Source organism: Homarus americanus, unplaced genomic scaffold (genome assembly GCF_018991925.1).
Source record: "Homarus americanus isolate GMGI-L3 unplaced genomic scaffold, GMGI_Hamer_2.0 scaffold23578, whole genome shotgun sequence".
NCBI lineage: Eukaryota > Metazoa > Arthropoda > Malacostraca > Decapoda > Nephropidae > Homarus > Homarus americanus.
Genome location: NW_024733231.1, coordinates 8,089,998 through 8,150,816, shown reverse-complemented (window position 1 = coordinate 8,150,816; position 60,819 = coordinate 8,089,998). Strand labels below are relative to the sequence as shown.

The following is a 60,819-nucleotide window of genomic DNA, read 5'->3' as shown; positions in this document are numbered from 1 at the left end:
AGATGAGTGGAAAGAGACCATCAAGTTCAAGTGAAAGCAGTGGTGATAAAAAATCCCTCATAGGAATTATGTTGGACACTAAACTTAATGTTTTAAGGAGGTAACTCCCAGTAACTATGATTACACCAATTCACCTCACCACCTCCTGCAGCACTCAACATCATTTGTGGTGAGTTTAAATCACGTGTTGAGGGCATTTATTATCCCATAACACCAACAATAAATGTGTTTAAAAAAAAAATCATTCACACGTTCTTGAATTACGCATTTTTGCCTAAAAAATTTCTTTGGGAATGCATCTCCAATTATATAATGGGAGTCAATGGAAATCCACGTGACAAACATTTTTCAAGGATGCATCCCTCCCATAACCCGGGGGATGCCTGTATACAGACCAAAATGAACGTTACTCCAGCATATTTGTGTGATTCATTAGGAGGTGGAGATGACCAATACCATGAGACAAAACGATGACTTTAACCCTTCGTGTACGATGACTTCATTCTTTCAATACGATGAATTAACCCCTTGAATATGGTGACATAACCCCTTATATGCTGTAACTTAAATCCTTGAATACAATGACTTAACCCTTTAGTATGATGACTTAATCACTTGAATAAGATAACGGACCCCTAGCGACATTCCTAACCCTTTAGTATGATGACTTAATCACTTGAATAAGATAACTTGACCTCTTGAGTACAATAACTTAACCCCTTCAGTGCTCAAGGGGTTAATGTCAATTGTATTCAAGGGGTAAAATGTTTTATTGAGCGGCAAAAGGAAAGGCTTGGCCACGTGGATCTGACGCCACACACCAAAAACAGGTTAAGATAAGATTATGGTACAGACTATAGCACAAGGTGTCCATAAATTACCTAACTGTGAGGGCAAACTTTTTCGGAGTGAGAGTTGTGAACTCTTGGAACAATCTACCAGAAAGTGTTGTGACGGCACCGAGTGTGAGCTCTTTCAAGACCAGACTTGACCAACATTGGAGCAGGTTCAGGTACAGTCAGGAGCCGGTGCATGCCCAGTACTTGCCAACAGTGTGTAACAGAGACGTGACCGATCGCCCAAGTGACTAACGAGCCGATCAGTGGTGAAGAGGATAAAAGTAAAAGCATCAATATAACACACAGCTGGTGGCCAAGAAGCATCAACATTAATACAATCGGCCCCTAACCATTATACGCGAGAGAATAACACCACTCATATAACAGAAAAGATGGGGACTATCCTGCCAGTTCACACAAGGAGGTGGCGGGTCCCCCCAATCACTAAAGATGAGGAACATCTCTTCAGTTACACAAGGACCTGAAGGGACCCTCCAAGAAACACTAAAACAGCACATTCCCTTGGACCGCACTTTAAACTAGCTGAGCTTAGCTTATCTAACCTCCCTTGCCCCTGGAGGACTGAGGGACGTCTGTCACTGGTTAAGCCACAAACCAGCCTCCGCAAGGTGGAAAGCCCACCTGCTATCATTCTTCTTCTGTACTTCCCACTTCTTACCTATAACTTGCCCTAAATCTCCTTGTTCACCTCAGAGCCACGGCTCTCATATCTCGGTGTTCTGATTGCCTGAGGGCCAGACAACACCAAGCTCTTAAGTACAGACCTCCTCTAAAGAAGCTCCTCCACAACAACTTCCCAGCACCTTGCTGTTCTGTACATATAATATATAAATAAAGAAAGCGCCATTGTGAGTTTCCTTTCTCACCTCCATCCTCAGATCTCCTTCGTGTACGTATGTATGTGAGCCTAACAAAGAGAAAGTAGACAACAAAGAGAAGTTAGACAACTGGCCACATACACTACGCTACAAGTTTATACCAAGTACATGACCAAGAGAACTTGTGCAATATGTCAAGAACACAACAGTGGTTACCTTGTGCTGGTGATCGCGGAAGCCCTTGTGCTTTAAAGGGTCACCTGTAGCACCGTCTTGACACTTTTATGACACCTCATGGCACTTGACCACACCTTGCAACGCTTTACGACACTTAGCAAGACTTTAAAGCTTCAATGGCACTTTACGGTTCTTTGCGAGACCTCACAGTACCGTACGACACTTTTCCACAGCGTATGACACTATTGTATGATGCTTGGACACTTTATAACTATTCGACACTTTATGACACAATGAAACTATTTGGCGTTTTGCAGCACTTTAGAACATTGACACTCTAGGATACTTCAAGACACTTTAGGACACTTCACATCACTTTCGGACACTTTATAACACTTTAGGACACTTTATAACACTTTAGGACACTTCACATCACTTTAGGACACTTCACATCACTTTCGGACACTTTATAACACTTCACATCACTTTATAACACTTTAGGACACTTCACATCACTTTAGGACACTTCACATCACTTTAGGACACTTTATAACACTTTAGGACACTTCACTTTAGGACACTTCACATCACTTTCGGACACTTTATAACACTTCACATCACTTTATAACACTTTAGGACACTTCACATCACTTTAGGACACTTCACATCACTTTAGGACACTTTATAACACTTTAGGACACTTCATTGAGCACATCTTACGACATTATACCACACTTATTCGACTTAATGGCACTTTATCAGGCCAATTGGCAATTAAAAGCACTTTATGGCACTCTCAGCGCCGTATGCCACTTAACGACTCTTATATCACTCTTATGACACGTATGGGTGTTTTGGGCGTCCACAATTACTCTGTGTCATTTATAAGTCTTAATGACACAAACACTTGGCGATGCTTTGCAGTCCTGTCAATTTCAGTCTCTTCAGCGGCTATTTATTTGTCTATAAACCTTCCTTACCGGTGTCGTGCGCAAAACCTTCCGGGGTAAATGCTTAGTTTTGGGTATTAAATTTAATTATAAAGTTATAGTAAAATTCATACAACTTTGGTGGTTTTCCAGTTCACTTAAGTGTTTATTGTTTTATTCTTCACGGGGTACACACATGATCAGCCTCCACCATCGGTTAAGTAGGGTAAGATTTTGTAATGTTAGGTTAGGGCAGGTTAGGTTAGGTTAGGTTAGGGCAGGTTAGGTTAGGTTAGGGCAGGTTAGGTCAGGATTCCTTGGGTTTGATTAGTTCATTTTTTGTGTTCTTACCCCACAATTTCCATCGACTTCAAAGCACTGCCCACTTTGTGTTTTCATTGTCTTTGGTAGTGAGTATGTTTCGTATCATCCTTATACTGTAGTCAGTTTGCCCAAGATGGGAAAGTCATTCAAAACCTTCCGTTACTGTATTTATTAATATTTTCAGCTCTCACAGATCAACCACAAATCAACCATACACCTTAGATGTCGATAATGAACATCAGTAATTGCTGAGCCCAGAAGGTTTATCGCACTGGAAGATTTACTTTTACTTTTCTTTTATCCTCTTCACTTGTTAGCCGCTCGGTCACGTCTCTGTCACCCACTGTTGGCATGTACTGGGCATGGATAATGCAGGTCTATCGTCCCTTGGGTCCCACAGGCATCGATGAGATCTGATATTGTCTATTATGTGTTTTTGGAACAGGCTCGTCCACACAGGAGTTGATAAAGAGGCCGTGAAGACCTTGAACACGTGGCTCACTATAAACAACGTCAATTATATTTCCGACTATCATCATCAATAACAAATACGCTTTAGCAATTTATTAAAAAGCGTTACTAAATATTTATTTTTGTAATTAGATGTAGTTATTTTACATGGTTCGGTATTTATTTTATATAAACATCCTCAATGTTGAGTATAACTATAGATCTTGATCACAGAAATTGGCGCAAACCAGTCAGGTGAAAACTATAAGCTTCGTCTGAGAGAAACGGGGTAAAAAAAATACAAATCGTTGAAAAAACGACGAAAACCGGGAAAGTTGACGAAAAACGTGCTAGTGTTATGCATTTACTTTTTACTTTTTTACTTTTATCCTCGTCACCACTGATCGGCTCCTTAGCCGCTTGGGCGATCGGTCACGTCCCTGTTAAGCACTATTGGCAAGTACTGGGCATGCACTGACTCCTGAATGTACCTGAACCTGCTCCAATGCTTGTCAAGTCTGGTCTTGAAAGAGCTCACACTCGGTGCCGTCACAACACTCTCTGGCAGAGTGTTCCAGAAGTTCACAACCCTCACTCCGAAAAAAATACCCTTCACAGTTTTCTGGACTTGCGGCTTCAATCTTGAGATGTTTATACACCTCAATTAGGTCCCCCCTTGCCCGTCTGTAGTATAAGCTAGGCAATTGCAGGCAGGGTCGGATCAAGCTTAATAGGGGCCTGAGGCACAGATCAACTTGGGGCCCCCTACCCTCAAGGTATATATAAATAACAAGAACAAAATACTATACCCAAATTTATCAATTATTTCATCAATATTAAGCTTCTGCAAAATAACACATTTAATGTTCAACAGAAAATCGAGACGTTGCTAGGACATCGTTGAACGAAGTTCATGTTTTATATGCTTCAACTTCGAGAATGTTTGGATTTGGGGGCCCCTTAGAGTCGGGGGGCCTGAGGCCAGTGCCTCAAGTGCCTCATGGTTAATCCGGCACTGATTGCAGGGGCTCTAATCTCTCAGGGTAGCCGAGGTGCCGTAGAGCAGGCACCAGCTAGCCTCCTCTATCATTCCGTCTGAGGCTGGCCCCAGCCGCCCAGACATCGCAGCCGGAGACACTGCCCCCCCCGGGCAGCCCCCCAGCCCTGCTGCTGGAGATGTTGGAGGTTCTGTCTTCCTGGTTCTGGGGAGAGCAGCTGCAGCAGCAGCAGGCCCAGGCCCCTTCCACCCAACAGCCTATGGCAGGGAGATCTCGCCCTCGCTTCCCCTCTCTGAACCCCTCGGTGTTCTCGGAGTCCGGTTCTGAGTCAAACTTCAAAGAGGGCCTGGTCCTCACAGGGGCTTCCTTAATACTCCGACTCGGACCAGGAGTCGGTCTCGGCGACCTCTCAAGCCCTTACAAGGCCCAGGCCTTCGTCAGGAGAGGTGGCCTCCCCCACACCGACGGGCTCTCCCCTCTCTTTTAAAACACCTGATGACATCATCAGCCAGGGGGCGTACAAGTGGGCTTGGGTCCCACGGGATTGGTGTGTGCACTGGCACCAGGGGAAACTGGCCATTTTTTCGAGAAAAAAGTGGGGGGGAGGACCTAGTTCTCTCTCCCCGGTCCGACCTATAGATCAGACGACGGGCAGACGACTAAGTCTCGGAGTACTTCGAGTTTCGACAGTTTCTCCTGTAGAGAAGGGAGAGGCCCCAGCCCTGTCAGGAACGTGCCCGGTCGCAACCCTGGACGCCTTTGACTCTCTGGCCTCCTGTTCCGTGCTGCCCACTGCAGGTCCTTCCAGAGTGGCAACACTACAGGACGGTAGGTGGTGTGCCCGGGCGTCCGGCCAGGCCCTCTTTCCGCGGGAGAAGGTGGGCCTGGACCTCCAGTTGGTCTGGACGACAGCGGCTGGAAGGAACAGCTCTCCCATCACCTCCCCCTCACCGGCCCCTGTTGTCTTATCCCCCACAGGATGACCGGGTGCCAGACGAGTTGAAGGAGTTCCTGTGGGCTCCGAGTTAACCCAGTCCTCCCTCCCATGGCAGGCCTCTCAGGCCACCCTGACCAAGGACGCCATGGAGAGGCAGAAGGCCCAACTCGGCGCCTGGTTGAAGGCACTGGCCGACAACCCTAACTCTCTCCACTCAGACTTGTCGTCCAGCGTCTACGATGCCCAATCCACCCTCGCTTCCGGACTCGCCTCCGCCTCGGCCATCAACCTCGCCCTCAGCTGGTTAAGGCTTTAGGGGCCCGGCTGAACCTCCGGCGGGAAGCCTTCAGACACCGAGATGCGGAGGTGCGGCAAGGTCTGTTATAGCTGGCACTCTTTGCCCCGTCTGTGATCCCAGAGGAGGCCCTGCAGCCAACCTTCATCACGGTCGCTTCCCCCGCCAGTCGCCAGCCCAGACCAGGCAGCCTAAGCAGCAGCGACAGCAACACCAGAGATAGCGCCCCAGGCACTCCAACAACCAGGGACGCTCTCAGGCCTCTCACCGCAACCCCCGCCAGAACAACCGTGAACAGCCCGTTCAAGCCCGACAGGGGCAGGGTCCCCAGGAGCCTCGGCAACCTCGCCGTGAGGGCGGTCACTCTAGGGGTAGTTACTCCCCCGGGGCAGTGAGAGGTCAGCAACAGCGGATCGCCTGCAGTTGACCACCCGGAGAGGAGCCACCTTTCTGGTTGGGGCGACTCCTGGCCCTCCAGCGGCTGAGCGTTGAGGATCGTCAGGCAAAGCCTCACCTGGCCATGGACCCGCCCGCCTACACTCCGAACACCCAGCAAGTGGACCAAAGTGAACAGCCACGTAAAGGCGCATGCCCAGTCCATGCTGCTAAAAGGGGTAGTGGAGAAGACAGAAGGACGTGTCTTTCTGTCCCGATTATTCAGTGTCCCCAAGAGGGACTCGGACAGGTAGAGATTGGTGGTGGACCTCAGCCGCCTGAACCACTTTATCAAGCCACACCATTTTTGAATGGTGTCGGTAGCCCAGGTCCGCCTCCATCTCAAACTGGGGGCCTGGCTATCTTCCATCGACCTGGAAGACGCCTACTGGCACGTCTCGGTCCACAGGAGATTCTTGGGTGCAAATACCTGTGAGTCTCATGTGGGAAAGTTTCCCATGTCGGTATCAAACCCATATACACAATATGCTGTATTCTGCTGTTATTAAATAAATATTGTATTGGCGAACACTAAAACAAATAATAAATGAGTGATGAATATAATAAAAGGAAATGCCAAAAAGGAATTTAAATCAACTGTATATTTTATGTATGGGTCTAGAAATAAAATGACAAATGTTCAGAATGTATCAGGATTCAGCTAAACCCACTCGTTTTACCCTATCATTGCTAGGGTAAGGGGTCATAATTATTGTACTTATTTATTAACCTACGTGTGTGTGTGTGTGAAGATGTAATAAGGAGTTTACTTGTCTAGCTACTTTCAATCCGTGAACTGTACACATATGGTACAACAATCATATTTTAGTGTATTAGAAAGACATATATATCTCTAACACATCTGATTTACTTAATTAAACTTTACACATGAATAATAACAGTCATAACTAATACAGATAACACCAAGAATGGGAGTAATTAGATGAAATACAACTCCAAGAGGTGGAAGGGCCAAGAGGTGGAAGGGTTTATCGTGAGGTGAAGTGATCTGGCAACAGTGGTCGACAGTCTCTTGTTTGTTGTGTTGACGGCAAGACGAAAATGGAGGAGGACCCTCAAAACCAAGGTACAGCTTTAATCCTCTTTTACTCATGTTATTAAGGCGAGGATGACGGAAAATTGTACACTTGTGACATGAGGTGTGAAGGATGACGCTGGAGGATGACCTTTATATACAAGTGTTATCTTTGGTGATTTTACGATGTGTTAAGAGATGAGGACAACCTTGAACACCATCAATTATAACTAGTTTTATACCTATAGTATATTATATACTAATACCTAGCTAAGTTAAAAGATGAAGTTGTAGTTAGAGGCTGTTTTTATAGTCAATTGAGGTACTTGTTTGTGAGGGTGAAGGTTGTAGTTGTGTTAGTTATTGCCCAACATATTTCGTGTTCTTTTTTCCTGCTATCTCTCTCGTGTGTCGTGCCTCAAGCTCTTAACATATATATACCTCATACTTTACCTTATTTAACCACTGTAACTTATATATTATACTTAATGATTTTTTTTTTTTGGTCATAGAAGGGAAGTTGTTATTATTTAGTTAGGACAGATCCAAAAATGTCACAAGTGAAGATGATAGTTTTGGAACTGTCTTTGAGTGATACTTGAATTTTGTTTTATTATCATTAGAAAGGTGTTATTTATACGACTTGTCTTGTGCTTTAAAATAGTGACTCTTACTGTTAGGTCTAAAGATGGTAAATTAAGGATAGTAGCCACAGGTTTTGGTTATTAGGTTAGCTCGGTTACTGCCAGAAACGAAGATCAGATCCGTTTGAATCACAAGAACCATAGGAAAAGTATATTTTTTATGGAAAATCAAAACCTGGCGACTCATAAATTGGGTAAAATATCACTTATAGCCACTATACGAAATTGAAGCTGAAACTATGTTTTTCTGATGTTTTTGATGCGTTATGAACGAACTTGACCTTAATTTCTGGCGCAAATCAATAGTTTCTGAGATTATCCTTCTCCCATTTCAGAATCTAGAGATTTGCTATAAAAATCAAGGTAAACAGTATTCAAAACACATCGAAAACCATCGGAAAAACAGAACCCTAACCTAACTGGGGAGCTCCACATTTGTTCCATGTTTTGTGTGTGTACCGCTATGTCGTTCGATGTTCTGGGTGTGTACCACCACATACGAACATAATAAAAATTTTAATATATTGCTTAAGCTTAATTTGTGCTAGAAATGACAATGAAGAAAGGTGTCTCAGAATTGTCAAAATTACCGATTGCAGCTATAAAATCCCGAGATGGTGTAGTGGCAACAAGTGAAATAATACCATAAATTGACCCCAAAGACAATGCAGCAGGCTGTGCAGATGAGCAGTGCCCGGCGGCCCGGCTGTGCCCTGACTGGGGGCCATGCAACTGATTTTTCACATTCACATGCCTGGCACTTGCCCGGTGGACAAGCTAATACAGTACAGTATTTTGAGAGGAAAATAAAGTACAATACAATATAATACCAAGATGAGAATTTGTCAGGTGCTGTGTGACCCCACCTCACTGTACATGTTTAACCTGGACTGCTTGTTACCGGTGTACCAGGATTAGTGGCCTTTGTCAGGTGTCGGTAATTTTTCTGTACAGTATATAAAGCCATCAACTAGGCAGTTAGTTTCAAGTTATCAATGTTTCAAAAATAGTCACCAAGCTGAGAGGCTATAAATGTGAGTTACAGGAGGTACTACCTCACCTGAGAGGCTGTGGATGTGAGTTACAGGAGGTACTACCTCACCTGAGAGGCTGTGGATGTGAGTTACAGGAGGTACTACCTCACCTGAGAGGCTGTGGATGTGAGTTACAGGAGGTACTACCTCACCTGAGAGGCTGTGGATGTGAGTTACAGGAGGTATTACCTCACCTGAGAGGCTGTGGATGTGAGTTACAGGAGGTACTACCTCACCTGAGAGGCTGTGGATGTGAGTTACAGGAGTACTACCTCACCTGAGAGGCTATAAATGTGAGTTACAGGAGGTACTACCTCACCTGAGTGGCTGTGGATGTGAGTTACAGGAGGTACTACCTCACCTGGGTGGCTGTGGATGTGAGTTACAGGAGGTACTACCTCACCTGAGAGGCTGTGGATGTGAGTTACAGGAGGTACTACCTCACCTGAGAGGCTGTGGATGTGAGTTACAGGAGGTATTACCTCACCTGAGTGGCTGTGGATGTGAGTTACAGGAGGTATTACCTCACCTGAGAGGCTGTGGACGTGAGTTACAGGAGTATTACCTCATCTGACAAGAGTTACCAGCACAGACAGCAATGATCTCATGAGTTGATCAACAATAAATTTGAATGTTTTTAAATGTTTATTTAACTTTTCCCATAAGAAATTTGAGTAAGCAAATTTCCTCCAAAAATATCCGGACAAGTAAATTTCAAAAGTCACTTGCCGGGAACAAGTAAATGTTGCACATAAACTGTCCAGCCTGCTGCAGTATTAGTATTGTTTATAACGTTACTGTACTAGATTTTGACACTTTTGATACATTTAATATCACATTACAAAATTATTGGAATGACTCATTTTAACTATAAATTTTAAGTTCTGGTGATGGACCTTTTATCTTTTAGAAATGTACATAAACCTTCATTGACTTATGGTAGAATTTAGTTGGAATAGACTGTTTGGTTTGATAGTACAGTACTTAGTAGTGTTTTGTTGATTTACCTAAAGTGAGGAGGCCACAGCATAAGTATTTTCAGATTTGGTAAAGGTGAAGGAGACATCACCAGAAGGACAATATGGAGTTGTACCATATTTTCTGGAGATGTTGTTTGGATGATACTGAATAATAACATTGAAATGGCAACATTGTAATATATTTTGTCTTTCTTTTGAGCATATCTTTCAATCACAAATTACTTGTTAGTGGGCAGGGCATGAAAGAAGAGGGAAATAACTGGGTAAAAACACCGTGAACACTGATCATATGGCAGGAATTTCATGTCTCTACTTTCTTTGTAGGCGAAGAAATAAATATATACCGTAATTATGGCACCGTCGGATCTCCCGTGACGACCATATTTTGGTTCACGTCATCTGCTATATGGGAACGTTCACAGTCTTTGTCTACATGTTATGGGAGCGTTCACAGTCTTTGTCTACATGTTATGGGAGCGTTCACAGTCTTTGTCTACATGTTATGGGAGCGTTCACAGTCTTTGTCTACATGTTATGGGAGCGTTCACAGTCTTTGTTATGGGACATGTTACATGGGAGCGTTCACAGTCTTTGTCTACATGTTATGGGAGCGTTCACAGTCTTTGTCTACATGTTATGGGAGCGTTCACAGTCTTTGTCTACATGTTATGGGAGCGTTCACAGTCTTTGTCTACATGTTATGGGAGCGTTCACAGTCTTTGTCTACATGTTATGGGAGCGTTCACAGTCTTTGTCTACATGTTATGGGAGCGTTCACAGTCTTTGTCTACATGTTATGGGAACGTTCACAGTCTTTGTCTACATGTTATGGGAGCGTTCACAGTCTTTGTTACATGTTAGGAGACGGATGACAATCACATCGGGCGTGTTTATTACAATTTGTATTGGTTTGAAATCGGTAGGATGGCGCGGGAATAACTGGTATGATGGTGACGTCATTCAGGACGGTGGCCAGTGTTCAGCTGGCTGGGTCTCGTGAAATTCACAATATTTTACGCCAAATATAAGACTTGGTTACAATAGGTAGTGCTCGCGAAATTCAAAAACGCGAAATGAAATACTATATCGCAAAATATGAGATCTTACTGTATGTGTGTGTGTGTGTGTGTCTACACACACAAACACACACACACTTATTTACAATACAGTATAGTCTCGTTTTACGCGGTCAATTAAACCCATGGAGGTCCGCGTATAACGCGTAGACGAAATAACAGAACATATGGGATTAATTGAAATAGAGACTGGGCCGACCCCCAGACTACCCTTTTTCCGACACAATACGTACGTTGTAGTAAAAACAACATTTTAATTTTATGATGGTATGCACACACAATTAATATATAAGAGAAATATCAATAATATTAGGTTTTTTAACACTTACGTTAGTAGAAGAGATGGCTGGGAACACAGGGATGGGGGGTTGGTTCCGAGGCAGAGGGCAGATTATTGGCCCTCAGGTGTATCACCTGTATCACTATCCACCACAGATGTTAGCAGGGCCTCCATGTCAAACCCCTCAAAGTCCATATCCTCACTATCATTGACTTGGGTTGGCTGTGGTTGTGGTGGGTTGCGGGTGAAGAACTCGGTAATGTTACGTTGACGGCTGGCATTGATGTGGTCGTGATACATCTGGACATACGGCTCCATAGATTTAAACAGAAGGTTATTTGACACTTCATAGCGATGATTGACTGGGTCTTTGGCAAGGATGAGCTTGATTTTCTCAGCAAACTCGATGACCTCCTTCACATCACCATGTGTTAGTTTCTGTTCTTGTTCTTCCGTAACACCTGGCTGTTCACTGACGTCATCATCTTCCAACATCTCGTCCGCAGTCACCTCAGGTTGCCTGATTACCTCCAGGATGTCGTCGTTGGTGGTCTCGGAGAAGCCTGCAGCTCTAACGCTCTATGCAGCCTCTTGCAATGTCCAATGCCACAGCAACAGACTGAGCCTCACCAGCCACTGCTTGCCTCTGCCTCTCACCTGGGATACCCTCCAACACATGCCGCCACGCGTGACGAATCGCTGCCACAGACAGCTGCCCCCATGCCTCCACCAAGAAATCAACAGCTTTCTTGACGTTAAACAGTTTCCAGAACTGCTTGACTCGCACTTCATGGTCTGCCAAATCTTGTTCTGGATCCTTGTCCTCGCTATCGGTGCCACTCAGAAGGTTCTGCAATTCATCCTTGGTGTTGGTGAAGTCGTTCAGGAGCCGAAATTTCTTTGCGGAGAAAGCAGCCTTCACGTTGCATATCAACTCCTGATCCATGGGCTGGATTAACGACGTAGTGTTAGGGGGAAGGAAGACCACTTTTACATTGGGTTGATGATCCAGCAATAGGGGCGAGTGTCCTGGTGCGTTGTCAAGGAGCAACAAAATGTTGAATGGAACATTATGTTGCTCGCAGAATTTCTTCACGTCAGGAACGAAACAGTTGTCAAACCAGGAGAGGGACAGACCAGTGAACATTCACTCCTTCCCTGAGGTTAGCCAATGGACATTTAACTTGCTCATGTCCATATTTTTGTAGGCATGCGGCTTGCGGGCTTGTTGGATCACATACAACTTCAGCTTACAAGTGCCGGAGGCATTGGTGGTGAACAGGACGGTGATACTCTCCTTCTGCACCTTCCGACCCCGACACTTGCTCGCAGACTTGACTACGAAGGTCTTGGATGGCAATTTCTCCCAAAACAACCCGGATTCATCCATGTTGAAAACTTGGTCGTCAGTGTACTGTCCTTCCATAATTTCTTGTAAGAATGGAGGAAAATTCATGGCGGTAGCACGGTCAGCACTTACCCCTTCACCAACAATTTCATCGTTCGTGATTTTATTACGACGTTTGAAACCTTGCAGCCACCCAGCAGAAGCAGCGAAGGGTTTGGGCTCTGCTACTCCCATTTTTCTAGCCACTGATAGGTACAGTTCTCTCGCGTAGTCCTGCACTGTCCGAGTGTCGACCGCCATGTTCCTTCTTGACTGGCGAATCAATTAGCTGACCAATAAACTTTCAGTCTTGAGCAGCATCTTATTGTGGCAATATTTCACCATCGACGCACCTGCAAACTTTGTGATTCTCATGTGTTCTTTGATCTTGCCGGCATCCTTCTTAATGGTGCAGATCGTCGATTCATTAACTCCATATTGTCGGGCGAGATCCACCTGTCTTGTGCCTTTCTCTAACTCCTGGATGATTTTGTACTTCACTTTATAGCTTAAGGCGCATTGTACCTTTTTGGGCTTGGGGCAGCTTGGGCCAGGTAGTTCAAGGTTTCTCGGGGGTGGTGGGGGTCCAGCGGAAGCCATTATTGAGCAGATTCGAGGCACGAGGTAGCACTGTATACGCGGAGACGGAGGACAATGGGACTAACGCTTCTAAGGTCAGCGACTTATTCCCTCCGGTGGCAGGGCGCGCCAAGTTAAATTAGACCAATCACAGCTCGCGGCAGAGGGGATGCATGGGTGGTAAGAACTTGGGGGGGCCTGTAATTACAATGAATACCGTAATTACTGCCCAGTAAACCTTTGCTTTTAGTGGGTTTGCGATTTTGACTATTAGCGGTAAGGAGATGGTGGCTAGCTTATGAGCCTCTCCCATAGCACAAAGAGTCACTCCCATGTGCCCACAGCATCTCCTTTTCATCTTCTCTCATTGTTTGCACTCAACCATTGCCTGCGGTGCAACATCTCTTGTGTTGTACTCAAAACTTTGGTGTTTCTGTGTGAAATGGCCCCTAAAAGACTGTCTAGTGTCAGTGCTAGTGGAGTGAAGCATTTAGAGAACTTCAAAGCCAAGAGGAAACAACTACCAATCACGATGTTTTTCAAGAAAAAACCAGCCTACTCAATCAGCTGCTGCCGCCACCCTACCACCCTCCTCTCCACCAACCACCACTGCATCACCCTCTTTCAACAGTGATCCTCGTGATTTTCTTATGCTTCAGTAACCAGATTTTATCCTACTGTACAGTACACTTCATCAAACTCCAAACTTCCACATACAAAGGAGAGTTGTGTTGGTGACTTTTTAAGTTACTCATACACAGTCTAGGTATACAGTAGTGCACTAAGGTAGAAAAGGTTGCTGTTTGCAGTTTTGTCAATTTGGATCTGAAGAAGATTTGGCACCCACCATTATTTTATCCTGTCTAATCTTTGTGAGATCCCAGTAACATTCTGTACTGTATTACCCAAACTTGCATTAACTGTAATGGTACCACCTCAATAGTGTCTTTGGGGGCCCCTCTGTCTTATGTATCGGTGTAGAGAATTGTCAGTGATTCTATGATTACAAGATGAACCAAAAGAATTATCATATTCACCTAAGATTTGGTTTCTAATAGACATAATGGACTGTCTCCATTACAGTGCAAGTGTAAACCCACAATAATGATGTGAAATTTACTCCTTGTAAACCACAGTATGTACACACAGTCCCAAGTTTAGGGGCAGTAGCATGTGCTTTAAACCTTTAAATTGTGCCATACAAATCTGTGGGTTCCTCTGAAGTTTTTTTTTTTTTTTTTCCTGTGTACCATATATAATTGTTAAAAGACATGGAGAACAAAATGAAAACACAATTTGAGATGAGTACCGGTATAGTGTGTTGATATGGGTGCAAATGCGGATGTCTGAATTAATGAAGATGTCACATGCAGCACTAATAAGTACTGTACAGTGCAGTATAAACCTGTTTATATATTGTACAGTTCATTATTAACACTGACCACTTTCTAGTATTTCTTTAAGGGTATGAAACTGTAAAACATTTTCCAACACATGCCTTAGTGGGACGTCACATTCTATGGGTTCATATGCTTGATACTCCATCTCCACTGTGAGAGCTTGACAGTCATGTGTCTTCCATGATGTAAAACAAAGCAGTGACCAAGAGGGGAAAGAGATGCCCACTCAGGGCTACACAGCTTATTAATGTGCATCAACCAGAGTGACATCAAGTCACTCGGAGTTCGGACTATAGCACAAAACAAAATATCTATTAAAGTGGATAGCAGTTTAAGGCTGAAATGACCAAGTCTTACCTAAAAATTACATAGCTTTTATTTTGTTTTAAGTCTAGTTGGGTGAAGTTTGCTGTCATAAAGTGCTTGTGCTGTTGCCTATTTGGATTTTGACTGTAGCACTTTTTCACCCCATATATTACCTGAACCTCCTTGTTAGGGTAGTACTGTAGCTAGTGTGTTTAGCGTGCTGTTCTTCTGGCCCATGTTTGATCCCAGGGCACACCGAACTGGGGCCAATGTTGGTAGAAGAAAGATTTGTCTCTTGACCTTACACCACTCTGGCAGCCTGCATAGATCTAGCTGACTAGGGAGGCCTTTCCTTGTGTGGGGAAGGTAGTACAGTATGTTTTACCTCAGTAGATTTCTAAATGTATAGAAATGATGCAGTATTTTCACTCACGGAGATCACCTCAAGGTAGATGTGGATTATTCTGACTACTGTACTGTACTGTACACTGACTCACCTGATGACAGAGGAGGAGTTGATGCTGCCATGGAAGAACCCAACAGGCTTTTGGTTTTCTTCACACACAGATTAGGAGGATTTAACTTGGCTCAAAAGCACAATGACTGATTGTTAAGAAGTACTTGTTATGTCTTCATTCTCTTCCAGATATCAAGTGCTGCCTAATGTAGAAATGCTTTGAGTAAATCTTCCTATAGCTACATCATTAAGAAAAGGTCCAAGTCAAACTCTTTTAATATCCCACGTCATTTAGTTATATTTTAGGCCACACAGATATGGTGATATTAAGTGAGTTTGTTTGTAGTCGGTGATATTTAACTGGGCCGGTCTTTGGTTATATATTGGACTGTACACTAAGGCAATACTTTTTCACTAGTTAGGGCAATACAATTCAACGCTATATCAGTCCATTAGTCGATTACAAGATGCTGCAGTGAAGTTTAGACTGGATAATGTTATGGAGAGATCAGTCCCAAACATGGTATATAGTGTACAGGTATGTCATTTAAAAATCGTTTCATCATGTGAAGATTAGGCACCCCAGTTTTCACCTGATGATTACACCACACCTTAATGCTCATGCTAACCTACTGCTTCCTCCCTTCCCCCTCAGGTAGAATTAAGGTGTTTAATAAGCTGCAGTGCTTCATCGTCATGTAATAGACTTTATCATGTGAAGAAGTGGATAAGTCATGAGCAATCCTGAGGAAGGGTTGGTAAGGGTGGTATTAGTTGGTAATACTGTTTGGGGCATCCACACATCTGATCTCTCAAATATTATAGATAGTACACGCTGGTTTTTATTATACTGGACGAATAACTCATAAGATTTTAGTGTTTCTTTTCTATTAACTGTCCAACTTTACACTGTATTATATGTTTATTGATTTTAAGGTTATTAAATTTTAAAATAGGTCATGTAATTTAATGACACTGTTTAACGTTAAGTGCATTGACTATAATAATAGGTATAATGTATATATGTTAAGTTAGGTCGGTAAATATTTGTTTAATGGCTGTGGCTCCGATTTCTTATGAGAACAGGTTTTTCGTTTCTTTTTTTTTGTGTGTAGACAACACCTTAATACTGTACAGTACAGGTACACAAAAAAAAAATATATTCTCATAATTTAAAGTTACAAATTACTGTTGTAACCTAACCCTACCTAGCCTAACACCACAGCTTTTAAACAAATATTAACCATTAGGTCAGTGTTAAACTCATGACCATGTTAGCAGTCAGGTCTCGCACACTGGTTTTATCCTTATCAAGAACGGCATCAGATAATAATTACTGTACGCCCTTTCAGCCTTCCCATGTTCAGCAGACACACGTGACACGATAATGTTGTATTAAAATTTAAGGATAACAGTTGTATTGTTGGGTATACATGTGACAGTGTTGATATACATGACAACAGCTTATAGTGACTGTTGATATACATGACAACAGCTTATAGTGACTGTTGATATACATAACAACATCTTATAGTGACAGTGTTGGTTTCACACATACTAGGAATTCATATGCAGGTGTTCCCCGACTTACGACGGGGTTAGGGACCTTAATCCAGGTCGTAAGTCAGAATGGTCGTAAGTCCGACATAGATAAAAAAATTCAAAACAATTTTTTTTTTTTTTTAATTTACAATGAAATACAGTGCAGTAAAACTAATAAATAATGAGGAATGGATACAGTGTGACTGAGCACTTACCTTTAATGTAGTCAGCTGAATGCACACGGGGCCCCCATAATTTTCTAATTATACATGGAGGCTACATTAACTGGAAACTTTTCGGTATAGAAAATGCGCGCGTCTTTTGAAAAAAAAAAATTGGTCACAACTGCGGCGGTCGTAAGTCCCGACGGTCGTAAGTACCGATGGATGTAAGTCCAAGCAGTCGTAAGTTGGGGACTACCCGTATTGTAGTCATGTTTACTATATTTAATGGTGTATCAGTAACTACAGGGAAGTATTTTGACTTGGGATGTTGCAGTTCACATTAATCATGGTATCACCCAAACAATTTTTGTCTGGTCCAGAGCGGCGACTCTGCCGAAGACCTGGACCCTCAGCCTGGGTGTGTGTCGTCATTAGTGACTACTTCTTGGTCACTTGCCTTGTTTCCTGTCTACTGCTGCTTTTAGTTTTTAAATTTCACTTCATAATGTCTCAGATTATGAGAGTTATGGCACAGAGGTCACCAATATTACAACTAGTGACACATATGATTAAACCTTTAGTCCATCAACAAGTGATGTTTAACAATATTCATAACTGGGTCAAGAACAGCCCAGGTTTCTCATGCCTCACTCCTAACTTGCTATTGTTATGTGTGCCAACAATGTTATGAATTAAATTTTGTTATGCAGGTTCATGTCCTGCCAAATTTTGTAACAATTTCCTTCCATGCTCGTGTGCTGTGAGTCTCGGAGTGTTGTGGTGATCGAATGTCTGCGTCCAATCACCCAGCCTTACCTCAAACCTGGCCTCGGTGAACACCCAGCCAGGGGTGTAGAAACTTTGGATTGTGACTGTACATCTGTAGCTTATTGCGGAAGCGCTTAAAATATATTGGGACCCCCTCCAACGGTAGCACTGTCCCGGCTCAGTCAAGCAGAACACTGCCATTGTTTTTGCTTTTAATTTTTAATTTTTATGAGTCTTTCTGTACTTGTTCTTTATCTCCAAACATGTCAGACTGTATTATGCTCGTTGGGGACACCTGAGATATAATGGGTTCTCTGGCAGTTAAGATTGAGATTAATTAATGACAAGTTTTCACTGCCCCAGAAATATGTTCAATCCTTTGTGTCCTCCTGAAAGTTGTGAAATTAATTCATCATTTTTTACTGACCATCATGAGGGCCTGGGGGGGGGGGATATAATAATAATAATAATTACAAAAAATAAATAATCAATAAAAAATAAAACGATAAAAATAATAGTAATAACCATAAATTAATACGAAAAAAAAATCAAGTGTGTATGTTATGTTGTCAAAGTAAGATAAACTAATTCTCAATGCCATTATACTATTTTATTACATGTGGGTAATGTTATGATTACAAAAAAAAATCCACTACTCCACTAGAAAGATTGGTACAGTACAGTACAGGCGTCAGAATACAAAAACTGTATAAAGTGGATTTCCTTTCACGGTTGTGTCGGGACATTAAGGATGTGAGTATACATAATTATTTGTGTCTTGGAATCATTTCACTCGTTCTCTTTATTCTTTATCACTTCCTGTTGCTTCATACATGAGTCTTACACAACTCTACCTTACTTTTGAGTATATTTACACTCCTTGGTTCCCACACACACACACACACACACACACACACACACACACACATTATTATGGATAGTTAAGTAGTAATACATGAAATCAATCCCATATAAACATTACCAAAAAGGAGGGTAAACAAAAGCTCACTGTATTGTTGTGTGGTGTTTTGACTGTGTTGTACGTCATGTAGAGACAGTGAGTTTCTCTACCTCCAGATGTTTGTGTCTGTGTTTAGCCCAGAGGCAGGAACAGTGGCAGACATCTTAATGCACCGGTCTTGGTGTATTAATACAATTTGTGGTAATTTATGAGGGAGTTCTGTCTCTCTTATTTTTAATGGTGTAATTAGTAACATTGTCATGCCATTAAAGACCTTAGTTGTTGAAGTGGAGTAATAAAGTCAACAAGAAGTGTATTTTCTATGTACCTGAACACAGTTGGAGTCCCTAGATATTTTAGTTACTGTATTTATAGAGGAATACTTAGCAACAGATATCACATGTTTTCAGGAAGTTAAAAAAATTCTACCTCCTACTGGTGATTTCATAACTCTTCCACCTCTCAATATGTTTCAGGTAACTTTAGTAATGGTGGGTTTTGTGTTACAGATATATGCCGTGTGTGCAGGTGTGAGGGCACCAGCGACCGACCACTCTTCCACCCCTGTATATGTACCGGTAGCATAAAGTTCATTCACCAAGACTGTCTCGTACAATGGCTCCGCTACTCACGCAAGGAATACTGCGAGCTCTGCAAACACCGTTTTCACTTCACGCCAAGTATGTATCTTCCTGGAGTCTTGTTTACCCCAGGCGATTGTGGGGAACAGTAACGCATGTGTCAGTGTCATTCTTTAAGGTAATTGAGGTTTAAATTGGTGTAAATTTTGATCCTTGTAATCCATAACTCACCTAGTGATTTTATTGGAACTGGTGTCAGAGGGTGAGAAGTTTAGTTTATGGATGTATAAATAGATCTCAATTCATTTAGGGTGGGGTATTTCTCACTGTTCCCCCAACCACCTCATTTCTCTATGTGTTTACATTGTTTTCTGACATGTGAGGATTATAGTTTATGGAAATTTTATTAATAATATCTTGGCTAACCCCTTAAATGGTTGTCATCATTAATGGAAGCTAACTGTAGGGACGGTGGCCATCATTAGTGGAAGTTAGCTGTAGGGACGGTGGCCATCATCAGTGGAAGTTAGCTGTAGGGACGGTGGCCATCATCAGTGGAAGTTAGCTGTAGGGACGGTGGCCATCATCAGTGGAAGTTAGCTGTAGGGACGGTGGCCATCATCAGTGGGAAGTTAGCTGTAGTGTTCATCAGTGGAAGTTAGCTGTAGGGATCATCAGTGGCATCATCAGTGGAAGTGGTCATCATCGCTAGATGTGGCAGCCATCATCAGTGGAAGTTAGCTGTAGGGATGGTGGTCATCATCAGTGGAAGTTAGCTGTAGGGACAGTGGAAGTTAGCTGTAGGGACTGTGGTCATCATCAGTGGAAGTTAGCTGTAGATGTGGCAGCCATCATCAGTGGAAGTTAGCTGTAGATGTGGCAGCCATCATCAGTGGAAGTTAGCTGTAGGGACGGTGGTCATCATCAGTGGAAGTTAGCTGTAGGGACGGCAGCCATCATTAAAAGTTCCATATTACTGTACTTGCATTCCAGTTTAACCAATATGGGAGAGAAGTGAATCTTTAACCACTGCTAAGAAATTGGTCCTGAGGATATTTGCCAAACAGTGAATAACTATTACTTGGTAGTTATTCATATCCATCTCTTTGCAGTATATTCTCCAGACATGCCCAAGAGATTGCCCATAGCAGACATTCTCACCGGCCTGGCACGGAGTATGGGGACAGCAGTGCGGTACTGGTTGCACTACACACTCGTGGCCTTGGCTTGGTTGGGTGTTGTTCCCCTCACAGCCTGCAGAATATACCGGTGTCTCTTTACGGGCTCTGTGTCCTCTGTCCTCACGTTACCGCTTGATATGTTGTCTACGTAAGTCAATAAACCCGCCCACGACTTTGTTTATGTAGGTATGAGGAGTGATGTGCCGATACTGGATATATTTATACTGTGGTAATTATTGGGTTGAGTGGCAGGAAGATGACATGACCTGTTTATAACAAAATATTAGACTTGAGAGTGATTACAGAAACGTGACACTCTTACAGTAATCATGTTTCGTTGATATCTTTCTTCTGTGTTCAAATAAGATTAAGTGATGTACCAGTTAATGTTTGATATGATTTGTGGAGATGAATTTTTAGTAATACAAATAACTTTTTGTTCCATTTAGAGACAACTTAGTGTCAGATATCTTCCATGGGTGCTTTGTGGTGACCTGCACATTAAGTGCTTTCATCAGCTTAGTGTGGCTACGAGAACAAATTCTTCATGGTGGAGGGCCAGATTGGCTTGATCAAGATGTACAACATGAGGTATATACACTACAGTATATATTGTTAGACCCGAGACATTAGTGGAGTGAGTCAGAGTGAAAGACCAATGCTTAATGTACTGTACAAGATGGTGTTATTTACCCCAGAACCCTAAACAATTACTGCGGGAACCCAAGAATCAGAAGCTTACTGAAGTCTCGGTTAATGTTTATTCCAAATCCAAAAATATAATGGATGTATTGTATGGTAATTATTAAGGGTTCTTGAATAAAATAAAGACCCTGTATTACTGAAAGACCTCGCTTGTTCCTTAGTCCGTGACAAGGGAGGGCTGGTAGGTCTTCCTTGTACTGTACAGTCAGTCACCCAATCTTATCAAGGCCTCAGTACTCGTCAACCTTGCAAAATTTGTCAGATAAGTTTAAATTCGTCACTTCATATTTAGTAATGAGTCATATAATGATTCATGGGGTTATATTCTGATGGCCTGAAGATTAGACACCCCAGCTTATTTTCACCTGATGGGGGGGGGGGGTTAGTGCTAGAATTTTTAATCATCTGGTGAAAATAAACTTGGGTGTCTAATCTTCAGGTCGTTAGAATATAGTCCATGGATCATTATTAACAATACAGTATATTTACACTAGATTATCCCAAATAATATAGTTCCCTGGGCAATGATTGAGAATAAAAGAATCATTATGAGAGATAGAGTAGTGGATCTGACACACACCTACTCTCAATTGATCTATCAAGTGTTCTCTCTACAGCACGAACCTCCTGGAAATTTTGGGCTGTTAAATCAAGGCAATGGCCAGGTTCCCGTGCAGCCACCTCACGACGACGCAGCAGCAGCGCCTCCCATAGAAGAGGTCAATGATAATGCCGCCGAGGTCATTGACGACCCACTCCATCATGAAGTGGCTCCTGTGCCTGCTAATCCAAACATTCCAGAAGGTTGGTTGGTTGATTAGTTAGCTAGTTGGTTGGTTTAATTAGCCCATCGTGAATGTTACTTTGGTTGAACCATCGTGAATGTTACTTTGGTTGAACCATCGTGAATGTTACTTTGGTTGAACCATCGTGAATGTTACTTTGATTCACTCATTCTGAATGGTAAGGTCGCTGAAACATCTCCGCTTGCGTGTTGTGTTGCTCGGAGAACTCCACCTCTTGGGGAGAACGGATGGAAGAATTTCAAGTTCGGAGATTGGCAGATCATCAAATGTTGTTTCAGTTCAATATGTTAAGTTATATATTGAGTTGAGGGGTGTGTGTGTTCAAGAAGAAAGGATCACCTGAAGATTAAACACCCCCAGCTTATTTCACCACAAGGTTAGGTTACCATTAGGATGTTTCATTATGAATGGGGATTCCTAATCTTCATGAGATCTGAAATATTAAATGAGGCCCCAACATATAGTGAGTATAAAAAAAAAGATATATTAGAAGCTTTGTGAAATATTAGACAAATATTATCCTTGCTGTATTGCCCGAGAAACTGTATCCCAATGTTCCAGGTAATGAAGGTGAACTACTACATGAAGGTGTACCGGGTAATAATAATTTAGATCCAGGAGCAGCAGCAGACGATCTCAACTGGAACCCCATAGAGTGGGACCGAGCGGCCGAGGAGCTCACGTGGGAGAGACTCCTAGGCCTCGACGGCTCCCTCGTATTTCTCGAACACGTGTTTTGGGTCGTGTCTCTCAACACCATGTTCATTCTTGTGTTTGGTAAGGGTCGACCATTCATCTCACGTGTTTGTACTGTACGTATGTAAGGTAATGTTTCTCCACAGAACATGTACACTTGAGTTTCTGTAACTTCTTTGATGTTAGGTTAGAGTTTTAATATTAAAATCTTAGTCTGTATTAATAACAGCTTGTTTATTTGAGGATCACATTGGAAATAATTATTACTACTGTACTACTTTGTGTTGTGTTGTGGGTAAATATTTATCTGTGTGTTTGTATTGTATTAACCTTTACTAAATAAATTCAGATCAAATCAGTCAATGTAATGGTTGTGGGTTATGAATGGACACTTGAGTTCTTGAAGACATATTTTGTTATTAAATGAACATTCAGAAATATTTGGTATAATGTTCAGATGTATTTATTGTAATGTTCAGAAGCACTTGATGTATGGTACTGCTAAAATGTCGAGAATAACTGCTCTGTTAATCCCTTGAATGTAATCTGTTTTGTTTATGAATATTTTTGCTCTAAAATTTTCCCAAAACTGTTAACGTTGCTCTCCATTCTAAACCGATTAATCAATTTCCGCAGCGTTTTGTCCATATCACATCGGACACTTCACTATAGTGGGGTTTAAGCTCAAAGGATGGGTGTCAGCGTCGCACTTTGAGGGGCTGCTGACGGCGTTGTGTGGGTACTGTGTTGTTGGTCTGTGTCTGGTGTTGCTGCACACATTGGCAGCCATCATCAGGCTCAACAGGTGAGAAGGAGTTCATTTGTTGGGATTTTTTTAATGAATACTGTACAGTTATTACTTACTCAATTTCAGCTACAGAATACAATTAGGCCAGGCATTTTATATTATGTTTTACAGGCCCGCCGACAGTTTTTGTTTGAAGTGTTGATAGCACAGGGGTTTTGTCCCAAGATTAGATATAACTGATGAAACCTTATGAGAGCCCTTCGGCATATGTTTTCACCAAATTTCACGACACGACTTTTGTCTTTCATTGTACAAAGAAATGTATATTCCCTTTATGTGTTTGCCCTTAGGACAATTATTTCTTTTACCTGTACTGTATATTATATGTGTGTGTGTGTGTGTAGACATATGCAAATAAACAATAATTGGAAAATACTCACAAATAATCAGAAACAAATTTATTAAAAATGTGACAGTCTACCCTCAAGTCCGTGCTATGTTACTAAAGCACGGACTTGAGGGTAGACTGTCACATTTTTAATAAATTTGTTTCTGATTATTTGTAAAAGTATTTTCCAATTATTATTTATTTGCATGTGTTTTGTGTGTGTGTATCTACACACACACACACACACATATATACAATACAGGAAAAGGAAATTACTATCTCCAGAATGAATGGCTCCCTGTCCCAGCCTTGAGAATGCTGGCAACTTTAAAGCTACCCACAGACATTCTTGGGTACATCCAGGGTGTCATCCACGAATAATAGAGGACTGTGAAATAAAAATCTGTGAACTTTGGGGGGGGGGGCTGTATTATCAAATCAACTTTCAGTATGCAACTATTCAAGCAAAAATTGCACACAATAAGTGAATTAGTATTTAAATGCTATACAGTATTACAATACTGTATATATCTACTATAGAGGTCCTGGTAAAAGTGTCTGGCTCTGATTATAGAAAATGTTTAAGAATGGCCAGCAAAGATTTATGAAGTTTTAAGTAATGAATAATTTTACAAGAAATCATATTGAAATGGTATGTAATGAAGTTTTAGATTCTTAAAACTTCTCCATGATAAATTACTGTGTTGTTATACTGTACTGATGTTTCATATACTGAAATGTTCTTGTAACAAATGCGTATTAATATCTACATATACTTTAATTAAAATACAGTAATTGGTTTTAATGTTTTAATATGATAGTCTACATTTGATAACAGAAACTATTAATCTTGTATGTTATTTGTCGTATACAGTATATTAGTCTCGTTAATTCCCGGGTTAGGCACCAGAAGACAACATAAGTAATCATATAGTAAATTATAGTTTAACCGACTGAAATGGAAATAATTAGCTCAGTTCCAAAGACCAAGAGATACCCATAAATTGTTCCAAAACCTTTTTTATAAACTAAACCTCATACATAATATAGTACCACCTAGATATTGTTCAGAAATTTGTTCTATACTGTATTAAATAATATTGTGTGGGTTATGCCAGTACTGTACACCAACATGAAGACAGGCAGGCACTGGGTTGGCTGTCACCACACTATGTCAATAATAAAAAAATTCATACCACACAATAACTTTGGGGGATTTTTTTATTATTTTTTACTTTATGATAATGTTTTATTAATTAACCCAGTACCAAATTAAACACTACAGCAGTCAGTTCTTGGCTGAGGAATACGAATATTTGTCCTTGAAATTTAACAAAAGAGGAATCAATAGAGGTACAGTACTGCAAATTATCGAGACTCACTGTACTGGTACTATCATAAAGTACCTGCAATAACATGAATTTAATGTCTGAATTATTACACTTGTAGAGTATACAGTCATCAGTTTTCCCCGACATTGAAGTTTGAAAGTAAAATTGCATCAAACATGAAATATAATATATCTGACCTTACAACATAGGACACATTCAGCTGTGAGAAGCGTTCACCACATGTGTTGGTCTCTGTACACTCAACAGGTCCAAGAGAGTGTTGGGGTTGTGTTACGTGGTGGTGAAGGTCGCCCTGCTCAGTGTGGTGGAGATAGGCGTCTTCCCCCTCATAGGCGGCTGGTGGCTGGACATCTGCTCCCTCTCACTCTTTGATGCAACGCTCAAGGTGAGTAAGTCAATTGTGTGTAATGAGTGGGAAATGGAAAGGTGTGTGTGTGTGTGTGTGAAGAAAATTAAAAGCTTGTGTAGTACATCTTGGCTTTTTGAGTGCAATAGAGGAAGGCCATTAAGTACCTAACACACACCATGCAGGGAAGGTGTTCCTGGGGGGTTGAGACCCTCCCTTTTTAATCATAAAATTCCATTACCTTTTTCTTTAATGCAGTATTGTACTCGGGCATTTTTGTATAGTAAAAAGTAATTACTACTGACTTCAGAATATCTCCTAATATCAAGTGCACATGGCTTGAAAATGGCCTCAAAATGTCCATAATATTGGTCAAATTTAAAAAAAAATGGGGAGGGTCACAGCCCCCCACACCCCACAACTTCTTGGACACCCCCTTTTGATATTCCTGGATCTGCCCCTCTGTATAGACGTGTGCACCTCCACTGTCTGTTTTTGTGTGCGTCTTGTGTATTACGTATGGAGTGTAGTATTGGATGTACAGTGTATGATGTATGTTATGTAGTGTGTATGATATTTGATGATATTGGCAGAATTTTACTCAAGTTTTAAAATGTATTAATATATTACTCACCCACCCTGTATGTATGTATATAATGAATGAATGTATGTATGATGTATGTATGTACGGTGAAACCTCAATTTAATGGACTGCATGAAGAGGAAAGTCCCTTATACCGACGGTCCGATAGATGTGAGACCCTAATTAATGGACTATATGCAGAGAGAAATCCCTTATATGGAGGTTTTAATGTTTGTTTATATTTGTCGGTAGGATCGAGAGGTAAGCTTCAAGGCTGCACCAGGAACCTCCATGTTCATCCACTGGCTGGTAGGGATGGTGTATGTCTTCTACTTTGCCTCCTTCATCCTCCTCCTTCGGGAAGTCCTACGGCCGGGGGTCCTGTGGTTCCTCCGAAATCTTAATGATCCGGACTTCAACCCCGTACAGGAGGTGAGTTATGGGGATGTTTATGATGGCAATGTTTATTTTAATATACTTATGGGTAATTCTCTCCTCTCGTGTACAGTCAGCAAAAAAGTTCTCTAACAGATTTCAGAATGAGACACTGATGCTTGTGTCATCTCAGAATGGTTGGATATTTTGTAACAATATACAGTACAATATGTTGCTTGTCTGTTTAGTATTTACAGGTAAAAATAAATAAATAATATACAGTAAAACTTTCTCAAAGACCAATGTTCAGATTTGTCATTTGTTTTGTCATGTTTATGATACTTAAAGCGTTGAGAATGTTTGTTGCCAACTGTACACAGGATATATTAAACCACATCAGATTTAACTAAGAGTCTCTGTGGGTATCTGAGGACTGGTATTGTATGTGTGAATTAATGATGATAAAAACATATCGGTCACCGTCAAATGATTCCGTCTCCTTCAGATGATTCACCTGCCAATTGTCCGTCACACTCGACGCTTCCTGGCCTCCATGGTGATCTTCGGCTCCACGGTACTGCTCATGTTGTGGCTGCCCATCAAGATCATTCATGGACTGTGGCCCTCCTTCTTGCCCTACCATATCACTCTCTCAAGGTGAGTCTCGTGGCTTCGTGTAAACGTATTTGGTCCGCTGAAAATCTATGCCAAATTATATTGTATTTACTGTCGTGTTTCGTTAAGTCTAAGGGACCAAAGTCTTTAATACGACCCATCTGATAAATTATTTCATGTTAGCTTGATGGTGATGTTGTTTTGTTTTTATGTTATGAGTTGATGGTAATTTAGTCCATTGTCTGGGAAAAGTGACCCGAGAAGTGATGAAGATTGGTAACTATTTGCTATATTCATGTTACACACACACACACTCCTTTGTGTGTGTGTGTGTTTAAGCTTATATCTACTGTGATGTCATGTAGCCTTTATAGCATAACCTTTAGTGCAATAATGAGTCACCATTATGTAGACACTGAGGAACACTGATGGCCAATTGTGGTCATGGTGTATGATACAGGGTCATGGTGTATGTGCTTAGGATACCATTACTAATTTTTTCTCAAACGTAGCAGATTGTTATTGTACGTTAACGAGGGTGTCGCCTCGGTCAACCGCCGTTGGTAGATTTAAAACTCATATTGTTTTAATTTCATTGCAGTGATACACCAGTGAGTGAGTTGTCTTTGGAGTTGTTGCTGCTTCAGGTGATTCTCCCGGCCTTGCTAGAGCAGGGTCACACCCGCGTCTGGCTCAAACTGTTGGTCAGACATTGGTGTGCTGCTGTCTCACACGTCTTGGGCCTCAGATCGTATCTTCTGGGGGACGTGGCTCTTGACGCACAGGTTAGCACGTCCGGTTGGATTGTGCGTGTCGTTTATATAATTGATTGTTGCGTCTGCTCACACGAACGTCGCTGACATTTTTTGTCGTGCATCTAATTTAATGAAAATATGAAGTTTTAATCGTTATATTTCAGGGAGGCGGAGTAGTGATAGGCGGTGATACAGGAGGAGGTGTTGGTGAGGTTGGAGCTGGAGCTGTCCCACAGGTGGAGTTGGAGGAGCCAGCTGATGGGATAGTGAACCCTGTGGTTGGTGGTGGCGCTGATGCCTTGGCTGGAGGTCTTGGGGCTGCACATCAGGCGTTGCTACAGCGCGATGGTCCAACTGGTGGGTAGTTAAAGGTGTTACTTGTAAGATTTTTAAGAGAGTGGTAAATATAGTACAATACTACTGAGTTATGTGTCCCAGCAGCTAAATCCTCCTCACTAAGTCTCACTAAAGTATATTTAAAGAAGCTCAGGTAGCTGTTCTTTTCCAACTAATAGTGTATTGTTAACATTTAATTAAAGGAAAGTAAATATGAATTATTGAAGGGAGTTCTGTTATGAAATGATGGTAAGTATATTAATATTACCGGCACAGTTATCTAGGTTGTGCTGCTCTGTTTATTGGAATATTTATTACCTGAAGGATGAGGTTTGTTGTGTATACAGTTAATAGAGGCAGTTGTTGTGTGTCAATATTAATAGATATGACTGAGAAAAGGAAACACAGGACCATTATTTATTTCATGAATTATCAGCTAACTAACCACTTGGGCTGTTGGTTTGTTCTAGATTATGACTTTTATTGTCCAGTTTTAGTACAGGAGTAAATGGAGTAAATCTGGAGAAAACCTGCCGTGTCAGATAGCAAGAGCCACACTGGCTAACACCCTTCTCACATCTGTCCCAGGGTTGGGGATTGAACCCAGGATACATTGGTGAGACACACATTACAGCTGCACCACCAACACCTACAAGTACACTAGCAACAGAGAAATTGTACCTTTATCCCGTCTGGTCCTCCAATACAGTCGACCCTCGTTAATTCGGACCCCTTTAATCCGGATTTTGGATAATTCGGACAAAATCTGAACGAACCTTTTTTTTTTTTTTTTATAGATTTGTAGGAATATTACCAATGTGGACCTTAAGCTAAAATGCTGGTCCACCCACTGCTGGGATAAAACACCAGCGTCTTTTTGGTTAAATGTAACATCTCCACCACTAGTGTGGGGGGGATGCAACTTTTAGCTTCAGACATGAAAAATATTTACCAGTTACTGCCAGTAAACAATGGAAATGTAAAATATGTACCAATTAGTAATGAAAAGTTGTGCAGTTCCTTCTGCAAATGAAGCTCACCAACTTACAATAGTCTATGTTGAAGTTCTTAGCACAGGCTAACTTACCATATCATATACGGTATCACAGTTCTCATTGATCTACAAAAAATACCGGTAATAAAAACCTTTTTGATATTTCACACTTAATATAATACCCGGTAATCTACTTCAACCTCCTATTGTTTACAACGATGCATGACGCACCACCAGCGGTTGAGTATCAGCTAGACGGTACACGTGTTTTTCGAATTGTTTTCGGTTAAAAGCTGTTACATCACGTGTATATTTTACCTTAACTGTGCCTGAATGAATATATTCTCGGAAATAAATAGTAGTTTTGCTGAAACGTGATGTATTTTAATGTAAAATAGGATAAAATACATGACGAAAACAAAAGATTTTACCTAACCTTCCGATGTTCAAGAGAAGTTACTCGTTTTTTTAATAGTTTTCGGTTAAAATACTGTTATATTACAATGATATTCTATTCATTCTGTGCTTGATACAATACATTCACGGAAATTTAATATTTTTGCTGAAATGACGTACGTATTACAGTGGAAAGTGGGATAAAATCGTGACGAAAACAATGACTTTGAAATATAATGCAATATTATCCCCTAAATCGGTTAATTCAGACAATCGGCTAAAACGGACACCCTTCCCCCCCTATTAGTCCGAATTAACGAGGATCGACTGTACTGTACTGCACTTTACAGCTGTGTGCTGAAGTGAGGTAACTAGGTCTCATGGTGCATCACAGAGTTGATATCTGTAACTTGTTCAGTCAGTCATTGAAGGATAGTCTAATATTTATCATGTTAGGGTAAATTTATATAAAGAAAACGTATTCTACTCTTGATAATAGTTTACACCCCAACAGGCTTCCAAGCGTACGTCCGCCCAAGATGGTTTGGTGTACGCATCTTGGGGTTGATCATCATGATGTGCATCAGCCTCACTGCAGCGTCAATAATGTGCCTCACTCTGCCTGTTCTTGTGGGGCGACAGTGCATGTACTTGGCGTTGGGGGACACTAAGGTAAGAGGAATTGTATTTTATTCGTAATCATTTATGTTTTTATTGTGATTAGTTTAAGCTTGAGTGGAGGTAGAACAGAGGAAGTAATTTGTTATAGATATCTGAGAGTGGATGTGACACCATATAAACTTCACACCTTAGCACCTGATGGGTCTGTTTATTTTTTAGAGCTCACAGGCAAGAGGTCACATGGCGGCAGATGTGAGAAATGTCTGGTGTGCTTCATAGCACCGTTAGTTATGAAAGTAGAATAACATAGTTTTTTTTTAGTTAGTTACCTGAGACTGTTCTCTATCTCCTTCATATTGGCTATAAGAAGAACAAAAAAGGCTAGTATCATTTGAGTATAAACCACATGATGTACAGGAAATATATCTAGTCACTTACTTCCTCCCCATCATTTTCTGAACCACCAATTCAGTTTTACCAGGAGGTAGTAAATTTAATTCTCAGAAGGATGGTGTAAAACAAATTGAAATGAGGGTAAAAGTAAATGTTTTATGGTAAATAAATGAAGATATAAAAATATGACTACAAATTTACCCAAATAATTATGATAAGTAATTTAATATATACTGTATTTTATATGTAAGTAATTTAATATATACTGTATTTTATATATAACTGAGAACTAAACCATTGTAGAGAAGAGGGACATACATTAGTGTGGAAGAAAAGGTAATAAATCCTCATGTGCCGAGATGCACTGAGTAAGTGCAGTAACCGGCTGTTGTCATCCCTGGTGTACCCCATGGCTCGGCAAACTAGGCTCCACCCTTAATCTACCATCAAGATTAATATATGTGTAAGACATCATGGACACACACACCCACGCAACACTGCTTCCATTATAATCTGTGTGGTATACCATCCGCCTCGATCACCCACCAGAGACACTCTTATCAATCATCTCATTACCACCTCAGACCACCTCAGAGTTAGGTACCCATGTGCCAAGTTAGTATTATGTGGGGATTTAAATGAAATTGACACCACTGATATCCAGGACCAGCTATCACTATCACAAGTTGTGACCTTCCCCACACACGGTCAAAACACCCTTGACCTTATCTTAACTGACTTAGCGGACCAGTACCAACCTCCTCAACCACTGCCTCCTGTCGGGTGTAGCACACACTTATCAGTGCTCTGGTCCCCTGCTGCCACTCCCACTCAAGTACAGAGACCCTACATCAAGACCTACAGGCCGATTACTGACTCTGCAGTACGCCTCTTTGGACAGTGGATAGTTCACTATCCCTGGACTGAAGTACTCAGCGTGGATGACGTGGAAACCAAATGGATAAATTATACCAACACCACCACCGAAGCTCACCACCACTTCTTCCCCGAGAAGTCCGTCAGATCTCACCCAGCTGACTTGCCCTGGATCACACCTCGGATCAAAAGACTTATGCAACAGAGAGACAGAGCATTTCATCTCAATGACCACATCCGCTACAGGTCACTTCGCAACAGAGTCATCCGCGAAATACGCACTACAAAGAAGTCCCACTACCCAACCAAATTACAACACCTGAAGCAGACCAACATCAGTCAATGGTATGGTAAGCTTAAAGAACTCTGTGGACTAAACAATATGACACACCCCCTCCCCTTCCTTAGCCACCTCACTAATGTTGACGCAGCTGAGCAAACAAATAACCATTTCGCTACTATATGCCAGACGCTCCCACGGCTTGACACAACCACTCTCCCTGCTTACCTACCAGCCCCCCTTCCCACTGACTTAGTAGAGGAATTTGACGTAGCAAAACGCCTGGACAAACTAAAATTAAAACGCTCTACCACCCCCATTGACTTACCAATGAAACTATTCAAGGAGTTCTCCCCGGAGCTTGCTAAACCCCTCTGCTCCATCATCAATGCTTCTCTCAGTCAAGCCAGATGCCCAGCTGACTGGAAGACCTCTTATGTATCACCAGTGCCCAAGTCAACCAGCCCACAATCCTTAAATCAGCTACGACCTATTGCAATCACCCCAATACCCAGCCTAATCTGTGAAAGTTTTGTGTTTGACTGGGCTTATGCTGATATTGCAGGAGTCGTAGACCCTCAGCAATTTGGCAACATGAAAACTTCCTCCACCACTCACTGTCTTGTCAGCTTTCTCGATTACATATACCGCCATCTCGAGAAACGAAAAACGTCTGTAGCTGTCGCCTTCATTGATTTCACTAAAGCGTTCGACCTAGTCGACCACAATATAATCATAAACAAAGCTATTGACCTCGGGCTTCGGAGAAGTCTCATACCATGGCTTACAGACTTCCTCAGTGACCGACGCCAAGCTGTACGCTTCCGAGGGGCTGTCTCCACCTTTCAGTCACTCACCTGTGGCGTCCCCAAGGCACCAAGATGGGACCACTCTGCTTCCTTATGCTCATCAATGATGCCCTAAGAGAAGCCCCTGCTCGCTGGAAATATGTCGACGACTCCACCATTGGGATCAGCGTCAACAATTCCGCTCCCAACTATACCGCCCTTCAGGATTTATTGAACAGTCTCCAAAACTGGGCCACCAACAACCATGTCACCATCAACCATACCAAGACAATGGTTATGCACATCACCCTCTCCTCCGACATTGTCCCACCTCCTTCCATTACCCTAGGTCCGAACACACTCCAGGTTGTAGATTCCACGAAGCTCCTCGGCGTCACCATAGACAACAAACTAAATTGGAAACCACACGTCAGTGAAGTTGTCAAATCCTCCAGTTTCCGTCTCCACCTCCTCCGCCGACTCAAGTCCCTCGGAGTTCCTGCACCCAGCTCCTCAGTGTTTACACAACATTCATACTTCCCAAGCTCACCTATGCCTCCCCCACCTGGTCTTCCTCCCTAAATGCCACACAACGTAAACACCTAGAAAAAGTGCAAAAGAGGGCATGCAAGATTATTCTCTCCCCTTCCTACTCCACATATCAAGAAGCGCTCAACACACTGACCCTTTCGACTCTCACTGACCATCACCACGGCCTCATCTGCAAATTTGGTAAGAAGCTTCTACACCATCCCCGACACCGGCCCCTACTACCACCTGAGATCCCCTGTCCGAGAATTGCTGTTCGACACCACAACCGCATCCAGCCCATACGTGCACGAACTGATCGCTATAAGAACAGCCCAGTCCCAACCATTGTAAAAATTATCAATAACATGTAATAAATCAGTGTATTCACTCCCAGTAAACACTGCTCCCTACACTGTCACTATGTTGAAATGAACTGTATTTTGAGCTGATCCCCATCTAAGTTACTATATGTCTTATTTGTGTCACTTATGTCACTTGTATATTATTTGTAATTCGTAACCCATTCCCCAAATATGTAACTGTATATTTTCAGCCTTCTGGCTGCCAAGCTCTTTCAATAAACCGTTAATTATTATTATTATTATTATTATTATATATATATATATATATATATATATATATATATATATATATATATATATATATATATATATATATATATATATATATATATATATCATGTAGATCTACAATGAAAACGTGGATAAGATAAATCTTAATAAAATCACACAGGAAAAGGGGAAACAATGGAGCACCTTAGCTTTTGTCTTTATTCAAGACATCTTCAGAGGCAACTGAATTACAAAGACTAAGTGTCATGGTTTTCGGTATGAATCGGTGGTAGTAGGAGTGGATTATATTATATAAAGATAATAATATGTCGTATTTCTTATTTCTTACCGTAGAGTTCGATACCTTCACACTGGTTACTTACAGGAGATTATGGCGTATCTACGTAGAAGTTCACTCCACCACTCGACATTCCATGATTTATACTTGATAAATGATGATTTAATGAATTCATTTAATTTTCAACATCCATCTAAGTTATTGGTTATACTATGTCATAACCAATCAGTCATTACCTTTAGTAATAATAAGATAGGATCACAGATACGGGCAGATAATTGCACTTACATTTATTTGTCAAGCTTCCATACAATGATTTACAATTTGCATGGATATATGATTCACTCACGTTCACGCTGTAATAAAATTAATCTTCTAAAAGAGAATTTTAACTTGGGGACACATGTGATTACTCTACTATGGGTATAACTTAACAGAGCCTTAATTCTTCAAGTGATACATTTACTGCCAGCCTGGATTGCTTTGTTGCAACCAGGCTTCCGCACAAGGACTTCTTTCCACGGGCCACAGCAACAAAAAGTACTCTTGGGTTACCACACATGGTGTCGTGCAGGAGAACTCTGTAAGCGTGACTTGAATTAACCATCTAGGTGCAATAGACCAGCCTGGATTGCTTTTGTCGCAACCAGGCATCCACACGTGATATTTCCACGGGGATAACAACCTAGGTTAACACGCTTAGTCTCGTGTCGACCTTCCACGGCCATAACAACAAAAGGTACTCTTGGTTTACCACACATAGTCTCGCGTCACTGAGTCACGGTAGACGGTTGTCGCGGCAAGGAGAACTGGTAAGCGTGAACTGAATTAACCATTTAGGTGCAATAGACCAGCCTGGATTGCTTTTGTCGCAACCAGGCTTCCACACGTGATATTTCCACGGGGATAACAAGCCTAGGTTAACACGCTTAGTCTCGTGTCGATCACGGTTCACAGGACGGCGTGCGGTGGAGGACTCTGTGTGGTGTGGTGCCCCGCTCCCTTTCAGGAGGGAGAGAGTCAAGACGACTTCCTCACTAACCCATGGCTCAGGGGATACCACTCAAAATGAGGTTTTTGGGTGTGAAGCGATGAACAGTACAACACTGTTTCACTGCCCACCCCCCTAAAGGCTGGCTAACATACACTAATGGAAAATACATGTCCCAGTTATGCCTCGCCGGGCGTCTTATCTCTGGTAAAACAAACTTTGGAGTTGGTTGCGTGGGTAAGCCTAACGCAACCCATGACAGAAGGGAACATTGTCAACTAAAGCAAAGATTAATAAATGTTTGTATAGAATTAATTTCAACCAATTTCTTTTGTAAATTAGATACAGAATAATAGTGTATTTATTTCCGTTGACAAGGTCTCACGAGTTGTACACTGGTGCTGCAGTGGGTCACCCCTGCCTGTTAGAGATTATCCGAGGCACCCTACTGGCCTCCTGATCATGCTGGCTGGACGCAGGCCGAAGTACTGCAATGGGGTGTTATGGTAAGTTTTCTCTTCTCTTGGATGAGCTATGGGAGGCACATGACAATTCATCTTCTGAAAAAGCATTATGAGGCTACTGACTCATGACCAATACTAAGGACCTGCTGAGGTGACTTTGTAGAGGCTGATTGATAGCAAGATGGAGGTGTGGATGATGACAAGAGGGAGGTGTGGATGATGACAAGAGGGAGGTGTGGATGATGACAAGAGGGAGGTGTGGATGATGACAAGAGGGAGGTGTGGATGATGACAAGAGGGAGGTGTGGATGATGACAAGAGGGAGGTGTGGATGATGACAAGAGGGAGGTGTGGATGATAACAAGAGGGAGGTGTGGATGATGACAAGAGGGAGTGTGGATGATGACAAGATGGAGGTGTGGATGATGACAAGAGGGAGGTGTGGATGATGACAAGAGGGAGTGTGGATGATGACAAGATGGAGGTGTGGATGATAACAAGAGGGAGGTGTGGATGATAAGAAGAGGGAGGTGTGGATGATGACAAGAGGGAGGTGTGGAAATACTGTACAGCACCTCATCTCACATACTATAACCCACCAGAACATTGTCTTGTCCATATATACAATAAAGAGGTCAATACCATCTTTTAAATTAACTAATCCACTGAAGTGACTTGACTAGAAAATTACAGGGACTTGCTAGGTATTTGGGGTAACACATCAGCCATGCATTAATATTTTGTTATATAAGTACTGTAATTATCTCTATGAATATTGTATTAGATTTGAAAATGTTTGATATATTAACATTAACAATTTTACCAGTTTATGAGGTTACAAAAACATAATGTTATGAAGGGATATATTTGGCAGGGCACGAAGGCGCTGATAGCACTGGTGGTGGTGGCGGTGGTGGTGCCATTGATGGTGGGAGTGTTGATGGAGCTGGTCATTGTCATCCCCCTCCGTGTACCACTTCATCAGACTCCAATACTCTTCCTGTGGCAGGTAAGCCAACAGTTACTTCTGAGTACTATATTATTTAACCCCTTGAATACGATGCGTAAAACCCGCCGAGTACGGTGTCATCTTACTCGAGGGAATTGGTCATTGCATTCACAGGGTTAAGTAATTGTAGTCAGAGCATTATCTTACTCAATGGGAGCAATTCATTGTACTCGAGGGGTTAAAAGAAGAAGTACTGGGATTTATTATACTTCCCAGCCTTAGTGATGTGTTTGGTGAGTGGGAACTGTCAAGGTGGTAATCAGTTTGTCATCTTTTTGTGTACAGGACTGGGCTCTAGGAGTTCTCTATACCAAGATCATGTGTGCGCTGGTGATGATGGGGCCCAACTGGTGGCTGAAGACCAACCTAGAGCATATATACCTTGGGGGTGTGCGTGGTCTGGATCTTAACCTCCTCGTGGGTCAGACCGCACTCCCGGTCATCGCCTGTCTGGGAGCCTGTCTGACGGTACCTTACGTAACGGCTCACACTATCGCCCCTCTTGTTGCCCCTCCTACTTCTCTGGTAAGTGAAGTGACTCGGTTCACTTTATACCTGGATAAGTCTTGTTAGTTATCTCCTGGGTACTTTAACATGGCAGGTACTGTACCCTCTGTTGTTGTTGTTATTCAGAGTCTCTGTCAGGCTGGGCAGGTTATACTTGTCTTCTTTTACCCTGACAAATTTGGGAAGAAATGTTCTTGTTCGAATCTTTTATGAGAAATATTCAATAAACATTTTCAAGACATTCAAATTTATTGTGTATATCAACTCCCAGTTCACTTATGTCTGTCTTAATGCCTTTTACCTTCACCCTTCTCCTTCCAATGGTATTTGAAGAATGTGGTTCAATTTTCCATGATTCTTAATCACATTGATGTTTTCACTTCAGTTTGCAGCACAACTCTGCTTATATAACCATCAGTGGGAGCTTTCATATATTTTCAGGTCAGGTCATATTGGGAATAGAGGGAGGGCTAAGCTGTGATGTCACTGAGGCTGTAGCATGCACCTCTGCAGTCTTATGTCAGGTCATTGTGGGAAAAAAAAGGTCAGGGATCAGTAGGTAGTAGGCAGCTACCAAACAGGGAGGTACTACTGCCTGGGAAGATATTGGAAGCATAATGTATTGTCTAATGGTAGACCCTGCTGCCATATGGCATCACGAAAATTGTGACCAAGTCCCAGGTTGCTCATCTGACTTTCTGCCTCATTTACAACACAATTGCAGGGTCTCAAGTGTTTCTCTTACTATTGAAAACACAACATACATATATTGTTTCTCACTTTTGATCTTTTTTTCATTTTGTATTTCTTTTTGGTTCATTATTATTATTATTATTATTACAGTGTTGGTGTTGTTATTATTTTGTCTTTATTTTTTAATTTTTTATTATAGATTTTATTTACTGTGAATTATTATTATTATTACGTTTTCACCCCCCAGACCCCGATGTGGGTCAGTGACTTGTGCTCGGGTGGGTTGAACCCCGTAAAAAAAAAAAATTGCTACATCACAATAGGGTTTTAGGCCAAGCACACACACTGCCCCCCTCCCTCCCTCCCATCACCTCTGGTTAAACATGTACAGGGAGGTGAGATCACACAGCACCTGACAAATTCCTGTCTAGGTATTTTTCTCTGAAAATAACAACCGGTTTGTTGGGCAAGAACCGGGCACACGTATATAAAAAAATCACTTGTCTAGCCCCAAGTCCGGGTACTTCCAGGCTATCGGGCACTGCTAAACTGCACCACCTAGTCTGTCTGCGTACCAACATGTCACCTCTAATTCTTGTTGTCTCTTTAAATTAAACTTTATATGGAGATCTTTTAACCCATAAACAGTGGCTGTCATCTGTGGAAATTTCTTGTTCATTTACTTTCCATTATTGCACTCGTGGATAGGTAATACAACAACCTCAACTTATTAAGGATCAAGCATGAGTGATAAGAGAGTGTGGCATCAAATGGTTTATCAGGACCTTATGACAGGTAGACTGAGGCAACAGATGACAACAAATAACAAATGGGAATATTTTATATAATTGTGTTTAGCCCATCTTGCTATGTTGAAGGAAAGGACAGACAAGATAAAGAAGAAATATATATTATTCATTACAAGTTCTCTATATTTTTCTGTGGATAGTGAGAGGGTGGGAGGGACGTGTACGGGAGATGCAAGAGGATAGAAGGATAAAGATGGTGAATAGAGGAAATGGAAGAGATGCATTAGATAGAGAGAGTCAGCTTGCATCATGAGGGGGAGGACAAGGGGAAGGGATAGGGGGAAATAGAGTGAACAATTTTCATGGGAGATTATGTTACTGGTATGACAGCCTGGATGGTCCTCTGTAGGGCGCTGCAGGTGAGGCATCACAAAAAAATTACACTCCATTTTTATTGTCTGGAATTACTCCGGGCGAGAAGAAGACGAGCGATAAGGTGGATTTGTTTACCATACTGTTTTGTTTGTGTGTTCGTTTGTTAGTGTCTTTGCCGATGGGCTTGTCTGCTTCATGCCCAGAGCTCATTCTATCTTGTATATACAGAATGTCTTGGTAATATGCATACACACACACACTGCCTTACAGATTTTAATGGAGATGACATAAATGATTGTATGCCAACAGCAACACTTTACTCACCTGTTGGTGTATGAGGTCTCCCATAAGTCAGGACAGTGTTGCTGATGTAATACAATCACTCAAGTTGAACTCCACAAAAATGTGTAAGGTCATGTGTATGCATAGTTCTGAGACTCTCTGATACTGTACTGTATTATTGGTGTACAAATTTTTGTTTTGCAGATTTTGGTTGAGCGTCGCATCTACCCGGCCCTGCTAGTGATAACACTGTTGTCTAGCCTCATCATCATGCAAGTTGTACAATTCACACGCCTCTACGAACACATTAAAAATGACAAGTACCTGGTGGGGCGTCGTTTAGTTAACTACGACCACACGAGCAGCCAGCCTCCGCCGCCACTACAGGAGAATGAAGTCACTCCTTTTGTTAGGTGAAGGTGCCAAACAGGGTATGTATTTGATATTTATCATGAAAAAAAAAGAATTCTGTATATTGTCTGGTGATGGTGCCTGACATACCGTACATATTACATATATGGCGTAACTGTAATATTATACCTTGTAGATACAGTATATTCAAGTGGTCGGGGCGGTGCACTGCCGACCATCACGCCGTCACGAAGACTTTACATGGCGTGGATATGAGTGTGTCACGTTTTTAAGAGCACCCTCCAGTGTTGTTGTGAGGTTTAAGTAGTGCCAGGACTCACGATGACAGCGGTGGTGGGGGGGGGAGGGCGATGATGTCAGTGTGTGGTCCCATAGATGTGTGTGGAAACTGTTCATCATCTTATATTATACAAGAGAGGTAGAGGTAAAAAAAACACACCGGAAATGAAGAAAGGTAATAGAATTTTTTTTTTTTTTTTAGTTGTTGTGAACATGGTAAAAGGTCTTTTATCTCTGCAGTGTAGGGAAGACAATGTTTTAACTAGAATGATGGAGAATATTGGGTCTGTGAATAACATCTGTCAACTGTACTAAAACACGTGAGAGAATACCCGCATAAATAATCACAAAAAAGGCTGCAATTGGTATAATGTCTATGGTAGCAGTTGCCATATTGTCTATTATTTAGTGATTATTGCTCTCACTTTTAAAGAAGCTCAAACTGAGGAATAAGGTAAACACAAGTCACAATGTTCTGGTTTTCTCCTCCTTATGTTTTATCTCAGTATGGACCTTAGTTTTTAGAGGCTATTTTGTATTTGATAATGTACATTGGGTCATGGAAGTCTGCAATCCTAATAGGCCGAGACAATGGGTAATGCAATCTTTGTGTTCCTGCCATTGATTTATTGTGTGTGGTACCAACCCACTTTTACCTGTTAACTCCTCCTTGAGTACGATGGTGTAAGATCTTCGGTACGGTGACTTGACCCCAAGAGTACGAAATCATAATCCACATAGAGTACAATGACATCGTATTCTAAGGGTCATCATCATAATCAAAGGGACTAAATCATCATGCTGAAGGGATTAAGGCATACTCCGAGAGTTAAGTCATTGTACTCAAGTGTTTCAAGTCTGATATCATCCTCAATACATTTCTCACATCTATATAATTTGAAGCACTGTAGCCAATCACCTGAGACCTTCAAAAACATTCCTCTATTGGTTCACACTTTATAAAAATCTTTATTATATTTTCACATTATAACCTGGTTTTATCTTCCTGTCTCTACTAAGCTACTTGTTTATGTAGTGTGTAAATCTCTGTTCTTATTCCACTGTTGACTGTGGTAGGCAGAATCCTTTCAGTATCGTACACAAACGTCAAAGGTACCATATTGGCTATCAGGAATTATGAACTATATACTGTATGTATTTAAGGTTATTTTGTAATGTTATACAGTTTGTATTGTTTAACAAATACAAAATGGAATTCTAACTTTAGTATTATTTTATTTACATGTACACTCACTCCAAAAAGTATCTTTACAGAGAGGTTCGATGAATTTCAAAATAAACACTGTGACTCTTGTTGTCTTGGTAGGGTTGTCAAAATCCTCCGGCCATTGTGTCATATTGCCTCACTCAAAATCGTACAGATATACTTTTTGGAGCGAATGTACAATGGGTAATTTTGTAAAAAGTTCAACTTTAAAAAAATAGGGAAAATTTTGGCTATTTTTCAGTAGTTTAAAGGTGGCATAGTGTTATTTGTGGAGCCTGTGTGTATCTATCAGCCTAACAGTCTGTGCTCTGCTAAACAAAATCATCTGACACTATCTAAATAAAATATTAAAATTAACATCCCTGTAGTGAAGAGGTAATTTGCTTAAGGGTCTCTCCTAAACTTTGTACTTTTCTTTTCTTTTTTTTTTGTGGGTAGGTTTAGTTATCATGATAGCACACACACACAAGAATATTAAAAGTAATGTATCACTCCAGAAAAATATTTACACGACAAACTAAACAGTGAGAATGGTGGTATGAGTGTTAAACTTGTAGGAAATAATTCTCGGTACAGTATACAGCACAGTACTGTATTCTTGTGCAATTGAAGGTGTCATTAGTTGAATTTAAATTAAATCATACAGTAATTGTATTAACATAATGCATTTCAGATACAGTACATATATTGCAAAAACCCATACAGTATAGTATTGTGTTGACATCTGTATTTCAATCATATGGTAACACTAATTAAAATTATTTGTAGATTGAATTAAATAAATAACATTCAGAATTGTTGCAGAGTGAAGAGACTTAAAATACTATATATTTCTTAACAATTAGAATATTAAGACCTGTTATGAGATCTCGGTATTAAGCTTCAGAACCACCAAAATGTTCACAACTAAGAAGATCCAGCATGATTACTGTATTAAATCTTATAAGAATTTGTTGCTTTATGTCAGGTTAATGTACTGTAGTCTGTATAAGCTAATCGTAAAGACATTGTGAGAGTACTGTAGTTATTGGAAAATTATAATACCATATGTGTGTGTGTGTGTGTGTGTGCGTGCGTGCAGAATAACAACGGCCCAAGGATTTTTCTTCTAAAATATCCATAACAAAATAGAACATATCAAAGTTTTATTTTCTGTTGGACGAGTCAACTGACAAGTCGAGTGTCTGTGTGTGTGTGTGTCTCTCACATGTATTCAGCTTGTTAATTTGACTATTTTTAAATCTGTTTTTAATTATCCACTTCCCAGGCCGCTATATCATGTATGGACAGTAATTAACTAATAATGTACAGTACTTTGTTTACCTACCAGCTTGACTTATAGCACACAGATACAGCTCCTCCCCAACTTACGACGTAGTTAGGGACCCAAATCCAGGTCGTAAGTCGGAAATGCTTAAATAATACATAGACAATCTAAAATGGGTGTCTCTTTTTCTTCTCAACACCACAAAACTCTCACTTTTAAGCTTGCCAGCCATTTTAAAGTGAATTACAAACGAAAATTTTCTCTGTGTACTGACGTTGGGACTCGAAAATACGTAATTTGACAAAATTTTGGTACGACTGAGGCGGGTCGTAAGTCGGGGAGGAGCTGTACTAGTAGATCATGATGTCTTTTAATACGGAAAATATAACACAACTTGTTGATATGGCGGCACCACCCACCTGGAAGACACAAATGGGCGGATCATAATAGATTTGCTTTATGGAACATTTAACGGGGTTGCTGAGATGGTCAAGACTCGTGTGGTGGTAATGTTACTAGCCATGTTATTGACATTTAAAAGTGGTAAATTATATTCCTGGATACAAGTAACATAACAAACAGCAAAGTCATATTCTTTTGTTAGACTTGGGAAAAAAACAGTAAATTGAGGAGTTGTGTTTGATGGTGTAGTAATAACAACAGTATATTATGGTATTTGGTTTTCATTTTGTGTAGTTTTTACAGCTGATTAAAATAGTGTAACGTGATCAGTGCTCTAAAAACTCTATCCTGTTATATTGGTTTAATTACAGTTTTATAGAGACAAGTATGGTCTACAGTGGAGCCTCCATATAATGCACTTTAATCTAATGGACTATTATAAGGAGGTTTCATATATAACAGAACTACCCACTTACCATAGTTCATTATAAGGAGGTTTCATATATAATGGACTACCCTCTCTCATATAGTTCGTTATAAGGAGGTTTCACATATAAAGGACTAACCTCACATACAGTACAGTAGTTCGTTAAATAGGGTTCTCACTCTAGTTCTTCTCCGTTGACACACAATATTTTCTCTCGTTGATTTATCCTCTGTTGTTTTGTTCTGCTGCGGTTCATTACACTTCGGTTGATTTTAGGCAAGATGTAAAGCTGATAAAACCACTTCACACTGATAGTAATTATTCTGTTGTTTCTGGTTGACAAATTGGCTGTGTTAATCCCCTTTTTGCCACCGGCCAGTCCGTTATGTCTCGGCCATCGTACCTGCGTATCCCGTTGAGTGTACTGTCGTGGACAAAATTCCCCGGACCACTTGGCAGTACATTACAGTATCTGGCACGTAAGGACTTGAGGAGGTTTGTTAGGTGACGGGAGGATTGGGATGTTTACACATTTTCTTAGAATTTTCTTGGTGTTTAGGAGTGTTTTAGTCGGGAGGATTGGGATTTTTACACATTTTCTTAGAATTTTCTTGGTGTTTAGGAGTGTTTTAATACAGGTTGTGTTGTTAACGTAGAGTAATATGTAATGAAAGACTAGTCATTACACCTATAGTAGACCCATCATATACACAACCCAGAATTAGATGCTGGATATTGTCAAGTGTTCGGGGAATTATGTCCACAACTGTACTTGTTAGATGGGTACGTATGACAGTGCTAATTGGTGCTTATTTAGTCTGATATGTTTTAGAATTATTAAGTAAAAAAAAGAGTCAAATCCAAAATAAAGCTGATTTGAAATTTCAGAAAATATTATTACATTACATAAGTTTAATTGAGTTTGTGATATATTTACTGTACTCTTTTATTTCATGTAATATCTAGAGACAATATCTTTCATGTGAGAGATGCAGAATTACTCTCGAGTAATATCAGAGTCATAGATGATCATTATGTCAACTTGAAGAAATTTATTAGACACGTTTCTTGAATGTTAATTGCATATGAACATTCTCGTAGGGGTGGTGAAGCCTCGTCAGTCACATACAGTACAGTACCTCATTACAGTCGGCCCTTAACATACGCGGGGGTTAGGTAACAGAGATACCCGTGAATGTTAAGAATCCGTGTACTTTTGCTCCCCCTAAAAACACCCCTGGCCCCCCATGTCCTTATTTACCATATATACCTGTGTGTAGTTCGAGTTTTTAAGATCAAATTTTTTGGCAAAAAATTGGGGGTCGACCTCTAAACGGGTAATAGTTTCGTTAGGTTGAAAAATATTTACCAGTAACTACCAGTAAACAATGGAAACAACGCACCAACGCACCACTAGCTGTGAGTGTCGGTACAGTTGCCAGAGCAGATCTCTTGCGTCATCATAGCAAGCCCAAAGTAGCCAAATGCATGGTATGGTAGCACAGGACGATGTAAAATATAAAGTATTCATTTTTTAAAGTTTATTTATAGATACTGTACATAAATTTTTGTTCATTACATTTGAAACATCAATCTTTGTTAATTAAATTTGAAACAAAAGAAAACTATGATACCATATTTCTAAATACCGGGTATTTTCATTAAAATTTTACATCACAAGTATATTTTACCTTAACTGTGACTGAATGAATATATTCTCAGAAATAAATATTGAAATGTAATATTTTTGGTGAAATGACGTACGTATTACAGTGGAAAGTGGGATAAAATCATGACGAAAACAATGACCTTCGCTTTCTTTCGTTGTTCAAAAGATTTTACCATAATCGCTCTTCGAATGGTTTTCAGTTAAAAAAATGTTGTATGTATTACAATAATATTCTATCCTAATTCACTTGAATATATACTACGATACCATAATTTCTGAATATTTTCATTAAAATCCATCAAAATCATTTTCCTTGTCATCGTCTTCAGCACCAAACAGCTCCTCCCAGTCTTCTCCTTGAACAGGGCTAGAGGGTACGTGTTTTTCTAATCGTTTTCAGTTAAAAAACTGTTACATGACATGTAAATTTTACCTAAACTGCGCCTGCATGAATAAATTCTCAGAAATAAATAGTAGTTTTGCTGAAACGTGATATATTTCAATGTAAAATAGGATAAAATACATGACGAAAACAAAAGACTTTACCTAACCTTCCGATGTTCAAGAGATGTTACTCGTTTTTTTAATAGTTTTCGGTTAAAATACTGTTATATTAGTGATATTCTATTCATACTGTGCTTGATATAATACATTCATGGAACTGTAATAGTTTTGCAACTACAATGCTGATGTCAACACAAGCGTGGTTACAGCGAGACTGACTGACTGAGGGAGCGCGGGGTGGCGCAGGCGATGTGTGTGTGGTGTCGCGCGCGATTTGAATAATGTATATTCCTTTGAATGTATATTCCTCTAGCGGCAATCAGCGTATTTGCAAATCCGTGTAAGTTAAACCTGCGTATGTTAAGGGCCGACTGTACTTGTTCTGTGTTTTATGTCATTTCTGATTTCCTCTTGCTGAAGTGGCCATCATTTTTTACACACCTAACCTAAAGCTAACATAAGCTGACCAAATCTAACCTAACCAAATCTAATATAATCTAACCTAACCTAACCTTACCTTGTGACATATATACAGTGTTCCATTTATGTTAGATCTTGTGTACACTTGAATGACTCAGAGATGATAAACTCTTGAAGTATTTAGTAAGTTATTGTGTCTATCTCATCTATTTTTCATATGGAGACACAGGGTTATATATATATGCATTGTTTTCATCTGTGAGGCGTGTTTATCGATTCCATATGCATTATATCATTTTCACCACTTCTTCTTACTAGCCTTTTGGGCAGTTGGTCTGTCTCATGTTAGCACAGGAGGAAGGCTAGGACTGGGAACCCTGTGATGTTTGGTAGAGCCACACTGCATTATCTTTCTGTGTATGGTAGTGGATGATGTTTATTTGCCGTATCTTGCTCAGTTTATAGTGATAGGAGATTCTGCCTTCCATTGTGAAACTAAAGCTGAAGTGAGTTTGTGTTCATATGCAATTAGAGTTACTGTATGTGCTCTAGGACTAAAATCATGGGCAGCTGCACAGATCCTTCACTAGAGACCTCTGGCAATAGGGAAAAATCATGAAGTTAAAAGTAGATGATATAAATAAAATAAGTTTAAAAATCAAAATTAAAATAAAATACTCGATTAATATCACAAGCGGTTAAGTACCTCTATTGCAGTTAAATATTTTCCTCATTGCCACAGGTCACTAGTGTAGGTTCTGTGGCGGCTGTCCCCTGAAGAGGATTTGAATATTGGTATAACTAATTTACTCATAACTTTCTTTGTGATGCAGTACAGTCTTTCATGTTTTTTCTGGTGTAATTTATAATGACCTTCACCGTCCTACCAATCACGTACATTTGACAGAGTACATGGAGATGAAAGTCCGTTATGTCGAGGGTCCCTTAAATGTGAAACCTCCATCTAAAGAACTAATAGAGAGAAGTGCATTATATGTACTGAGAGGATTTTGGCTGCAGCTATACAAAATAATTTAAACTCCAGATTTCATTATTATTGACATAGACGTTGTAACTGTATTGAACTAAAATACATCTTCTGGTGTCAAAGAATATGGTAACCTTATGTATTGATATTTTATAGAGAAGATTGTGGTGTTCCTACAGTATATGAGAGAAAGGAACGGTATTGGTATGGGCATCTCTGACTTATGGTTTAACATATGGATTATGTTTAGTTTTGTAAATTTGTGTCAAAGCAAAGTGACGGGTATGGTAATAATGGACCTTTATCCCTTGAGTATAATGATATAAACTTGAGTATGATGGCTTAACATATTTGAGTACAATAAATTAACCCCTCTTTGATGAGCCACTCTCTTGATTATGATGACATCGTACTCGAGGGATTGTGTTATTGCGTTCGAGGGTTTAAATCATCGTACTCAAAGGGTTAAGAATAGTTTGTAAGAGATTGCGGATCATCTCGGTGGATAGATCGGTTGTACGAGAATTCCTCGATTTACATAAAAGTCTCCGCTCATAAACCCCTAAATAAAAGTGGACCGGACGCCCGTACTGTTCTTGGTATTGTAACAAGTCCAGTCATTCATTATCTCCATCTCACCAGCATCGTGAAGGAAATACAGGGCATCTTATAATAAGCAGAAACAAGGCTACTGTACATATACAGGGTATCTCGTAAGATTGCACCATACTGTATGCATATTGTCTTACAGATTTTCGTGGGGGTCGCGTGAATGCTCATATTGTAATGGCAACATTTGTCCTCACTTGTTGATACGTGTGAGGTGTTCCACAAGTGAGGACTGTATACATTATTTTGACACTTTATGAATTATTTTAGTGATGAGTAGGATTGTGTAGCAGTGTGAGAGGAAGGTAATGTTTTCTGCGTCTCCTTCCACAGTCCCATCATACAAATATATGTTTTAAGGTTTCTCAAAATGTTACATGAAATTGAATAGTGTCCCTGTGTATAATCTATGTTAGCGCTAAGCTGTTTATTTATTTTTTTTATTTTTTTCATTTTAGTTTGTGTCTGGATATTAACCCTCTTACCTATTTCTTAAGTCTTATGAATTATACGTCTTAAATAGTGAGACATATCTACAGTATTCATTAGTAATACAAACAGTGCAGTACTCCCTAAATGTCTAGCAAGTACAGTACAGTGATACTATTGACAGATTGCTAATGTTTATATAAGAATAGTTAAAAACAACCCAATATTTTCCATTATCCTACAAGATATTGACTTACTAATTATACTGTACGTTTGGGGTTTTGAACCATAGATTTTTCTTTAACCCTTAAACGGCGGCCATCATCAGTGAACGGTTCGTGTTCCTTGCGTTCCAATTTGGTGCACGTGAGGGGGGAGCGAGGAATCCTTAACCACCATTTAAGGGTAAAAGATATATTTAAAAATAAAAGAGAAATCACCTAATAACTGTCAGTGTTAAAGTATCATAAGCTGAGTGATTTGATTATGAACCCAGGGGAAAACTTACACAGGTTTCTATGAAGCCTTTATTACTTGTACATGTAGAGTGTTTTGTTGGTACGACATTTACTTATTATTATTACGATGCATTTCTCGCTATGTGGCTATAAAATGACGACGACGAATAAAAGAGCGATGGTTTCGGCATATTCCAGTGTGCTGTATCGTATTGTGTCATTGGGAGATTCCGTAACACAAACATTTCAGCGGAATATTATGCATGGTCATCAATATTATCATTACCCTCTGGGACATTTGCTATAATGTCCTGTGTTTCACAGTGAGTATAACCCAACTCATCTGGTGTCCAAACATTCAGAGTTGTAGGATTCATCTGTTAAAGTGAAAGTGTTTTATTTATTAAGCGTTTTGAAGACTTATCCCCTCATAACATTTTCCTGTTGAAACTATTCTTAATTATTATTATTATTATCATTATCATTCATCATCCCTGTCACTTTATACCAGGGGAAGATCAAGGACAGTTGGTATCTACCCAATAAAATCATCAGTTCTATTTATTTTCTTCTTGGACAACTTATCAAGAGGCAAGTTACGGAAAATGTTCTGAATGTTTGTGGAAAGTGAGAAACAAAGATGAAGTAGTGATGTAGTGGGTTATAACAGTGCTGTGTAGTATTTGTTCACCCTTCATGTACATATTCAGATGTAAATATCATTATATCATCTGCTGCTTATAATGTGGAAAAATGTATAAAAGCTCTTTCTTTGAAATAAATGTTTACTATTTTTTTCCCTTCTTTTATTTGTACCTTAAAATATGTCCTACTGTACTATTGTTGAAGCTCAAATGATCGTTACTCTGTGTTTTATGTCCTGCAGTAGCCTAGATTCATAGGAGTTTGTCTTATACTGTATGTCTGTCTGTCTGTCTCATATTTCCACCCATCTTATTTTAACCTTAAGGTGCTCACTTTGGTTCAATACATACGTTTAAGTATACAAACATGAACATTATCAACCCAGGTAAAGCAAGGACAGCCCAAGGTTGCTGATGAAAAATGATTTCTTTTCAGGTTTTACTGCAAGTTAAAGGTCTTTGTAGAGCCGCTGTGTTCAGGCAAATAGCGTAAGATTCTCTCAAGGCAGAGGAGTCACATATAAGGTGTCTCGGAAAAATGTGTTACACCGCCTTACAAATTTTTATGGTGATGGCAGGAATGATTGTATTACAACAGCAACATTGTCCTTATTTGTAGACCTCACTCAACAAGCAAGGACAATGTTGTTGTTGTTATAATACTGTACAAACATTCTTCTGATCTTCAGCAAAATATGTAACACTGTTATACATTTTTTGAGACACCCTGTATATTTTAAGGAAAGAGACTCAATGGAACAAAGAAAAACAAGCCAAATGCTCATAGTTCACAGGAGTTTATTTGTCCAAACTCTACAAGTGATGTTTCAGTACAGCAAGAGTTAGACTGGAACACTGGCACATAGCACTGAGGTCATCTAGGTACAGTGTTAATGTTATAATGTATTACTGCACTTCAACAAATAAGATCTAAGTGGCTTTCTAGGTAATTGACTACAACAGTCAATAACAATTACAAAATTATGAGAGTTCTCTGATTTAGCAGAATGAGTTTGGGTAAGTTGGCTGGTCATTTAGTACTGATTTTTCTTCACTTTAGCCCAGAGCTTCCTGTTCATAGGTAATATTTCATTTGTTCTTTTTCTGCTAACTCTCAGTTCTCTGATTATCTTCTTAGGGACACACTCGTCAATGACTGCCTGGAATTTTCTTTTGAACTTTTTCCACTTACTTTCAATATCTGGTTCCAATGATAAGTATTGGATCCAGTCCATCGTAAGCCGTTGCTTCATCAGTAGGTCATCTGCTTCTTCACACATGTACACTTGTTTTTTACTTTTGTCTTCCATCTCCTGTTTGTCACAATGGAAATAAATACAGGCATGGTCACTCTTTCCCAGTGGACTCTCCAGCTTGATATATCTCCTACTATAGATTCTTCTTTACTGAACAACAGGTCAAGGGTATTGCCTGTGCTGTCTCCTCTTATCCTGGTGATTTCCTTTATATGTTGAGTGAGAAAGCAGTCCCGTACTTTCTCAATGAACATAGTACCAACATCATTCAGAAGTATAATTACTCCAATTTATTTGTGAAAGATTAAAATCACCTAAAATTATTTTATAAAGTACATTTTCATCATTGACCTCCTGCATTAGTTGGAGCAAATTAGTATTATTGCTTTCATCACTATTAGGGCTTCTGTAAATGGCGGTAAATAGTAAATTACCACTACTACATGACACTTCTATACAACAATATTAAAAAAACTTGGTATCAAGTTCAACACTGTAAAATTTGGTTCCTTTCCTGATATATATTAACATACCTCTCCCTTATAATATTGAAAAATAAATATTTCGGTTATCCTTAATTTCCGGCGGAAAGGTCGCAGAAGAAAAATGGCTTAGAAGACATTAATAACCGAGAGAATTACTGGTGCAAGATGGAAAATTCACCAAAGGAAAAAATAGTCAGTCAGTATTGTATATGACTAGAGACAGATGAAGTTTAGTTTACCGGTAGGTCTGAATTAGAAAACATTTAAAACCTATCCTAACTTGTTAATATTTAAATAGAATTATCTTTTCCTAACCAAAATCGTGAGTATTTCGGTATTATTGCATTTCCATACGTTCAATCTTGATTTTTTTCTCGTACTTCACTTTAAGATCAAAGGTCTCGGCGTTTATTGTCATGGACCCGGGAATGATTCGCTAGTCAAATTATTGCAGTGTTTTGAAAGTAGTTAGACCTGCATACACAAACATATTTCACCATTATTACATGGATTGAAAAAATAGCAATCTCTCCAAATGTACTTAACATTATAAAAAAAAGTTGCATCTATGACTCATGGTTGGCAGGGTGAGTCATCGTCCATCACCCTAAAGGTAAACAAAAACACATGCTTAACTTCTTGTGACGTCATTGGAACCTCGTTATATGAACTTAGTTGATATAATTTAAATATATCTTTAATTACTGGATTGATGGTTTAATGAATACAACTAATAAACTGGAGGTTAAGTATAAGTTTAAAGATTTATTTAAAATTCGAATGTTAACTGCGGTGTTTACATCGTGACGTCACAATTCTGCCGAACCCAATACCGAACCCGACGAACTAAACCCCGAACCTCTGTAGGATGAAGTAGTGAACCCCGAGTCTTTTAATGTTTCATCCTCTTCCCATTAATCAGTCCATTACCCGTCGGTCACGTCTCTGTTCCAGCTATAAACTGGTTATCTGCCCTGGTGTTGGTCAACTGTGAACTAGATAATCACTCCACTAAAAAGGTTTGTTCTCTAGGTTTTCTAAGATGGTAGTTATATTTCCCGCCTAATATTTTCTCATTTTTATGTAGATATTGGTCCTTACTAATATAAAACTAGAAATTAGGCTTTCCTTTATTAATTCGACAGTCATTTTAAAGTAATGGACATAATTCAATATTGTTTTTTGTTGTTGCTAATGATAAGTTCAGACAAAAATGCGACTAATTTCATCTATGACACTTTTGGTACATTTTGCCCATGGCTGAGATATCGGTAGTTTAAAATCAGAAAACTACTAGAAAAAATATTTTTAATTATTCTAAGCAGTGGCAAGAAATGGCGGGAATTCATAGTTTGGGCGTCACTGTCATGTCTAGGGTATGTCACTGGCAACTGGAAAGTGGTTTTTTTTAGTTTAACAAATTTATTGGCAAAGCTTGTAGTACAGTTTTCCTATTATCCTAGGTAGGTATTTTATATGTATGTAATTAATGTATGAAGTTTTTCTCCATAAAATAAAATAAAAGCGTTGAACGAGGTGACCAGTGGTGAAGAGGACATTTGAAACACTAGACGATAAAGTTCATAAGAGTAGCAAAGAACTAACCAACCGCCCGAGTGACTAATACCCTGATAAGAGATGAAATGATAAATTATTTGTTTCCTTATTATAATACACCAGGAAGTCAAGTGGCCATAAGGGGTTCGGCTTCGGGGTTCGGGTTCGGGGTTCGGTATTGAAGGTATAGTGACGTCATAACCGCGCACTGTTTTGAACACTGGGCCGTTGGTGGAGGAGGACGAGCAGCTGAGTATTTGAGGAAAAATCAGGACAAATAGTGGCCACGGAGACACAACAGACCTACAGGAGTGCTTAAGAGAAGTAAGTGACCATGAGATAACAGTAATAATTATAATATAGGTTATAGAATACCTTTCCTATCGTGATTAAGATTAAACTGGCGGGCTGCAGGTTGGTGATGGGGATTCATTTTCCTCCTATCTTAAATTTCCCTACATATTTTAGTTCTTATTCGGAATTTTAAATAGATGTGATCTGCTAATATGAGTTGGTTAAATTAGGACGTGAATTTCTTTATTAAATGAAATTATTTCGTAATTCAAGGTATGTGTATGGAGCAGTTTTTATAGGCAAGGAGAAGGTATAGTAAAGTTTTTTTCCGTTGATATAATATTAAATATAATGGGATTTGACACCTTACAGCTCATAGATGGGCTTCCTGAGGTGTGAGGATGATATACTGTATGTAGTTTAGTATCAACTTAGACATTGGTGCATTAATATCTACTCGAAATGATTAAGTTTTGTGTTACCTTCCTCCACTCTGGCCAAGATCTGGATCAAGAAGATTGGGCATCCCAGTTTGTTTCACCCGTTGATTAAGCTACCTAGAGGGTTTGGCTATTCATAGTTAATACAGGAATGGCAGCTGTACAACAAAAATCACAGCTGTATTGATAGACTGTGTTGGTAATGGTTAGATTATATCCATCCAACCAATGTTTGAAGCTGTCCAGCGTATTCGAGTTAATGATGATGTTTGGTAACTTGTTCCATTCATCCACTGCTCTATTTCCAAACCAGTGTTTACCTATTTCGCACCTAAATCTAAAATTGTTACGAGTTAGCTCCTGGTTGGATTATACTGCCCATTCTGGGGTCACTAATCCTAAGGGGATAACTTAAATCTACTCTTAATTTTAAGGTCGCTGCCACCAGACCCCCTTGACAGTATGTAGTTTGTTTAGGTAGCTGGCAGAGCAAGCCAGGCATTGGGTTGGGTTTTTCATTGATCAAATTGAGAGTGGGAGGAAGGGTGAAACATCAGTCATGGCTTAACTAATTTATCCCTTGACCAAAACATATTGCATCGAGTCACAATACAAAAATAGTTGACCTTCATCAGAATAACTACTATTATGTTCATTACAGTTCACAGCAGCACACGACCTTCATCAAATAACTACTATTATCATCTTCATTCTTCATAACAACCATTGACCTCCTTACCTCGGTCATTCCTTCTTACCCAACACAGACTGCACCACATGTTAGAGTATAGCACCACATGTTACATTACAGCACCACATGTTATATCACAGCACCACATGTTAGAGTATAGCACCACATGTTACATTACAGCACCACATGTTATATCACAGCACCACATCTCCTTTCACTCCACACCTACAAGTATGAAACTCCTCGGTATTCTTAGGTACACATACCAGGTACCTCGTTCACACTCTACTCTTGCTGAGTAGATGGGATACTTCCCAGATAATCATACCAGTACTGGTTCCACGCCTGGTATTCTTAGGTCACTCCACTTGGCAACTGCGAAACTTCTCAAACACACAATCATGTTCTCCTATCCTGGGTGGTGATATGTAGGGTATTCACAGTGGAGGAGCATACTGGCCATAAGCAGAACACACAACACCCGGTGGGTTCCTCACAGTGGAGCAGTGGTGGTTGTTAGACCTTCGCTCTGGGTGCACACCTGTTTTGGTGAGAAGTCAGGCATCACTGAGCATGCTTAAGGGGCGTTTATATCACCACACACTTTATAACATTAGGCAAGGTTTTAAAATGTATATAACTGCTAGATAAGCCACTTGAGTACTGATGATGCACGATGGAGTTCACTGACCTGTTTTGGTGAGAAGCCGGGCGTCACTGAGGGCGATGCCTGGCGTCTCACACTGAACTAGGTCTACAGTTTTCAATCTTTAATTTTCACTTTGACATTATTCTGGTTCTCACATATACACTTTCTTATCTATTATTACTTTATGCCTTATAATTATATATTTTAATTCTAAATTACATACTAAAGTAAGGGTCTGGTTTGCTAATTCCTGGGGAAATTCATTGGGTTATAACAATAACTCGCCACCATAGCCCGGGGTGTCTTGGTCGCCAACCTAGAACAAAGGCCTAGGCTCGTGTTTTCTTGGCGTGGGTGTATCCACTTTGCTTCACTCTGTATTTAGGGATCCTCCCCTCACACGTTGTAATCGTTGAACACGTTTATAAGATCTGATCATTGCACTGTTCGTGGTTAGTCGTCACATGGGGTAACGAGGTACACAAGATATTTTCTTTGAAGTATAGTTTGTGGATCACTTCCAACACTTCACATAGGTCTGAAACATTTATCCCTTCTCCAGATCATTGTTCTCATATATTTTCATTTGATATCTGCGGTAGCTATGTTTACTAACCGTTCACAGACGTAAATATTATGACCTTCAGACCCGATCTACACTTATCCCTTATAGTGCACTAGTCCGTATAAGTTGGACCTTCCCAATCATCCTATAGATACCTTGAGCTATCCTTACTCCTTAATACTATCAGTACATACACTTAATATATGCCCGTACATTGGTACAATTCGTATAAAACAACATACAGTAGGTGAGTTATCCCTTACCAAAGTTTCCTGTTTTCTGTGACACTACAAGCTCAGTGGATTTGAATGTTATGTAGCGTAATATGAATAAAAGATATTAAGGATGACAATGATGTGCGCAATACAGGAAAGTTTGAGTACCATTGCAATTTCCCATTTGTTCAGCCCTGACTTCCATTTATACACCTCTATCATATCGCCCCTCACTCTACATCTCTCAAGGGAGTGCAAATTAAGGTGCTTTAACCTGTCTCTGTACTCGAGGTTCCTAATGCCTGGGATTAGTCTTGTCATTCTCCTCTGAATTCTTTCTAGGGATTCTATATCCATTCTGTAATACGGTGACCAGAATTGAACTGCGTAATCCAAGTGAGGTCTCACAAGCGCAAGATATAGCTTCAGGATGACCTCGCTAGTCTTGTAACTAACACTCCTTTGTATTAGCCTTGTTTCGCGCAATAACACATTGTTTACTTGGCTTAAGATTCCTACTTATCATTACCCCAAAATCTTTCTCACATTCTGATTTCTCTATAACATCGATATTCATCTGATATCTGGTTTCTCTGTTTACATCTCCTAGACTAAGTACTTTACATTTGTCCACATTGAATTTCATCTGGCATTTTTCAGACCATTCAAAAAATTTGTTTAGTTCTTCCTGTAGTATTGCGGAGTCCTCATCAGATTTAATACACGCCCCATTTTAGTGTCATCGGCAAATTTACTTACGTTGCTGTCTATGCCGATATCTATGTTGTTTATGTACACAGTATAATAAATAATAATGGTCCAAGTACTGAGCCTTGGGGTACTCCACTAGTGACGTTACTCCAATCGGATTTTGTGCCGTTAATGCTCACTTGCTGTTTTCTGTCCTGTAACCACGCACTAATCCATTTTAGAATAACTCCTCCAATGCCATGAGCCTCCACTTTTCTTATTAGTCTTTTGTGGGGACTCTGTCGAAGGCTTTACTAAAGTCAAGATATACCACATCATAGTCGTGCCCCTCGTCCACTGATTTGAAAACACCTGAAAATAATATTAATAGATTAGTTAGACATGAACGCCCGCTTGTGAAACCATGTTGGGAATCATTGATCAACTTGTGCTTCTCCAGGTGATTTCGAATAGAGTTTGAAATGATTGCTTCCAGTAATTTGCCTACAATTGATGTTAAGCTGATTGGACGGTAGTTAGAGGATAGTGATCTATCTCCCTTCTTGAAAATCGGTATTACATTCGTTATCCTCCAGGATTCTGGCACTACACCCATTTTTAAGGACGTTAAACAACTTTGCTAAGGGCATACTAAGCTCTTCCTTACATTCCTTTAATACTCTGGCAATATCTCATCGGGACCTGGTGACTTATTAGGCTTTAGTTTGTCTATTTGCTTACTAACATCGTTACTAGTCACTACTGTCTTGCTTAATCTATTTTCTTCACTATCTCTGTATATAGTCGGTGCCTCGGTTATTCATGTTTAAATTTTTGGTGGTGAAAACTGTTGAAAAATATTTATTCAGATTATTGCTCATTTCTCTGTCGTTGTCAGTTAGCTCGCCGGTATCTGACTGTATTGGTCTAATTTTTTCTCGTGTTTTAGTTTGATACATTTGAAAGAATCCCTTGGGGTTTGACTTCGCCTCCCTTGTTACCTTCAGTTCATTATTCCTCTTTGCTTTTTTATCTCGGTCTTAACCCTACTGGCCAATACCTTATAATCTCAGAGGTAAACTTCACCACGATTTATTTTCTTCTACCTATAGCCTTCCTTTGTCTAATAATATTCTTTAAATAATTATTTCTCCATTTAGGGTCATTGTTGTCTGATCTGAGTATTCTGTATGGTATGTTCTGCCTTTGTGCATTAAGTAACTCATTTAAATTGTTGTGGAACTCGTCAACCTCAGATCTCGTGATCATGTCGTTCTCAACCGTCATATTTTGTGAGGTTATCGTTGTCAGGTCTCCAGGTGAAGTAAAGTCGCCCTCTGTGGGTACATTGTGTGAGGTCATGTGATACCCCTTCTCTCGGCTGCCTTTTCAACCTATCACAGTTTGCCCTTCTGAAATTTGGGACTTTAATGGAATTTTCCTTGCATCTGCCATTAAATTCTAATTGAAATCTTATTTCTTTGTGATCGCTGTTGGCAAGTTCGTTCCCTACCTCGATACTACTAATGAGGTTTTCTCTATTTGACAGAACTAAATCGAGTATATTATTACCCCGGGTGGGTTTGGTTATATGTTGGCTTAGGAAACAGTCCTGAACTGTTTCAAGAAAATCCTCTTGATTCTGAGTTACCCTTAAGGTCGATCCAATCTATTTGGCTAAAGTTAAAGTTGCCTACTATACAGACTTTGCTATGTATAGAAGCTCTGCAAATTTCATCCCAAATAAGTCATTTATCGATTAATTCTATCCAACTTGTTTCTGCATTCAGTTCAGTTTTTATTTCCTTATTGATTTCACACTTCAAATTATCCCTGATGTAGATTGCTACTTCACCTCCTTTCCTAATCTGCCTATCGGTATGGAATAATTTGTAAGCTGCAATTTGGTATTCGACAGGTAACTCGTGAGTCTAGGTTTATCCATGTTTCGGGGAATGCTATTATATCGATTTTTATCGGTACATACCAACGCCCTGGTTTCATCCATTTTGTTTCTCATACTTCTACTGTTTTCGTAGTAGACATTTAAGTCAGTTGTGTTGTGAGTCCTCTCTTTGACACGTTTAGGTTTTAACTCCCTACCTAATTTAGTTTTGTCATCATTCCTAGCACTGTTTCTCTGTAACCTTTCACTTTGTTTACCTACTCCTACTGCAGTCTCCTCCACCCACGTGCCCCTATGTTCCCCTAGCAGTTTAAAGACTTCAACATCTTTTGAACTGCCCTCTCAAGAGAGCCAGGCAGGGTTGCCACCCCATCCCAAGCATAAAGGTCCCTTCTGCCATAAAAGTTGTCCCAGTTGTCAATGAATGGGATTGATATTGACTTGCAATATCTGTCAAGATGGCCTTTGACACCAACTGCCCTTGACAACCATTTGTTGCCAACTCTCCTTCTAGGCAGGACACCACATATGATAGGGATCCCTCCCTTCACCCTAATACGATCTATAGCTGTCTTGAACTTATCAAGAAGCTCCTCACTCCTACACCGACCAATATCATTCCCTCCTGCACTAAGGCAGATAATGGGTTTGTTCCCATTACCAGACAAGATATTGTCCATCCTGTCAACTATATCCCCCACCCCAGCTCCTGGTAAACACACCCTCATCCTATTTTTATTTCTACCACAAAAAGCTCTATCTAGGTACCGTACCTGAGAATTGCTAACAATTAAGGTTTTCGTACCTTCCCTCTCAGCCTCTGTCCCTGACTATGCTAACGTCTAATTCGTCTATCAAAGGACTGAAAGAGTTGGTACACTTAGCTGTTGTTGTCGTTTCCTTGGTGTCTTTTCTCACTACTATTTTGGTCGTTCTTCTCCTCACAACCTTCCATTCGCCTGAGTTTTCGTCAGACACGGGCTTTCCTTGTCTCGAGTCTTCTTCCTTCATCCTCGCTATCACTTCCTTTAATTTCAAGTTTTCTTCTTTGACCTTCTCTAACTCGGCCCTCTGAAGGGCACAGCCCTGTTCACAAGTAGCACTAGTCATTACTGACAATTTATTCCCGGGAGCTAAGTCTGCTATGACCTTTCCTCTAGCGAGGTCAGAACACAACTGTACTGTATACTGCATTGAGTGTATTTAAAGACCAGTTTTGCTTCTTCACTTATATATTTTTCTTTTGAAATTTATTTATTTTTTTACATTTTTTAATTTGTATATTTCTTTGCATAAGTTACAGTGGGGTATGCTATAACGAATCTAATTGGTCCTAGAACCTTGTTCGTTGTAGGATTAATCCGTTCCAGGCCCCCAAATACAACCACTTAACACTGAAAAATATAATATAAAATTGTAATAACATTTAAAAAGTGCATAAATATGCATCTAAACCCCTGAAATAAAGAATATCATTTATACTTGTAATAAAAAAACCCAATAAATTAGTAAAAAAATCGTTGTAGGAGTTTCGTTTGTTATAGCATTCTCAATTTTATAGGTAAAACCGTTCGTTATAGGAATACTCGTAGTAGAATCCATTCGTTATAGCATACCCCACTGTAATTTAGTGTTAATTTGTAAACTGATGTTGAATTCATGTAAGAAAATGAAATCAACAAAATTAAAAAAAATTCGTTTGGTGGAAGTTGGAGGCTATAAGGGGCAGAGAGGGGAGGAGGAGGAGGAGGCCTCATCTTTATATGATTCCTATTATAAAATTAGTTTAATGGATCACTGAGTCTTTACACTCATTGGGCTGGCCATGGCCAAAACCCAGATGACAAGTTCAATAATGTGGGTGAATACTATATTGTACATCCTCCAGTGTGACCACCTTATCCTGCTTCACTCACACAAAACCTCAACTTACTTATTTTGTCTCCTTTATATAGTCAGGGAATTTATTTTTAAATTTTCTGTGGCAACTCTGCCTTACTACTTCATGTCAAATGCCTTCTCTAAATATACAGATACAAAGTGCAATTTTCTCTCCTTCTCTAGATACTTCTCTTGTAGTTCTCTGGCCATAAAAATTGTCTCTGTAGTCCTCCTACCTGGCATAAGCCCAAATTGTATTTACTTTATGTCTACTCTCCCTTATCAATTTCTGGGCCCTTGTAGTTCCCACATTCAAGTGCATCATCTTTACCCATGTACAGTAAATATTCACACTCACACTCTTCCTCCAGTCGTCTGTAGCAGCATAGTCCACCATAATTGCCTTAGTTATTTTGATCACTCTTGACACCTGCAAATACTCTTGAGCTATTCTGCAACTATCCCAGAGCTTCCAGCCACCTTTCCATTCTTCATTATAGTAATTGCTTTCTTTGCTCATTCTCTCTTAATCATGGTTCCTGTACTGGTTCTACTACCCCTAGGCTGTCAATCACAACCCATTATTTACCCGACTATTCTGAAAACCTCTCTTCTTGTATCTGTACTGTTCAACATGTCCACTAATGTGTTCTGTTTATGTTTCTTAACCTTGTAAACCTCCAGTCCTCCACCTTGTAAACCTCTCTTGTGGCCCTACACTTGACCTCCAGTACTCCACCTTGTAAACCTCTCTTGTGGCCCTACACTTGACCTCCAGTACCCCACCTTGTAAACCTCTCTTGTGGCCCTGCACTTGACCTCCAGTACCCCACCTTGTAAACCTCTCTTGTGGCCCTACACTTGACCTCCAGTACTCCACCTTGTAAACCTCTCTTGTGGCCCTACACTTGACCTCCAGTACCCCACCTTGTAAACCTCTCTTGTGGCCCTACACTTGACCTCCAGTACCCCACCTTGTAAACCTCTCTTGTGGCCCTACACTTGACCTCCAGTACCCCACCTTGTAAACCTCTCTTGTGGCCCTACACTTGACCTCCAGTACCCCACCTTGTAAACCTCTCTTGTGGCCCTACACTTGACCTCCAGTACCCCACCTTGTAAACCTCTCTTGTGGCCCTACACTTGACCTCCAGTACCCCACCTTGTAAACCTCTGGCCCTGCACTTGACCTCCAGCACCCCACCTTGTAAACCTCTTGTGGCCCCTCTCTCTTGTGGCCCTGCATTTCACCTCCAGCACCCCACCTTGTAAACCTCTCACCTGGCCCCACACTTAAACCTCAGACCTGACCAGTGCATAGGCCTTGTAAACACTTGACCTCCAGTACTCCCACCTTGGCTACTTGACCTC

At 40.3% G+C, this 60,819-nt stretch overlaps 2 protein-coding genes across 2 annotated transcripts in view; both read left to right on the top strand.

Annotated features, from left to right (window-relative positions):
• The first annotated feature begins 7,240 nt into the window (after positions 1–7,240).
• Positions 7,241–40,996, top strand: LOC121869501 (E3 ubiquitin-protein ligase MARCHF6-like). Its single transcript, XM_042370856.1, has 17 exons — positions 7,241–7,310; positions 19,347–19,517; positions 20,531–20,747; positions 21,049–21,190; positions 21,922–22,108; positions 22,672–22,887; positions 23,443–23,611; positions 25,541–25,679; positions 26,476–26,655; positions 27,104–27,255; positions 27,815–27,998; positions 28,133–28,325; positions 30,209–30,366; positions 35,473–35,550; positions 36,368–36,517; positions 36,803–37,042; positions 39,328–40,996. Exons 1-17 carry the CDS (start codon positions 7,286–7,288, stop codon positions 39,538–39,540), a joined length of 2,814 nt encoding a protein of 937 aa, XP_042226790.1. The 5' UTR covers positions 7,241–7,285; the 3' UTR covers positions 39,541–40,996.
• Positions 40,997–52,333: 11,337 nt separating this feature from the next.
• The window catches only part of LOC121869687 (neurofilament heavy polypeptide-like), a 17,273-nt gene continuing 8,787 nt past the window's right edge, over positions 52,334–60,819 (top strand). The window contains exon 1 of the mRNA XM_042371240.1: positions 52,334–52,441. The gene's annotated coding sequence lies outside the window, so the exon portion shown is untranslated. The remainder of the gene's footprint in view (positions 52,442–60,819) is intronic.

What these genes read in the sequence shown, in the direction of transcription:
- LOC121869501 (XM_042370856.1), top strand. Translation starts at nt 7,286, where the DNA reads ATGGAGGAGGACCCTCAAAACCAAG. An exon ending in CCGTTTTCACTTCACGCCAA is followed by an intron (nt 19,518 to 20,530) that starts GTATGTATCTTC and finishes ATCTCTTTGCAG; the next exon opens with TATATTCTCCAGACATGCCC. An exon ending in ACAGCGCGATGGTCCAACTG is followed by an intron (nt 28,326 to 30,208) that starts GTGGGTAGTTAA and finishes ACACCCCAACAG; the next exon opens with GCTTCCAAGCGTACGTCCGC.